At 45.0% G+C, this 72,089-nt stretch overlaps 1 protein-coding gene across 7 annotated transcripts; it reads right to left on the bottom strand.

Moving 5' to 3' along the window:
* Nucleotides 1–25,394: 25,394 nt before the first annotated feature.
* pax1a (paired box 1a) lies at nucleotides 25,395–53,438 on the bottom strand. Of its 7 annotated transcripts, none has more exons than XR_005461700.1 (6): nucleotides 53,221–53,438; nucleotides 50,135–50,770; nucleotides 48,725–48,867; nucleotides 48,335–48,572; nucleotides 47,633–47,739; nucleotides 25,395–25,637 (listed from the first exon to the last, which is right to left on the bottom strand). XR_005461700.1 is itself a non-coding variant. In XM_038806068.1 (5 exons), exons 1-5 carry the CDS (start codon nucleotides 53,225–53,227, stop codon nucleotides 25,630–25,632), a joined length of 1,032 nt encoding a protein of 343 aa, XP_038661996.1. In that variant the 5' UTR covers nucleotides 53,228–53,438; the 3' UTR covers nucleotides 25,395–25,629. The 7 variants fall into 7 exon arrangements, 4 of the variants coding, with proteins under 4 accessions (XP_038661996.1, XP_038661992.1, XP_038661968.1 ...); XR_005461699.1 differs by lacking the exon at nucleotides 25,395–25,637 and adding an exon at nucleotides 43,313–43,406; XR_005461701.1 differs by lacking the exons at nucleotides 25,395–25,637; nucleotides 53,221–53,438 and adding exons at nucleotides 43,313–43,406; nucleotides 51,456–51,656.
* Between the last annotated feature and the right edge of the window lie 18,651 nt (nucleotides 53,439–72,089).

Below are 72,089 nucleotides of genomic sequence, written 5' to 3'. Positions count from 1 at the left end.
CAGGCTGCTGGCCATTCCTCACCATATCTGTCAGAGGATCAATTTTCGAGAGAACAAATGTTTCGGCAACAAGGACACCAGTGATTCATTGCTGTTCCCAATCCCATTATCCCAGCATCTTGACAACCCTAACTAGAACAGATTCGTATTAGAAGAGGTTTACAAGAATGATTCCAGGGATTAGAAACTTCAGTTATGAGGATAGATTGGAGAGACTGGGACTGTTCTCCTTGGGAAGATGGAGACGAAAAGGAGGTTTGAAGGTGCTGGAAAGAGTAGACAGGGAGAAACTGTTCCCGCTGGTAAAAGGGTCAAGATTGAGAGGGGGCAGATTGAAAGTGAGTTACAAAAGAAGCAAATGTGATGTGGGAAAAAACTGTTTCACACAACGAGTGGTTGGGGTCTGGAATGCTCTGTCTGGATGTGTGGTGGAGGCAGGTTGAATTGAGACATTCAAGAGGGGATTAGATAATTATTTGAATAGAAATAACGTGCAGAGGAACGGGGAAAAGACAGGGGAACGGCACTAAGTTATAAGGCTCAATTGGAGAGCCAGTGCAAACATGATGGACCGAACAGCCTCCTTCTCGACCCTAACAATTCTGTGATTTTGAGATTAGAAACCGGAGTTCAATATCTCCAACGCATCAGTGTGACTATTCATGAACGAGATCCTCACTGTGTAAAGGACGTCTAGCTCGAGATGTACTGTTGCTGGTTCCCTGCAGCTGCGGTGCACTGGCTGGAGAACCACCTTTCCAAAATATGGTCCAGTGAAAATGAAGAGCTGGAGCTTCCCCACAGTCAACACTGAATTTGGCAGGTTGCTTGTATTATGGGCCAGGGTTTAGAGAACCCCAAAGTGTATCATGAAGTTTACCTGACCCACAACTTTTAATAGATGGTGGTATGGGGAGCACACAGCCCACTCTACAGGTATGGTACAGCAGAAATGAAAAAGTATTTTTGAAAGCAAAACAATGTTTATTCTATAAACTCATGTTAACCTTTTTAAAACATACAGTGAACATCTTAGCAACCATGAATTCAAATACAACCCCCAAAGAATATAACACTAATAATCCTTTAAACTTTCCTTTTAACATCCATACGACTTGAAAACACCTTTTAACAGAAGCACATTAGGTTTACATTCACTACTGAGAACATTTCTATTTCTGAATTCACCAAATGATCAAAAGTTAGTCTTTTCATGGCAAAGAGATCAACAGTGCCCCTGCTCTGTCTGGCCTCAACTCCAACACTGAAAATAAACTAAAACACACCCTGCAGCCTGCTCAAAAATGAAAGTAAAAAGCTGACAGACAGCCCAGCTCCACCCACTCTCTGACATCACTGCAGTAATAAACACCCATTTCTTAAAGGTACTCTCACTACAGATACTTATATACACACCCATTTATAAACACTCATTTCTTAAAGGTACTCTCACATGACACTTGGAACACATTTTCAAATGACTGAAAAGGGGGCGGGATTTTCCGTTTGCCGACTCCGAAATCGGGAAATGCGATTAGGCAGAGAATAGGTTCCAACGCCAAATTCGCGGCAGGTGCCGATTTGATGCCAACACGCGATTCTCCTTCACCTCGACAGCAGCGTCAGTGCATACTACAACACAAGTACAGTAAATACCATTTGAATATCATTAGCGGGCCTGACCAGGTATTGTCCGGGGCCTCCGCCATACTTCGCCGATGGGCCGAGTGCCCGACGGCGCGGTTCACTTGTGCTTTTAAAAATTGTAAAACCAACGTGGTGGCTGCTGAAGGAGAAAGAGGAGGTAGGACACAGAGAGGAGCGACTGTGGACTGACGGGCCGGACACTGGCAGGGCTGTCTGGGGTGGGCGTGCCCTGGCCCAAGATGGCGCCGGAGCGAGGCGACTTCTTGCAAGCTGTACCCAGCATACCCTCTAATTCTATCTTTTACTCTCGTTCTATACTTCTAAAACTTCATTCTAACTCTTTTAAACTCTCTAACAATGTTCTAATTCAATTACTTATAACTGTAACATTATATTCTGCAGTCGCTCCTTCCTTCCCTATGTACGGTATACATTGTTTGTACAGCATGCCAGAAACAATGCTTTTCACTCTAAACTAATGCATGTGACAATAATAATTCAAATCAAATCAAAATTTCCACTGTAGCCACATGGGGTGGCCACGTCCCGATTCCAAAATGGACACTCGCAAAGAATGCAGGGAAAAATGGATAGCACTAGAGAAAACAAGCAGGTGCAAGGTTTCCTGTGTATTAAGACTTGCAGAACCCAGACAGAACTGAAACCAATAGCCATTAGCATATTAATGAGCTATCTCTGGGGACAAAAAGGAAACATTGAAACAATCAAGACCAGGACAGACTCCCCGGCGCCAGTGGAGGCTAAAACAAAGGCAGGCCAACGGTTACATAGGGCCCGCCCAACGATCAGGGAACAAACCCGGTATTGGAGAAAATCAATATGAACGATTGGGACATGGTCCAATTAATTGGGACCAAGTCCGGGGTCCACCCAGAAGGGCTCAAAACCCTTTGGGGTATAAAGCAGAGTCCCCAAGGTCAGTTCACTCTCTTGGAAGAACTCTTACCTTGGCATTTGGCTCTCAGCGACGAGAGGCCCGCCGAGCATCAGCCAAGTAAGTCTAAGGTCAACGCACGCTTCGAGATAGGCGCTCCTAGCTACTATTCCATACCAGTTCGAAGCCAACAGTATCAGAACCGGACAACGACCATTGTTCCTCTGACTGAGTGGGCCACTTGAAGCTAAGTATAGGCTTTTAGTAGTAGTTGTAGTTTAGCGAGTAGAGTTTATGCATGAGTAATAATTGACTGTGTGTGTGAATAAATGTGTATTGATTTCAAACTTACTAACTGGTGTATCGAGTCGTTGATCAGTATTCGGCTTTAAACCCTGTGGTGGTATCAGAAAGATACCTGGCGACTCTTGAGCAAAGGTAATTACAACAGAGCAAATTAAGGGAAAGCATAACGAGCAACACCACCTTATTTCTTTTTCCGAAAGATCGGCTTTCTTTCTGGCCTTTGAGCAATCACCAACTATTTCAGCCTTTTGAAATTATCTTTTTCTTCCTCTCATTCGCGCCATCAACTGTGAACTTGGTACAGTTTACACTCACATCTGCCTGTGCAACCAGAGCATCATTCTTGTACTGGTCACGGCCAAGGAATTAGCTGTTTCTGAATCTTCTGCTATTAAAACTGTTTTTGGGTCCTTTGCTGGATTGAGGGGTTTTGGCTGATTCATGATGCTTGCGCTCGAACGCTGTATTGTACGCCCATCAACTGGTGATGCATCTAATGTCGACATACTTTTGGGTGCGTTTGAAGCTGCAGGTAAGCGTGCGACTTCAGGAATGATCTATAAACCCTCGCATTCTGGTATCTTAGCTAGATCAATGTCCTCTACGTCAGACATTACTACTTCACTTTGTGGTCTAGCCTCAGTTAGTTACTCATTCTCATCTGATATAACGATACATGCTTCGTCTTTACTTGGAGAACTGCATGAAGGTGTATCCATCTGTTTTTCCTGCAAGTTTTTTGATGTAATGGTCTCAAGTACTTGGGAATTCACTGCAGGAACCATTCCGGGGGCATACAATAATTCATTGTATTTCTCTGGAGCCAACTTCTCCAAAATGGTGACTATTTCTTCAGTTTCCAGTTTTCTGTTCACAATTGATGTTCTCTCAACTGATTTGTCTGCTGTGGCACTCTCATTTTAAGTCTCTGCACAGTCCATCTTAGTACTTTGACACTCATCGTTGTCCTGCACAGATTGGATGCTACTTGTCATCAGCTCGTTACTAATGTCAAATAAACTGAGTAAACATTCACAGCCTTCCTCTTCAGGCTCATCATCTGATTCATCCTCCTTTTTCTCTTCCTCCACCTTGAATGTTTCTTTCATTTCATCTGATAGCTCCTCCACTTCATCTCATTGCCCTTTGCATTCATCCTTTGTCATAGCGTTGTCTGGAATGTACAGCCGCTCAACTAGCTCCAGTGCCTCACACCCTTCCACTCCTATGGTGGACTCTCTGTCCGTGTCCACAATGGAAAATGGTATGTTGCAAAGTCTATTGTGCACCCATGCTTCAAGTTCACATGGGCCTAACATCAAGATTTCATTACCATTATAATCTCTTAATAGTACCATTTTGCTGACTATTTCTGGCTGAATTTGCAGCTTTTTTACATCAGACATGTTGATGTGATTGACCCTTGCACCAGGGTCAAGCTTGAAATTTATCACTGGACCATTTATTTCTAATGGCACCGTCCATTGATCCACATAATTATCTGCCTTGCTGCAGACTGGTACAAATATATTTCTGTTTGATATACATTGAGTGTCCTTGTCTTTGCTGGAGATTACGTCTGCAAAGAAAGCGTTTTCTAGACACACTCCATCAATGGCACTGATACTCTTTGTTTGTTCAGGCCTTTTTCTTGTACAACATTGCGCTGCAAAATTATTCCTGCCGTTCCATATGTGATGTACCATAAATTCAACTTAAGACACAATTAGGATCCGAACTGTGGCTTTAATCAGCTAGTTGTTAGCCCGGTGGTCGACTACAGAGAAAGGCCTACCGCCGGGAACTCTGGGTACTTATACCCCGCCTCAGAGGTGGAGCCTACTTGCTTCTCGACCAATTGGAGAGCAATCACATGACTAATCCCAACCAATCAGACGAGAGGCACATGACCAGCCAGAGCCAATGGGAAGCCAGTGCTCTGCACCAATGGCAGTGCTCATATCCATACCACCACAATATGCACACGTTTTTCTATAAGCAGGGCATTGCCATGCCATATTTCGTTTGCCACATCGTGGACAACAAATAGAGCATCAGATCGACCACTCAAAATGGCTGCCCGCACTGGGAGCACATTTCTTATTTAGCTGCGTCACAACACTAATGGTGCCTGCCGCCTCTTCTGCCAAAACTACAAGCATAACATAGCAGAATGGCACTTTCAAGTTTCTAGTCTACTTCCCGTAGTTGCCGCTCGCGTACTTTATTATGAGAGATTTCAAAAACTATCTGGTCTCTTATCATTGACGACTGGAGTATGTCGAAGTTGCACGACTGTACTTTCAGTCACAAGTCAATGAGGAAGCTGTCTCCCGTGTTCTGGTTGTGCATACGGAATTTATAGCACTCAAAGGTTTCATTTTTTCCAGGGTGCAATGCTGATCAAATCTTTTAAGCACTTCTTCGAAGCTTTTGCCATTTGCCTTGTCTTGAAATGCAAATGTAGTGAAGATCTCAGTTGCTTGGGGACCTGTGACAGTGAGCAGCAGCGCAATATGTCTCTCATTGGGCTGTGGCTGCAGACCAAGGGCTGCAACATAGAGCTTAAACTGCTGCTTGAACACCCGCAAATGTTTGTCTACATTACCAGTAAACCAAAGCTGTTGCAGTGCCTTGATACTTGCCATTCTAGGCTTCAAAGTTTTACTGCACTTTGAGGACAAGATGCCAGTAGCTTGCAAGTTAGTCGCAAAAATTTGTTTTCTTTCTTATCCTGCAGAGTTATCTTCCATGGCTCGAATTTTCTTGCCCAGAATCTTCAAGGTCTGAGTAAATCATCACCCCTGGTACCATGCCATGTTCTATAGACTGCCTGAAGTGAACGATGAACCACAGAACATGTATTTTAAATAATTTATTATAGAACAAACTTTGTGGTAAGATAACTAGGATGAATTAACGAACAAAAAACTAACACTAAACAACTACTGCAAATATGTCAATCTCCCGGCATGATCCACTTTCAGTTCTCAGATCACATGGCGATGTGATGGGTTTACAGTGCCACCTAGTGGTCGGAGGTCATGCATAACATTATGTCCAAACTTACATTATGCATATCATCACAATCTGGCTGCTTTCAAAGATAATAGATGTTTAAATAATCTTACATCTGCCAGCATTGTTACAGAACCGTTATGTGTTGAGGCCATAAAAAATAAGACGGTTTCTCAGATCTATTATGTTTTTAATTAATGTGTGTAATACCATAGAACTGCTGTTTGTATCCAGTGTTCATGCAAACTGATGAACATGTTTAGCATGTCAGCGAGAACTACTTGCCAGACCTACATCCTCAGTTCACCAACTTGTACTTTTTATGGTTAATATTGTAATCTGGCACATCATAAGACATCATTTTCTGCCTGTTGGAATGTGAAACAAGTACTTCAGCCAATGACAAATACTGTTTGGATATCAATTTGCAATGTATCAGTTCCAGCCATTATTTGCACAGAAATCCTGATCCACATGTAAAAGGAAGACTTGCATTCATAGAACCATGGAAAGTTACAAAACAGAAAGGGGCCATTCAGCCCATCATGTCTGTGGTAGCGTGTCATTTTAAGGGGAAAATCTTCAGACGGTCATGAGAATCATAGAGACCAATCAGGCCCAACTGCAAATCCTGGGACTGAGCGCGGTTTACTGTTAGTTAGGATTTTGGAGTTGTGGAGTGTGGTAGCCTTTATCTTATTCTCTGTAATTAGTTATTTGTCTTAATAAACCATTTTCTCATTCATCTACTTGGTGGTTGCCAGTCTTTCAAGAAACTACATTTGGTGATTGGGAGCAATCAGAGTACCATCCTACTGCTACAGAAATCAGGAGGGCAGACCTCATGTGGAAGCCTTTCCTTTGAAGCAAATTCATTCAGCAATCTGTGGGTGTCAAAATGCCCTTTCTTGGGAAACCTGAGCCATTCATCCCGAACACGGAGCAGTGAGTGCTATATGTCGAACACTTGTACTATTTCTTTTAAGGCCAATGAAATTGGGGGGGGGGGGGGTGATGGAAGAGAATGAGCGCCAATACTATTAACAATCTGCAAGTTCCCCACCTCTTTAGGAGTCTGACTTCTCCAGATGCCCCCAAGTGCAAAATCTTTGTGGAGCCTGTGGAATTAGTCAAGCGACGTTATCACCCGCAACCCTCAGTGATAATGCAATGATACAAATTTAATTCAATGACAAGGGCACCAGACGACAGCAGCATTTGCAGTGTATCTAAAACAAACGACTGAGCATTTTGAGTTTGGGACTTCACTCGATGGCATGCTGAGAGACAGGCTAGTCTGTGGTTTCAACGATACAGCCACACAAAATAAATGGTTATCAGAGGTAGAGATTACCTGGAAGAAGGCATTAGGGGTTGCCCAAGCTATGGAAAATGCCGAGGGGGGGGGGGGGGGGGGGGGTGTTGGTGATGGAACTGCAGAGTGTACATGCAGGTGGGGTCCACCAAGTTTGGTGAGAAGTTTCTGACAGTCCAGGGAGAAAGGCACAGAAAGTAATGAGAACGGAGGCTCGAAGCAAAAGAGAGTGCAGGGATATGGAGAATTTGGTCCACAGACCAAGAACTGTAAAGAGTGCTACCAATGTGAGGGAGATCAACCCAAGGAGAGACGTAAATTCGGGGAAGCTATATGTTGTGCCTAACATATAAAGGGGCTCATTAATAATAATAATCTTTATTAGTGTCACAAATAGGCTTAAATTAACACTGCAATGAAGTTACTGTGAAAATCCCCTTCTGGCACCTGTTCGGGTACATTGAGGGAGAATTCAGAATGTCCAATTCACCTAACAAGCACAGGCTGGATTCTCCACTCCCTGTCGCCGAAATTACATTCAGCGACAGGGTGGAGAATCCGTTTTGGTGCCAAAATCGGGAGCGGCGCCGGTGTTTGAATTCTCTGCCTCCTGAAAGGCGGCGGAATATTGGAGTACACCGCGTGGATTATCCACGGCCTCAGACCATTGCCTGAGGCCTGCTCCGTGACGCTCCGTCCCCAAACGGCCGAGTTCTCGACGGTGTGGGTTACGGTTGCTGACACCGTTCGTGAACTCAGCATGGTGGCTGCAGACTCAGACCAGGGGAGGGCCGATCCGCGGGCAGGGGGGCTTCATTCGGGGCTGGGGGCACTGTAGGTGGGCGGTGCAGGGTGCGCAAGTGGTCAGATGGTGGGCACTACTTTGGTGGTCCAGGTCCGCGGGCTGAGTCCGCCATGAAGCTTGGCGTGGCCACTGTAGGCTAGTTCTGCAAGTTCTACGCTGCCTCCCTGCTAGCCCCCAGCAAAACGGGGAATTGGTGGCCCTTTTATGTGGGTTTTCCTGGCGTAAAAGACCACTGTTTTCACGCCAGCGTGGGGAGTTAGTCTCCTAAATGGAGAATCCAGCCCCACATCTTTTGGGACTGTGGGAGGAAACCGCAGCCATCGGAGGAAACCCGCGCAGACACAGGGAGAATGTGCAGACTCCCCAAAGACAGTGACCCGATCCGGGAATCGAACTCGGGTCCCTGGTGCTGTGGAGCAACAGTGCTAACCACTGTGCTACCGCGTCGCCCATAAGTGGAAGTGCAAGGCTAGGCAGAGACTACAGGGGCCAACAATTTTTAAAAATCTGACTCCAGTCAACAATGTTGAAAATAACCCTGAAAACAGATCTGAAGTATACAGTTCAAACAACATTAAGTTGGGCAAGACGACCCCATGGCAACCAGTCAGCCACTTAGAATGAAGGTGGACATAGGAGCATCCGCTACAGCTGTAGGTGAGCAAACGTATCATTATTTACAAGGTGGCATGCAGCCGCGGGAGTGAACAAGCACAACGGCCCCGGTGACGGGGATGTGCTGAGCAGACGAACAAAATGTTGCTCTCCTGAGAATTCAAATTTAGGCACCCTTAATTGAGAATAGCCGCTAGAATTGGGAAAAAAACACCCCCTCACCCTCTTCAAACAAAACGGAACGAGAGATGCCAAACAGCAGCAGCACCAGGGGCGGAAAAGAGACAAAAAGTGGCAAAAGCCTGGAGAAACGAGCGGAGGAGATGGCGGAGACACAAGGCGATGGGACCCCAGACACACCCAACAGAGAGGGACCATCAGGCAGCTCATGGAGCTCCCCTGCGCCGGGGGGTGGATAGAAGGAGCTCCTCACCAAAGAACGAAAAGAGCTGAAAGAGGCCATCGAGACCATCAAGACCAACACAAAGGCAGTGGTCAAGATGGAGGGGCAACTGGAGGCCCAAGGGAATACCATTAGGGAGTTGGAGAAGGCCTCAATGGATCAGTGCAACCAGATCGTCACTCTGGAATCGGAGGTAGTAAAGTTGGTGGTGACTCAGGGGAACCTAAAAGGGAAAATTGAGGACCAGGAGAATCGATTGTGGCGCCAAAATCTGAGAATAGTGGGCCTGCCGGAGGGAAGCAAGGGCAGGGACCATACAGACTTTGTGTCCCAGATGCTAGTAAATCTAGTGGGGAGAGACAGCTTCCCAAGCTGCCAGAGATAGACAGTGTCCGTAGGTCACTCCGGCCAAAAACTCGGGCTGGGGAGAGCCAAGGGCCAAAATCACCAAGCTGCACCAGTGCCAAGACTGGGAAAGAATCCTGCATTGAGCCAGACAGACAAAGTCCTGCAACTGGGAAGGACTTCCAATCAGGATATGCCAGGACATTGGGGCAGACCTGGCCAAGCGCCAGGTGGAACATGATAGAACAAAGGTGGCCCTGTAGAAAAGTGGGGTGATGTTCGGGGTGCTATACCCGTCAAACTATGGGTCACCTCTCAGGGCCGAGAACGCTACTTCACTGTCCCTGCGGACGCAAACAAATTCATCCAAGAACACGGACTGGAAAGGCAGCAGCAGAGTCAACGATAAGGCAGACACCCAGATGGACTGAAACTTGAAAAGACTGGACTGTACCACCATGACCTGAATGTGGTAGCTAAAACACGGAAAGGTGGGGGCGAGAGCGCAAGAGAAAATGAGGAGGCAGAAGAGAGAGACGATAAATAACGGGCAAAGGAGAGGCTTGGGCCAACCCCAGGAGGTGGGCCACCACACCAGTGGGAAAGCTAGCACCAGGAGGTACGAGCGAGGTCAAAGCTGCAGCGCATCCATCTCCCACCGGGGAGAGAGTGCCTGACAACATAGAGGGTGAACACTACCAATGGGGGCATAGTTAGGGGAGTAAGCGACGGGGGGGGAAGCAGGTGGGGGGCAATAGGGATGAGGGGGAGGAGAAGGGGAAGAAACGGATGCAAAGACAGAACAGAGGGTCAAGAGGGGGAAGGGCTCTAGGCTGGCTATGACAGATCGCTCATGGTAACAAGGAACAAGATGGCGTCACAAACAACCACAGTGGAGGGTAATCAAACAAAGGGAATCCCTGAGGTGCATTCACAAGGTAAGTATGATTGGCCCCACAGGAGGGGGTGGGGGACAGAAACCCCACCATCAGAATAGTCACCTGCAACGTCAGGGACTTAATAGCGCAGTGAAAATATCCAAAGTCTTCGCCCACCTGAAAAGAATGAGAGCCAACATAGTCTTCCACCAAGAGACCCACCTGAGGGAAAAGGACCGACTGTGGGTAAGAAAGAGCTGGGTAGACCAGACGTACCATTCATGCTAAGGGACTAGGACTCGGGGGGTGGCCATACTGCTAAATAAGAGGATGGCATTTACAGCGACGAAGACGGTTACAGACGCAGGGGGATGGTACGTCATGATCAGCGGTGTCCTGGAAGAGGCACCAGTGGTTCTGGTCAACGTGTACACTCCCAACTGGAACAACATGGAATTGATAATGAAGACTATGACGGAAATCCCTGACACACAACTCATGATGGGGGAGGGGGCCGTGAACTGTGTACAGGCAGACAGACAGACAAAACCCCAAATCAGGGAAAACATCAAACATGGCAAAGGAACTAGGCATGTTTATGGAACAGATGGGGGCACCATGGAGGTTCACACACCCGGATTCATGTCTTTGTAGTGGGGAACCCGATGCTTCCAAGGCGTAGCAATCGCAGCATACTTAATGAGCTAACAGCGCGAATAGAAACAAAAGTTATGACTTGGTGGGGATGACTGAAACAGGGTTACAAGGAGACAAGGGGCAGGATTCACCGAGCCTCTGTCAAAATCGCTTCTCTGCGCGGGGGCGGAAAATGGGGCGCGATCGGGTCTGACGCCTTCCCGCGATTCTCCGCAGACCGGGCGCTCACGATCGACATGGTGCCGGTCGGGGGCCATTGAAAGAGGCCCCACGAAGGTTCTCAGCCGGCAGCTGGCCGAATTCCTGCTGGTGTGGTTCATAGCCACCCTGGTGGGGGGCATTCGTCACCGGGGGGGGGGGCCTCCAGAACAGCCAGGCTCGCATTGGGGGCCACCGATCGGCAGGCGCGCACGATCGGGAGGGGGGGCATATATTGTCGGGGCCGGCCCGTGGAGTGGGTCCGCCATGTTGCGCGGACCCGCAGCCGGAAGTGCAGGGCCCCGTTTCGGCAGCCAGAGCTAAGAGGAGCACTCCGGGGCCCTGCTAGCCCCCTGCAAAACGGAGAAGCACTCTGGACTTTCTCCAGGAAAGTCTAGAGTGATTTGTGCTCGTTTTCTCGTGGGCGTGGGGACATGGTCCCATTTTCAAAAATTCCGCCCAAGGTCTGGGAATAGAATATCCAAGGGCACACAGAATTTTGTAAAGGTAGTGTGAAAGGAGAAGGAGGTGGCGTAGCCCTGCTGGTGAGGAAAGGGATCAGTGATGTAAAGAGAGATGACATAAGCACTGGAGATCAAGATGTGGAATTGGTCTGGGTAGAAATAAGAAATAGCAAAGGGAAGGAGTCCTTGGTAGGAGTAATCTATAGGTCCCCAAAAAATGGTTTTTCAGGAAGGCACAGTATGATCCCAGAAATACTTGGGGCTTGTAAGAAAGGTATGGGAATATTAATGGGTGATTTTAATATGCACATAGACTGGAGGACTCAAATTGGCAAGGGTAGCCTGGAGGCAGAGTTCATTGAATGCATTAGAGATTGTTTCCTGAAACAGTGGATGGGATTATCTGATCCTGAGGGTCAGTGTTGACACTGTCGTAAACGCCGTCGCGTTTCCAGACGGCGTCAACATCGCCTCAGGAACAGCAATTCTAACCCTACAGGGGGCTAGCATGGCACTGGAGCAACCCATGCCGTTCCAGCTACCGATCCCTGAGGTCAGATGGGTGCTGCGGGTCTGCGCATGCGCAGTGGGGACGGCGCCAATGCACACATGCGCAGTGGCTTCCTTCTCCGCGCTGGCCCCAACACAACATGGCGTAGTGCTACAGGGGCCAGCCCGAGAAGCCGGCCCACCGATCGGTAGGCCCCGATTGCAGGCCAGGCCACAGCGGATGCCACCCCCCCCCCCCCCCAGGGTCGGACCACCCTCTTCCCCCACCCCCCACCCCCACCAGGCCACCCCCGGATGCATCCACGCCGAGGTCCCGCTGGATAAGAGCAGGTGTGAACAGCGCGGTAGGGCTCAGCGTTTTTGCCGTGGCCGCTCGGCCCATCCCGGGCAGAGAATCCCCGGGGGGGGGCCCGTAGAGCGGCCCCCGACCAGTGCCGCGCCGACCGCACCGGTGCCAATGAAGCCGATTCTCCGGGGAACGGCATCAGGACAGCGTGGCGCAATTCCCGACCGTCCCAGCGATTCTCCGCCCCGGGGTGAGAGAATCCCGCCCAGTACGATGGGGAACCAACCAGGGAGGAGATTTGGTATTCTGTAATGAGGAGGGATTAATTAATGACCTCCATTGTGAAGGATCCTCTAAGGAGAAGTGGCCATAGTACAGTAGAATTCCAGATTCAGTATGAGGGTGAGAAAATAGAGTCCCACACTTGCGTTTTGGAATTAAACAAAGGGAATTACATGGGCATGAGGGCAGATTTGGCCCATATAGACTGGGCAGAAAGGCTAAAAGGTAGGACAGCTGATGAGCAGCAGCAGTTGTTTAAGGAGATACTCCATTCCTCACAGCTAAAATATATCCCAGTGAGGAAGAAAGATGGTAAGAGGGGTAAAAAACATCCAATGCTAAACAAGGAGGTCAAGGACATTATAAAGACAAAAACTAACATTTATCATATAGCAAAGGTCAGTGGCAGGCTGGAAGATTGGGAAACTTTCAAACATAAATGAAGGGATACTAAAAAAGTAATATAAAATACTGAGGTAAGTTACAAAAGAAAACTAGCGCAAAATATCCAAAAGGATAGCAAAAGCTTCTATAAGTACATAAAAGGGAAGAGAGTCGCTAAAGTGAATGTTGGTCCCTGGGCAGATGAAACTGGTGAGTAAATAGTCAGGAACTCAGAAACGGCAAAGATACTAAATCAATACTTTGCCTCAGTTTTCACAGTGGAGAACACTAGTATCATTCCTATAGGAACGGACAATTCAGAGGCAATAGAAAGGGTGAAACTTAGAACAATCAGCATCAATAGGGAAACGGTACTTAATGAACACTTGGGAATGAGGGCAGACAGTTCCCTCAGCCTGAAGGCCTACATCCTAAGGTGTTGCAGGAAGTGGCAGCGGAGATAGTGGATCCATTCATTATGATATTCCCTGGACCAGGGAAAGGTTCCAGTAGATTGATAAAATGCTAACATAATGCCCTTATTCAAAAAGGGGAGGCAGAATGTGGGAAATTACAGACCAGTTAGTTTAACATCTGTTGTTGGGAAATTGTTAGAAGCAATTATCAAGGAAGTAATATCATGACATTTAGAAAATCAAAACGCTAACCATCAGAGTCAGCATGGTTTTATGAAGGGAAAATTACGTTTGACTAATTTGCTGGAGTTCTTCGAAGATGTAACAAGCAAAGTGGATAATGGGGATCCTATGGATGTACTATATCTGGACTGGGGAAGGCGTTTGATGGGGTGCTGCACAAAAGGTTAATTCACAAGGTGAGATTGCATGGGGTTAGGATTAATTTGTTAGCTTGGATAGAAGGCTGGCTGACAGATAGAAGAGACGGTCAGGATAAATGGATGGCAAGATGTAACTATTGGGGTGCCACAGGTTTCAGTCCTTGGGGCTGATTGGAGCTACTTACAATCTATATAAACGACTTAGATACAGGGATCGAAGGTTCCCTCGCTAGATTTGCAGATGACACAAAAATAGGTGCAATGAGGAAATAAGAACCTTAGAAATAGATATAGATAGGTTAGGAGAGTGGGCCAAAATGCGGCAGATGGAGTATAATGTGGATAAGTGTGAGGTCATCCATTTTGGTCAGAAAAATGAGAAGGCAGCTTATTATCTAAATAGGGAGAAACTTTGGGATGCTGCATTGCAGAAGGATCTGGGGTTCCTCATTCATGAGTTATAGAAAACTAGCATGCAGGTACAGCAGATAATAAAGAAAGTGAATGGAATGTTGGCATTTTTAGTAAAAGGAATACAGTATAAAGGTAAGGGAGTGTTGTTGCAACTGTACAAGACCTTGGTTATACCAGGCATTTTCAAAGTGAGGGTCGCGACCCGTGGGCGGGTCGCGGGTGTGTGTCGGCAGGGTCGAGGAGCCAGCCACAGCGGCGTCCCGATCGCAAGAATAAACGTGCAGCAGCCTCAGCAACCAGCTTTTAACAATGCCGCTGCGAGCAGCTTTAAAAATGACGGTCAGGACCAGCTAAAAAAATGCAGGCGCACTTGCACATGCAGGCCCGCTCATCAGTGCGCATGGAATGCTGAGACCTGAACCCAGGGTCAAAGTGCAATCACAGCATGGCGGCGGCTGACTGATTGGTGATCGCCGATGATGGACAAGACTATGACCTCGATCTGTTTTGCATCCCTAAACATTATTCAAATGATCTGGAGAGAGTATATATTCCTCATGGTTTAATCATGGACAGAACTGAACGTTTGGCAAGGGATATAATGAAAGCCATGAGAAATCATCACCCTCTGTGTACTGAAGGGTGGCTATAAGTATTTTGCTGACCTTTATACTATATTAAAGCATTGAATCAAAATACTGACCAGTCAATCCCAATGATGGTGGACTTCATCCACTTGAAGAATTACTGTAAAGATCAGTCAACAGGAGAGCTACTCAGAGTTTACGAACTGATGTTCCTCCTCAGGAAATTGTCCTCTCTGGCTGATTTGTTTCCTGATGATATTTGGATGCTAACTTTGTCTTTCAATTCTAAATGAACTGAACCTCAAATTGCAAGGGAAGGATGATGATCGCTTTCAGCACTGTGAAGAAATCGCAGCTTTCCAAAACTCATTGAACGTTTGACAGTTGCGAGTGTAAAGCCAAAATTACGACATGTTCCCCACACTGCTACGACACATCAAAGAAAACAGCATTAGTAAGGAAATTGTAAATGGACTGGCAAGCCTGTCTCCAAATGAAGCTGACTGAACTTCTGCACCTCAGCTTTGACAGCACATTAAAAACACGGCACATGTCAGTGAAACCGTCAGCATTCTGGAGTAGCGTCTCTGAAGAGTATCCAGAGCTGAGTAAACAAGCATTTTGTTGGTTTTGCCCTTCACGACAAGCTACATGTGCGAGGTTGGATTTTCCATCCTCACAAAGATGAAGACGGCACAAAGGAACCGGCTGAATCCTGCACCCAATATGCGCATAGCTCTCTCCTCCTGTGAACCTGATTGGAGTGAGATTGTGAGAACCAAGCAGGCTCACCTCTTGCACTGAAGTTAAGAGAAAATGGACGGTCGTGAATGTTGGCCGCGTGGGTCACGAAGGTCAGCCGGCATGGGTCATGAAGGTCGACCGGCATGGGTCGCAAAGATGGCCGGCATGGGTCCCAAAGGTTGGCCGGTTGGTAAAAATGGGTCCCCGGAAAAAAAGTTTGAAAAACACTGGGTTAGACTGCACCTGCAGTATTGTGCACAGGTTTGGTCCCCTTATCTGAGGAAAGATGTGGTGGCATTGGGGACAGGTCAGAGGATGTTCACTAGATTGCAGAGATGAGGGGTTTGTCATATGAAGAGAGATTGAACAGTTTTGGCCTATACTCTATAGAGTTTAGAAGTATGAGGAGAGATCAAATTGACCATAAGACATAGGAGCAAAATTAAGCTATTTGGCCCATCGAGTCTGCTCTGCCAATCAATGATGGCTGATATGTTTCTCATCCCCATTCTCCTGCCATCTCTAATAGCCCTTCATACCCCTATCAATCAAGAGGTATACAAGATAATAAAAGTTATGGATAAAGTAGACGTGGAGCGGATGCTTCCTCTTGTGAGGCATTCTAAAATGAGGAGTCATAGTCTTAGGATAAGAGGTAGCAAATTTGAAATGGCAGTGAGGAGAAACTACTTCTCACAAAGGGTTGTGAATCTGTGGAATTCGCTACCCCCAGAGTGTGGTGGATGCTGCGACATGTACCATAAAACATGAAAATCAATAAAAACATTTTTTTTAAAAGAAGCACACCTGCCAGGCTTGCCACAGATACTGGGGAAGCATTAAGGATCCTGGGAACGACCACAACGCCCAGCATCAGTCAGATCAACTGACTCCAATAGCAGTGTGGGACCAAGGGCCAAGTCCAATGGGTTGAGATTTGCTTCGCCAAATTAGATAAAATTGGGTAGGAATCTTCTAAATTAACGAAGGAGACTTTCATAGCATTTTAACAAAATACCAGGGGCGGGATTCTCTCAACCCGGGGCCGGGCCGGAGAATCGGCACGACTGGCGCAAATCGCGACACGCCGCCCCGGTGCCGGTCGGGGGCTGCTCTACGGAGCCCCCCCCCCCCCCGGCGATTCTCCGCCTGGGATGGGCCGAGCAGCCGTACAAAGAGGAGTCTGGGGGCCTCCTTTGTTCCGCGCTGGCCCCTGTAGCCCTATGCCATGCTGCATCGGGGCCGGCGCGGAGAAGGGAGACACCGCACATGCGCGAAAATCGCGGCAGTCCCACTGCGCATGTGCAGACCCGCAACACCCATCTGATGCCGGGAACGGCAACTGGAGCGGCGTGGGTCGCTCCAGAGCCATCCTGGCCCGCTGTAGGGGTCAGAATTGCTGCTCCTGAGGCCATGTTGACGCCGTCGGGAAATGCGACGGTGTATACAACGGCGTCAACACTTAGCCTCAGGATCAGAGAATCCCGGCCCAGGTTTTCCAAGACAAGTTATCATAGAAACATGAAATGTACAGTGCAGCAGGAGGCTATTCAGCCCATCGCGTCTGCACCAGCCCTTGGAAAGAGCAGTCATTTAAGCCCACACTTCCAACCTATCCCCATAACCCAGTAACCCCATACCTAACCTTTTTCGGCAAGACACGGGCCTGAAAGAAAAGATTTATGTTGATCCTGAGGCCATGCCCATGTTTTACAGAACCTGACCTGTCCCCATGCTTTACATGAGAAGGTTAAGTCTGAATTAGGCATCATCCAGCTTGTACAGTTTGAGGAGTTGGTGGCTCCTTTCGTGCCAATGGTTAAGTCAGATTGAACCATTCTGAATGGTGGGGAATACAAATTAACCATGAATCGGATGGCAAAATTGGACCATTATCCAATGCCAAGAATTGAAGATTTATAGCTTGGTGGCTTAACGTACTCTAAACTTGAAATGAACCATGCGTACGAACAATTAGAATTAGATGAGGCTTCTGGAGGATTTGTTACCATAAATACAAGCAAAGGCCTATGCCAGTATACCCAGCTACACTTCAGAGTCTCATTAGCGTGTGCAATTTTCCAGCGCACGACGGAAAGCTTACTACAGATCCTACCCAAGGTGGTTGTCTATCTAGACAATGTACTGATAGCAGGGGCATCTGAAGTGGATACTTAGCACGTCTAGAAGAAGTTTTAAAAAATTTAAGAAGGCCAGGGTAAGGCTGACAAGAGTGTAGCTTCCAAGCTCATGAAGTACTTAGGATTTAGGATAGACACCAAAGGGCTGCATCCTATGGAGGAGAAGATAAAAACAATTAAGGAAGCACCAGCCCCTAAAAATACGTCAGAATTGAAATCCTTCTTAGGAAAGGTGAATTATTACAGCATATTTATTCCTAATCTTTCTACAATGTTCGCACCCTTACTCAAGAAGCACCAGGGGTGGTATTGGCGAGAGCATCAGAAAGAATTCTTTCAACAGGTCAAATTAACTTTATAATCGTCCAGTCTCTTGGTTCATTTTGATCCCTCAGTAGATACAATTCTTACCTGACATGTCTCATGAATCAGAGCGGTTTTGCCTCACAGGATGGAAGATGGTGCTGAAAGGTCTATCACTATGCCTCCAGGACTCTGACCAATGCTGAACACGCTAACTCCCAAATCAAAAAAGAGGGATTAGCTGGAATCTTTGGAATGAAATGGTTCCATCAATACGTCTATGGACGGCACTTAATAATAGTTACCAACCACAAATCCGCCTTAGCTTCAGGTAACATCCAACACTGGGATCTATTGTTGGCAGCCGACAAGTATGTGTTTCAACATAGGCCGTGCACACACATTTCCAACGCGGATGTGTTAAGCTGCCTTTTCCTAGCCGAAAGTATGCTACCTCCACCAGTACCACAGGAAATCATTCTCACTTTAAACTTTCTCAGTATGGTGCCAGTGTCAATGCGACAGGTCACATTTTGAACCCTAAAAGACCCCATTTTATCTCAAATTAAACATATGGTCCACTTCAGCTGGCATCATGATAACAGATCTGAGCAGTTACCTTCCTTTCAGATAAGAAAAGACGAGTTAAGTTGTGAAGACAGCGTATTATCATGGAGAACAATGGTGGCCATTCCCACTCCCACCAGACAGCTTTTATTACAAAAGTTGCACTGTCCCCATTCAGGGATGTTGAAGATGAAAATACTTTCACGCCATTATGGCTGGTGGCCCGGGATGGATATCAACATAGAGAATCTGGTCAAACAATGTGACCAGCGTCAGATGCAGCAAAAATTGTCGTCTGGGGCCTTAATGCACCCTTGGGAGTGGCCAAGACAACCATGGGTGAGAGTACATGGCCATTTTGCAGGTTCATTCATGGGCTCCATTTTCTTGCTCATCATAGATACTCACTCCAAGTGGTTGGACAAACACAAAATGAAGTCCTTGACCTCTTCAGCAATGGCAGAGAAATTGCAACAGACATTTTCTCCCCATGGGTTGCCTGAGGTGCTGATCTCAGGTAATGGGGCTGCGTTTATGTGCAAAGAGATCCAATATTTCATGAGAACCAATGGCATTCAACAGATTCAAACCGTTCCCTACCATGCTACTTCAAATGGACTTGCTGAGAGCTGTCCAAACATCCATGAAGAAACAGTCACCAACCCCTCTACCAAGCAGACTGGCCTGTTTGCTGCTCACCTATCGAACAACACCTCATGGCATCACAGGTGGTACCTCCGCCGAATTGCTAATGGGCAAACGCATGAGAACATGGTTGGATCTGGTATTTCAGAATTTTGTGGGGAGGATGGAGGTAAAGCAGAACACACAGAAGAAACATCACAACTCGAAAAAACCTGAGAGAACATTTGAGGCGTGTCATAATACCCACTCATGCATATCATGAGATGCAGACAGGCAGTGATTGACACACAGGATAACCAATGAACATACATGACACAGAACAACCAATCACCGATCATGATGGTCATCTGGGGGTCGAGAAATGTCGACGCAGAGCTCGGCAGGCAGTTTACTGGCCTGGCATCAGCCAGGACATTGCCAACACAGTCCTCAACTGCACAACATGCCAGAAGTTTCAACCAGCTCAGCCCAAGGAAATGCTGCAACAGCATGAGATCATGACCTCGCTGTGGTCCAAGGTGGGGATCGACCTCTTTCGCGCCAATGGGCGTGTTTACGTGCTCGTGGTCAACTACTTCTCCAGCTACCCAGAAGTGGCGAAACTGTCGGACCTCACGAGCAAGTCCGTCATCAAAGCCTGCAAAGAGACGTTTGCCAGGCATGGGATACCACTCGCGGTAATGAGTGACAACGGTCCATGTTTCTACAGCCAAGAGTGGTCTGACTTTGCACGATCCTACCACTTTAGTCACATCACATCCAGTCCCCATTACCCGCAATAAAACAGGAAGGCCAAGAAAGGGGTCCATATTGTCAAGCGGTTGCTGTGCAAGGCTGCAGGCTCAGCCTCAGATTTCAACCTGCCGCTATTGGCATACAGGACAACCCCTCAGTCAACTGGTTTGTCTCCGGCCAGTTGCTCATGAACCGCAACCTGAGGACGACTGTTCCAGCCATGCATCTTCCAGACCTTGACCACCTCACGGTGCTGCAGAGGGTGCAACGATCCAGGGACCAGCAAAAGATCATGCCATGGATCTGCCTGCGCTGGCTCCAGACGATGTTGTTTACGTTCAGCTGCCTGAGTGAGGTTGGTCAGCTCCAGCTGTTGTCATCAGACAGGTTGCTCCCAGGTCTTTCGTTGTCCAAATGGCTGATGTCTCCATTTTACGGCACAACAGGAGGGCGCTGCGTAAAGTTCCCTGCCCATCACCCGACCGCACTTCTGCACATGTCATCATGCCTCCTCTGGATGTCTTGCACCACGAGGCCACCGATCTGGCAGCGATCCCACCTGTCCACAAGGCCACCGAGATGGCAGCCATCCCGTCTGTCCAGGTGCCGGCGTCCCCCCCTCCACCTCTATGGCGATCAACAAGAATTCATCACCCACCACAACGACTGAATCTATAGACTTAAATCTATAGACTTAAAACTGTAAATTTTGTTCAGTTTGCTCTGTATCTGCACAATAGATACCTTCCCATGTACATATGTTCATTCATTCCCCACTTGACATAGTGTATATACAGCCACATTCCAAAATGTATTTTAAAAGGGGAGATGTCATAATATCCACTCATATATATCATGAGATGCAGACAGGCAGTGATTGACACACAGGATAACCAATGAACATACACAACACAGAACAACCAATCACCGGACAGGGCAGCACCACTATAAAGCCCACAGGGCATTAAAGCTCTCTCTCTCTCACAGGACACGGCTAGGGAGATAGTCGCAGTGCACAGGCCAATGAACATAATCACCATGTTGTAGATAGCTAGTCTGGTCAAGCCAGTAGGAGGTTATCAGTTAGGTTAATAGAGTGTCAACCCACAGCAGATTGTGTACAGCAGTCAACAGGTTCAATAAAACAGTGTTGGACCATCTCCAGTGTCGGAAGCCTGTTTCTCATTTTACTGCATCCAGTTGCAGTCAACGTTAGACCAACACAGATAACACATCAAGGTGGACGTGTTGGTATATGTAAATTTTGGTGCTGGTCCTAATTGGATCCCCAGAATGGTCGTGACCATAACAGGTCCAGTGTCATAAATAGGTACCAAGGAAAAATGGTGAAGAAACATCTGAACCATTGAGAAGGAGAGAGTTGTGCACTGCATCAGTGGGGCAGCCTACCCTCCTGTACCTGTCAGTAATATTGCTTCACGTTCAAGTAATGCTGCAGCAAGCTACCTCAAGGTTGAGGCCTGTAATGTTCCAGGGGAAACTGGGGGAATTATCTGCACGGACCCACTTTCGCAAGTCGAGAGCAAACCCATTAGGGTTCAAACCAAAGTTCCCTCTACTATGGGACAGCCGCAAGTGAATTACAACACTCCAAAAGGATCAGGAAGTCCTCGTGCCAACTTACCTTATAAGGGACTGTGTTGAGAAACATTTGTTGTGTAATATTGTAAATAGTTCCAGTGTTGTAATTTGTTGAACAGGGACTTAAAGGAGGAATGAAGTTGTAGTGTGCCCTTTAAGGAGGCTTGTTCTCAGATGGTCATGTGACCCACAGGCCAATCAGGCCAGAGCGTGTGAATCCTGAGGCTGAACACTCGTTTTACTGTTCGTTAGGAGTTTGGAGTTGTGGTTGTAATGTAGGAAATGCAACAACCAATTTGCACACAGTAAACTCTCACAAATGTGAAAGTGCCAATGACCAGATACCCTGCGATGTTGGTTGAAGGGTAAATATCTGTCAGGACAACTCTGCCGCTCTTCCAAGAATGCCACGGAACTTTATATGTCCACCTGGGAGGGGCCTCAGTTTAATGTCTCACCCAAAGCCAGCTCCTCTGACATCACAGCACTGGTGTGTCAGTTTTGAATCTTGCACTGGGACTCCAAACTCTCAGCTTTCTGACTCCGAGACAAGAGTGCTGCCAACGTAGCCAAGGCTGCCTCACCATCCCACCAGTAAAATGTATTTCCAAAACTCCCTGGAGTAATGCAGTCATCAGGAATCAATTGTGGTTCATTGTCTGAAAACGGAAGGTTAGCCCCTGAAATCAAACAGCTGCAAAGAAATTTTATAAATTTTTGCACATCTGTTTTTTTCTGTGACTTATTTTGAATGACTTCCCTTTATGAATGCTGCTGGCAACATTAAAGGGACGGGTTGCAGACCACAACAGTGTGAGGAGAGATGAACTAGAATTAGTAGAGGCAATAATAGCCCAGATTGTTCCTGTAACATTTCTATTCCAGCCCATGTAAGTACATTAGTTCTTTGCACTGGTGGGCTTAATGTCTCTGCCAAGCCAGTTCTCATGAGATGCCATCACCATTGAAGTGAAAATATTCCAAAAGAAATCTGAAAGCGAAATCACTGCCCTTTGATTTCTAAAGGAGGCATTGCAGATCGGAAATGTGGAACTAAATATGTGGTACACATTTGATGATCTCATGATCAGATGGCACAACATCAGTCATGTAACTGCTCTCAAATTTATAATTAATCCTCACAAACTCAGGGCAGCATGGTGGCACAGTGGTTAGCATTGCTGCCTACGGCGCTGAGGACCTGGGTTCGAATCCTAGCCCTGGGTCACTGTCCGTGTGGAGTTTGCACATTCTCCTGTGTCTGCATGGGTTTCACCCCCACAACCCAAAGATGTGCGGGCTAGGCGGATTGGCCACGCTGAATTGCCCCTTAATTGGAAAAAATAACTGGGTACTCTAAATTTATTTTTTTAAATCCTCACAAACTCAATTTCAAATCCTCTTTGCAATTTGTTGAGCAGAATTGAATGACTCCCCTCCCTTTCGGCAAGTTCAGAGATGGGGCGACCGTTTGATAGGGAGGGAGGATGCGAGGTGGAATTCCTGCCACTTTTCTGACACCACCCTGAATCAAACTTAGGATGAGAAGGGTAGAGGGTTGCCTTCCCATCAAGAGACCTTTCTGGCCTTTCTGTGGTTACTTAAGGCCTTATCCCACCACCATTGATATTCACCTAGTGGCCGATGGGGAACTTGTCATCCAGGGAGGTCATGCAGAAAACCATATCAGATTTTCAAGCGACCTTTCAGATGGCGTCCCTCGTTAATAGGCACTCTGGGCCAAATTAAAGGACTCAGCATCTGGAAGGAAAACCAGCTTGTTGCAAGAGGGAGATATTCGGAAATGTGGTCCAAAATAGATTAAAGGTATAGCAGACAATTTACGGGTTAAACAGACTGATGGAAAAACCTGCTAGCATATGGTCAAAGGGATATGCAGACACCAGGCCTGGGTTGCCTTGTCCCAGTTCAGGCTCATTAGTGGGAATCCACAGGATGCCCCAGATCCATTCTCATTCAAGACATTCCTGTCTGACCAGCCATTAGCCCATTACAGAGTCTAATGACCATTTTTCTTGGAGAATTTCTTATAGAATCCCTACAGGGCAAAAGGAAGCCAATCAGCCTGTTGAGTCTGCACCAACCCTCTGAAGGAGCACTCTACCTAGTCCCAATTCCCCTACCCTATTCCAATAACCCCACCTCGGGGCAATTTAGCACCACTAATCCACCTAACCACACATCTTTGGACTGTGGGAGGAAACTGGAGCACCTGGAGGAAACCCATGCAGACATGGGAAGAACGTGCAAACTCCACACAGACAGTTACCCAAGGCTGGAACCAAACCGGGATCCCTGGCGTTCTGAAGCAACAGTGCCAACCACTGTGCCACCATGCCGCTTTTTTGTCCAGCAATGGAAGGTTAGTTGTATCTCAATAGTGTGGCTCTGTTCTTTTGTGTAAACGGGAGTGGACAAGCAAACAGCCAAGATAACAATGATGGGCAGCACGGTAGCATAGTGGTTAGCACAAATGCTTTACAGCTCCAGGGTCCTAGGTTCGATTCCCGGCTTGGGTCACTTTCTGTGTGGAGTCTGCATGTTCTCCCCGTGTGTGCGTGGGTTTCCTCCGGGTGCTCCGGTTTCCTCCCACAGTCCAAAGATGTGCAGGTTAGGTGGATTGGCCATGATAAATTGCCCTTAGTGTCCAAAATTGCCTTAGTGTTAGGTGGGGTTACTGGGTTATGGGATAGGGTGGAGGTAGGGTGCTCTTTCCAAGAGCCGATGCAGACTTGATGGGCCAAATGGCCTCCTTCTGCACTGTAAATTCTATAAGAACTATAAGGTAAGTCTGGAGTGAACGGTTGTTTGAGGGGCTGGGCAGAGCTTAGAAAGAAAGAGAAAAGGAATCCTGTTTTGAACAGGAACAGAGAGAAGGCTTTGGAAAGTGACCGAAAGAGGTTATGAAAGTGGCCACCGAGGCAGGCTTTGAAAAATGGATCTGAAAGAACATCCTTAATGAAGAATAATTGCTTTGTAAATACAAGTATCACCTTTGCCTGTCTATGCAAGTGGAATGAGAGCTGCATGTTCATTTAAAGTGGTGTTTGATGGGAATTTGTGTGAAAGTTAAGAAACTACATGTAGTCTGGTATTTGTTAAGATTGAAGTTTAAAGGGTTAAATATTGTTTTGTTCTTTTCTTTTGTTATAATAAAGCTTGTTTCATAAAATAATGAAGCCCTATTTCTTATGATATCACTCCTGGAACGAATTGATCTTTCTGCGCCACCTTAAAACTTTAAAAAGTTGGGGCTCTGGTTGAGTATCTTAGCCACTGCTGAGAGCTGACCAGGCATCCATAACAAGCAGAATAGTAAACCCCAGGCCTTGTCCCCGACCTGCTCCTGCGATCCCCTGCTCAACCACCCTCACCTCTATTGAGGGATCCATGACCGATCCCTCTCCAGGCCAGGTTGTAGTGCCAGCAGTGTCCACTGTTCCCACTGGCAGTGCCAGTGCTGGACAGCTGCCAGCCTCCGAATGGCCAGCAGCTCTCAGGAGCAGGATTTCTGCCCTGCTTGGGACTTAATTCGTTGGGAGGCCCATCGCTGTCCAGGAAAGTGCTTGATTAATTCATAATTGCATCAGGACTCCTGGAGAGTGGTGATGTGGGGCTCCCACCAGTTCTCCAACTGGTGGGCAAGACCCCACTATCATCACACTCATTAAATACCACCCAGTTTGTCACTTTGCTTGGTGCCGTGTGCTCTGCAATTATGAGTATGGGAAATCTAAAATAATGTTCTGCACTATCTTTCTGAAAATGGTGCAACATGTATCAATTTATTTTCAACATTTACAATTCACATAAGTTTCTTAGTCAGCATATAGATTAAAGAGAAAACCAACCGTTCTGTAAATTAGACTAAAAACAAGCACTTCCAGAAATGTTTCATTCAATCGAAACATCAAATGATCTTCTTGCTGCAGATGGTATTTAACTCCCTGAAAATTTGCAGTTTTCTCTGGCTTTTGGTTCACGTTTGTTCACATCTCTGATATTCTGTCGATTGGCAAAAAGCTGGTCAGTGGAGCGTGCATGGTGGCGGAAGAGATTTTCTTCAGAGATCTGCATAGAGAGTAAATGATGAAGCTCAGTTGGTTGCTGAGAAATTTTGCTTCATCAGAAATTCTGGATTTAGCATAGTTTGCTTTTGTGACATCTCAACGCTTTTAGAATATCCTTGTCAGTCTCCTGTGGCATTGCCCTGGGGAAGTGAAGACCAGATGTAATTGTTCAGTGAGAGGAGTATAAAGAACAGGGTATAATGTGGCCAGGGTTTCTAGACAGAATTAAATTCCCACTTTAAACTTAAACATTCTGTCTTTATTGTTGTTTGATACGTCTACTAAACTTATAGCAGCTTGTGAAACAGAGGTGAAGAATTAGTTGCAGATTAACGCTTTCTTTGCAACGCAGGCTGAGGAACCCGGAGGTACAAAACTGAGGCGCCACAGCACCACCATTAACAGGAGGTTGCAATTACATTGTAATACCTCTGTGCAGGCATGTTTCATGATGGGCATGTACATAAGAATTTATATTGGAAAAGGTTGCTATAGAAAGTTCAGCGTTGTAGGTTTGTGATATATTGTAGATATGCCCATATCAGAGATGCAGTGTTGTAGATGGAACCTTGCTGTCAGAAATCAAATGCTAAGAACTATGACAATGCTGAAATTTCTCACAAACATGCTAATTTTAGAAGAATGTTAACATTTTCTTTTGAGAAGATCAAAATTAGGCAATGCCAACCATTTCTACACAAGAGATAGTGTCTAATATTCACTGGATCATTCTTCATAGAATTACAGAATGTTTCAGTGCAGAAGAAGGCCATTCAGCCCATCGTGTCTGCACTCGCTCTCTGGAAGTGCATTCAACCTAGTCCCAATCCCCCGACATATCCCCGTAACTTTTCACATTCAGACAGCAATCCAATTTATTTCTGAATACCTCGATTAAACCTGCCTCCATCATCCTCTCAGGAAGTCTGTTCCAGACTCCAACCACCCTCTGGGTGAAAATGATTTTCCTCACATCACTTTTACTCCTTTTGCCGATTAACTTGAATCTATGCCCTCTAGTTCTTGATACTCCCTTAAGTGGGAACAGTTTTTCACTATTTACCCTGTCCATACCCCTCAGGATCTGTATCAAGTCTCCACTTAGCCTTCTTTTCTCCAAGAAAAACAGTTCCAACCTCTCCCATCTATCCTGAGAGCTACAGTTCTTTATCCCTGGAATCATTCTTGTGAATCTCCTCTGTACTCCAGTGCCCAGAGGCAATATGAAATTCAAAGCAACAAATACAAATATTAATGTATTAGATTTACTCACGGTTAACATTAATTTAAAAAGCTATCTTCTTCCAGATAAATATAAAATTCTATGGTTCATTTCACCTGACAAATGAAGAGTTTTCTTTCAGTTCCATCATGGTATCAGATGTGGCTCAGTTGGGTATTGGCATCCCTGAATCACAAGATTCCAGGTTCAAGTCCCATTCCAGGCCTTGAGTACAAAATTCAAAGTTGATATGCTGGTGCATAATGATGGAGACTATCAGAGGTGCTCTCTTTTAGATGAGATGTTAAACTGAGGCCTCATCTACGTGCTGGAGGGAATACTAAAGATTCCTAGGGACTACTTTAAAGAAGAAAAGTAGGGTTATCCCCAGTGTCCTTGGCAATGTTTATCCATCAAGTAACATAAAAAAACTGATTATCATTGTGGAGAATGTCCCCTCTCTCACACCACTGGAGACCAGTGCAAACTAATGGAGCTAAAGCAGATAATACTCCTGGCCCTGATGGCTTGCATCCTAGAAATCCTAAAAGAAGCAGTTACAGAGATAGTGGATGTATTTGCTGTAATTTTCCAGAAATCCTTGCCAGAAGATTGAAAAACTGTCAATTTGACAGCCCTATTCAGAATGGGAAGGAGGCAAAAGCGTGTAACCATAGGCCGATTAGCCGAGCAGCTATTGTTGAGAAAACATTGAAATCAATTGTTAAGGAAGTAATAGCAGCATATTTGGTAAATCATAATCGAGTCAAGCAAATTCAGCAGGGCTTCATGAAAGGGAAATTGTGGCTGACTAATTTATTAGAGTTTTTCGAGGAAGTCTCAACCGGAGTGGATAGAGGGAAACCAGTGGATGTGTTGTATTGGAACTTCAAAAAGGCATTCAACACGGTACCTCACAAAAGGCTACATCACAAGATAAGAGCCCACCGTGTTGAGGGTAGTATATTGGCACGGAAAATTGACTAATGGGCAGGTAACAGCAAGTGGGGATAAGGGGTTCTTTTCCAGGTTGGCCACCTGAAACCAGTGGGGTTCCACAGGGATCAGTGCTTGGACCATAACTGTTTGCCGTATGTAATAATGACTTGGAAGAAGGAAGCAAATATACTGTAGCCAAATTTGCAGGCATAGAGTCATCGAGTCATAGATGTTTATAGCATGGAAACAGGCCCTTCAGCCCAGCTTGTCCATGCCGCCTAGTTTCTCTCACTAAGCTAGTCCCACTTGCCTCCATTTGGCCTATATCCCTCTATACCCACCCTGCCCATGTAACTGTCTAACTGCTTTTTAAAGGAAAAGGTTGCACCCGCCTCTACCACTGCCACTAGCAGCTCATTCCAGATGCTCTCCACCCTGTGTGTGAAAACATTTCTCCTCTGGTCTCTCTTGTATCTCTCTCCTCTCACCTTAAACCTATGCCCTCTACCAAGACAACATAAAAATAGGTGGAAAGGGGAGTTGCAAGAGGGATAGAAAATAAATATTGATAGATTAAGTTAAAAAAAAAGTAAGTGGACAAAATGTTGGAAAATGGAGTATAATGTGGGGAAAAGTGAAATTGTTACTTTTGGAAGGGAGAACAACAGGACAGTGTTATTTAAATGGAGAAAAACTGCAGAAAACTGCAACACAAAGAGACTTGGGGGGGGGGGGGCACTTGTGCACAAAACACAGAAAACCAACGACTCGGTGCAGCAGGTAATCAGGAAGACTAATGGAATGTTGGCCCTGATTTCAAGGTGGTTGGAGTATAAGAATAACTGTCTTGCTGCAACTGGACAAGGTACTGGTAAGGCCACATTTGGAGTACTGTGAGCAGTTTTGGTCCCCTTATTTAAGGAAAGCCACTCAGTGCAGATCAAAGCCTTCAAAGGAGAAATGTTTCTTCTGTGTGTGGGGGAGTGTGGGGGAATGATTTCAAATATCAGATCTGGGCCAGAATTCTCTGGCTGTTAGGATTCTCTGTTCCCACCTGCAGTTCACCCCTGCCCGCGGGTTTCCCAACGGCGTGGGGTGGCTTCAATGGGAAATCCCATTGACAAGCAGCGGGAGTAAAGAATCCTGTCATCTGTGACTGGAACACTGCCGAAAAACCAGAGAATCCATCATTGCTGTTTGTGGGAACTTGCTATTTGCAAATTGGCTGCAGTGTTTCCTACATTGTAACAGTGACTGCACTTCAAAACAGTACTTAATTGGCTGTAAAGCGCTTTGAGATATGATTGGGAGTAGTGCTACATAAATGCAGGTCTTTTTGTTTCATTGACAAAGTTCCAGTTCAGTCTATAAAACTGGGAGGATTAGACCACGTCACTTTTACAGGCTTAATTCACTGAGGTGTTTAATTCATTTTGTGAATTTCATCGAAAAGTATTTTTGAATGCATACTTACTGCATTAACCACTAAGAACAGCTTGTTTAAAAAAATCTATTTTTAAGAAACTCAGTACTGACTCATATACAGTCTTATAGCAAATATTCAATGTTGGGAATGTTTTCATTTCTATACAGAAAAGGCTGTGCCTCTGGTGAACCATTAAGGTTCTAACTTTAATTATATTTTCTTCACTTTAACCTGGATGTGAGCAGGGGCTCTACAAGCCATGGGTTTTGTGGTATAAAGCTGATCAACTCAACAACTCTGCATATGTAATGTGCGCAATCTTCACATGTTCTCCCTCAAATTGCAAAAGCCAACATATAAGAAAATGTGTCAGGAATGGACAGTTCACTGGTGCATAATAAGGCGTGTTTATTATCGGGCTCAAAATGGTATAACAGTGCGTTATTGCAAATTTCATTCAAAATCCAGAGGGAAAATTGCCTGTTATTTTGTTTTATTTTAGAATTTGAGTTGCAAAGTAAGGTTCAATATTTTCCTAGTGTTTCAGGTGGACCCTAACTTGACCCCTTGACTGCTGGAGGCAGGTTTCCCCTCGCCCATGGGTCTGCTTTGGTGTCAAAGCACTGATGGGTGGCAACAATGCAGTTGTGTTTCACAAACTTCTGGTTTTGTGTTAAGGTAAGTGGTTTCAGGTGTGTATGGATGCCAAACTGGTTGTGCATCTTGTGAGCCCCCATCTTATTATGGGTGTTGTTACAGTACAGATATTGCTCTCAGACCAGTCACTCCACAGTCCTTTGGAACACCTGTATTATAGCTTTATGCACCTGTTGCTCCACCCACTGATTTAAGAGCGCTATTCTGAATTTTGTTCTAAAACTTTTAAATATTAGGAAACCATGGTTTGAAGAGTGTGTTTTCTCCTGATATCAAATGGATGCAAAAATATGTTTGAAGTGTGAATCTCCTGAACTCTTAAAATATGGGGCTGGATTCTCTGCTGTCGTGATTCTCCGTTTGTCTGGCAGTGCACCCACGCCCGGGGATTTCCCGAAGGCATGGGGCTGCCCACAATGAGAAATCCCATTGGCCAGCTGGAGGGATGGAGAATCCTGCTGCCGGTGGGGGTGCGCCGCACAAAACCTCTGGTGCAGCGGGACAGAGAATCCCACACATGGCTTTTCACCACCCTATGTGTGATTGATGTCCAATGCAAAATCTAATATCAGATTACTATAATCTTACACCTCCTGGCTTCAGAGCTTTCAAAAGTCAGATCACCTCTCCAACTTCTAAACTACATATTTGTTTCTGCTTCAATCTGTCCAACTTTACATCACCATATTGGCGGGATTCACCAATTCCCCAGCCGCGTGTTTCTCAGCAGCGCACCATTCGCTGGTGACGTGATTCTATCTTCCTACCACTTGTCAATGGGATTTCCCATTGAAACTTTCCCAAGCCGCCATGAAACCCTCTGGCGGGGATGCACTGCCAGCAGGAAAGGTGAATCTCAATGACCGGATAATTCCGGCCTCTGCAAAGGCAAGAAGTGTGACTCTATTGGGTGTTCCACTGATTTAACATAACTGTATTCCAAAGTGGAAGCCAAGTTTAAAAAGTTCCAAAACTCAACTGCCTTCAAGTGTTTTATTGGAAATGTGTTTGTCAGTGATAAGTGAACTCATTCCAAACTTTTAAAATGTCGCCAGCAGTTTCAGGCTTCTAAACAGAGAAAGCTCTGTGCGTGTCTTTTAACTGCTCAACTGCTGAACCCCTGTCTGGACTGCAATGTCAGCAAGCAGTATAACTCTGCACTATTCACTTTATGTGGTTTTAAATTGCCTTTACCTGAATATCAGAGATAGTCCTCATCCTTTATTCATCGAATATCAAACATGTGTTTATCTAATGGAACTGTCGAATATTTACTTCCCAAATTTTAAATTGTATGATTTACCCTATAACGTGAATGTTATAAGTTTATTTTTATTAATGTGGCAACTTGATGTTACTTGTTTTTGATGATAATTACAGAACTGTAAAATTACAGTTATATTCAGTTACATTTTCTTGGAAGCTGGTGTTCTATCTATGTGTACATGCATGTATCTTTCTATGTATCTTTCTTTGCTTCATTGTAATTGATATATTTGTCAATATTAATCCATCTACAGCGTGGCAGAAGATGAGGAGGAAATGAATTAATGATGTCACGGGAAGTAGGACACAATATTGTGATTGACTCTGAACCACCCTCTGAAATGGCCGAGAAAGCCACTCAGTTCAAGGATAGTTAGGGTTGGGCAACAAATACTGGCCCAGCAGCGACACCCACATCCCGTGAGTGATTGGTTTTTAAATGACTGGCTGAGCACTGAAATGTTTTAATATGGGGAGATATTTCTTCTCGGACAGTAATTAGTTAAGGCAATATAAAAGGGTGATCCTCATTGCATCTTGTTATGCTATACTGGACTGTGTGCCGACAGTGGAGGAATCATGATTTTTTTTAATAAGTAAAGAATTGGGAGAAATGGTAAATCTGAAAGCAATTGGAAGAAGTGTGGCAAATTCATAAAAATGTTGGCAAAAAAAATTGATGTAACTTGTTCGCATTATGTTGACAAGAATTTAATTTCTGTTGGTTTGCTTCCATTCACAAAGACTAGGTTAGAGGAAAGCACAACTTGGCCTTTCATTTTGTTACAATCCCCATAGAGACCCATAACTGGTAAAATGAATTTGAACTTCAGTGAAGGGCTGAAAGGATCACACGGACAAGATTTCAAATTTTAAGACTTTTACTGTACCACGCAAACTAAAAGCAATGCCACTCGACACTATTTCAGTCGGCAACTTATATTCTAAACTACAGAAAAGATCCCCCATTTAACATTTAAAATGACTGAAAATCTCCCTCTCCAGGTATAGTTTATTGTGTCCCTAAAGAAGATATTATATTCTCCAGGAACCAAACCAAAGACATTCTTAGTTCTTCTTTTCCTTTTCCAGCTATATAACTTCTAATCCCCAAAATGACCTTCTCAGTGAGTGACCCTGGAAATCCCTTCCTCTAACCAAACCTGGCTGAATCTTCCAGCTTTGCTTAAATGGATATCACTTGGATCTTTTCAGTTCAAGCACAAGCTCCTATCCACATTCTGAGTGGTGAACTTGCTCAAGCAATCGCTCTACTTTCACTCTCACCCTCACTATCTTGCTCTTAGATTCCTACAACATGAACATTTCTGTGAGGTTTAGAGATATTTAGAAATACCTGCAACCAGTTTGATTCACATGGGTCTTCTATCCAAGCATAAATGCTGTTTAAACGCCCCCCCCCCCCCCCCCCCCCCCCCCACCCTCCTGGTCCAACTCCATTCTATCTCAGAATCAAATAGACAGATTAAAATATACCAGTCCGAACACCTTCCTGAGATTTGGAAACTAACAGTTTAGCCACAATCAACACAGCTACTCTAGTCATTGTTTATAGGTGTAAACATCTTACACCTTCTTTCCAGTAAGATGACCTGGGTTCCCCCTTTAATATTTAAGAACAAAGCCACCCAAGCTCCTTGGTCCACATTCAGAATAGGTCACATGAGCCCTTCATCCCACCATTTTACCCTAAATTAAAGAGACAATCTTGAATAGAGCAATCTTATAAATCTCACATTTGTAATAATTCCAAATGCATAATCCTTCACTCATTCCCACGTTTTAAACAGTATTAAACACTGGTTACAGTTATTGTAAATTGTTCAACTCACATTCACCCTCACAGATAGCAAAGTAAATGTGACATTAGCTGCATTTTCCAATGCAGCAGACCAATTGAATTCCATTACTCAATAGTAAATCCTTCACATGATTTCAGCAATTAGGTGATAGTGTGTACTTCTGCTGTTTCAGAAATGATTCAAATAGATTAACAAATGTTTTTGATTTTGAATACATTTTGGTTAATGGTAAAGTAACAAAAGTATCAATGATAACATTTGAAAATGAGCCCTGAAACATTTATAATGATTTGAACAGCCAGTCCTTGCAGTTACAATGCATTGGCAGACACAAGGACTATGTATGATAGAACAACTCAACATGTGGTCTCAGGGTAACATTCCATTCTCTCATTCCCACCAACATGTTAATGATATTGGATGCCTATTTCAATAATCAGAAACATAAGACGCTATAAAATATGGTCCTAAGGCTGAAATAGAAAATAATCATCAGAGCATACCTTAGTACGGCAAAACAACAAAGGTCCTTTATTTAAAGAAATAATGTGAAATATGATTAGATGCGACAAATTATAAATTGCGGCGTTACTTTTCACGAGTTAAGTGTACATTATATGTGCAAGAGACCAGTATGTAAAATAGCAGAGATTAAGAATGAAACTTTAGATTTACGGGCTTTTAAGCATTATGCACTTTATTACTAACATATCTAAAGACACATATACAGTCCTGAACAACTATGAGGAAAGATTGATTTTCATGGATAATTGTATATGCATTATGATCCCAGATCCCAACAGTGGCTAGGATACTGAACCAAACCCCAATATTTTTGTTTATTGTAAGACTGTGCAGAAAGAATGATTTGCTCCAAGAGTGATTGCATGAAAAAAATAGGGCTTTGGTATTTCTGAAACAAAACTTTGTTAAAAATACAATATTAAGCTTTTAACTTCACACCCAAAAAGAACAACTTACAATTGTCCCTGAGTTAAACGATATAGTTTCCCATTCAACAACAAGAAAAGAAACATACAGCTCTTAATCGATCTGAAAATTAACAGGTCATAGAGTAAAACTTGCTTTATAAAACAGATTTGGCTCCTTTTGGAACCCCTTCAGACTCTGGCCAAATGTCTTCAAATAGCTGCTTCAACCAGGTTGCTTCAGCCTCGTCCTTGTCTTCAGACAAGGCAGCTCAGCTTTAAAATATTATTACTCTTTTTTTAACCATTCTACTTGGAAAGAATTGTGGATTCAGAATTAGGCAGATCAGAACTCAGCTCCTCTCTCTCTCAAAGCTCCTCCCAAGCCACTGCATCTCTGTATTTCTGAGCTCCACCTAGAAATGGCCTCATCTCCCCAAGCTAGAAAACACATTGGGCTGAGTTCTTCCTCCCGCCACAATAACACCACGGGTGAGCCATGGACAATGGAGAGGTCCATTGACCTCAGGCAGGATTGTCCGGTCACCAGATGGATGAAGCTGGATAATCCTGCCCTTTATCTCTGCAGACTGCAAACATACATTAACTCCCCAGGAACCTCCCTAGTCAATCAACAGTGCATTAGCCCAGGCTGATAAACATATTCCTCTAAATATTTCACTTGCTGACTCCTAAAACTGCCCGGGCTCTGCAAACAGAATTATTTTCAAGCAAATAAATTCTAACCCTGAGTTTTGAACCCTTGAATTGCCCACTGCATTTATAATCCAACTTTCCTCATACCGTCCCCTCTTAAAAACAATGAACCAGCAATGTAAACAGATGGCTTTATTTTCCTAAAACCTTTTTAACATCAAGCATTTCTAATATTACAGATATACTTGACAGTAAGACTGAATGTCGATCGATGCTGCAGCACTCATCACCAGTTCTTCACATTTATCAATGGTATAGTATTCTACTGGCTTTGGGGTCTGTTGAGGATAACCAAAAATAATTGGTAACAGCTGGTGCATTTGAACAATGCAAGACAATAGTCATTGCATGCTGAATGTTTGCTGCCTATGCTGCTACATTTGTACCAGCTCTTCAACCACCGGATCCGGTATTCCACTATTAAAGATGCTCTCTGTGAATTGGTGAGGCATCTCCAGTCATTCATCTGTCCCCTCCTGACCAGACCGTAGTATCCTGATCTTCTGTGTCACTACCATGAGAGGAATTTGACTGCTCTTGGAACTCCACGGATCCTGCATTTTCTTTCATTGCAACCTGTTGTCTTGTGATTAATTCCCTCGCTTGTTGAAGTTGTTATCACTCCTCTTCTAGCTCATTCAGATGACTACTGGTATGCTGGATGTGACTGTGCAATTTTATGGGGGATTTCAGTTTTCACCCGAATTTGCCTTTCCGAGCTAACTTTCTCTTCTGTGTAACCATCACTCATACCTTCTGCTTGATGAGGCTCCAATGCATGCTGCTCCCTATACTTCAACTCTTCATTACCTCTGTCAAGGAGTTTCATTTTGTCTGTACATAAATTAGCCATCTCTGTTTGTACCTGTGCTAACTTTAATGTATTGAGCCTATATGGATGTTGTTTAATGGGAATAGCATTTCCTGTATCTACATCATGTATAGTTACTTTAGGGTTTTTTTGCAACTGTAGAGTACCCAATTCTCTTTTTTTTTTCAATTAAGGGGCAATTTAGGGTGGTCAATCTACCTACCCTGAACATTTTTGGGTTGTGGAGGTGAGACCCACATAGAAATGGGGAGAATGTGCAATGACCCGGCGCCAAGATCGAACGGGTCCTCGGTGCCATGAGGCAGCAGTGCTAACCATGCACAGTTACTTTAGTACTTCCCAATTTATTCCCACATACAGCTCTCTCAGACTATAATAACGCTTTTAGGTCATTTGACTTTTCTCCGGAAGGTAACTCAATAATTTATCCCAATTTTTTATACTGCCTCATTATTCAATTTAATTTGAGGTATGGCAAGTTCAAAATTGTCTATATTCATATCTTCTCCCTGAACTACAATGACTAACACAAGCTCCTTCTTTCCTTCTCTATCAAAATACCTTTTGAGCATATTAACATGACACACTTTGTGAGTTTTCCTTCTGTCTGGCATTTGAGGGCAACACGGTAGCATGGTGGTTAGCATAAATGCTTCACAGCTCCAGGGTCCCAGGTTCGATTCCCGGCTGGGTCACTGTCTGTGTGGAGTCTGCATGTCCTCCCCGTGTGTGCGTGGGTTTCCTCCGGGTGCTCCGGTTTCCTCCCACAGTCCAAAGATGTGCGGGTTAGGTGGATTGGCCATGCTAAATTGCCCGTAGTGTCCTAAAAAGTAAAGGTTAGGGGGGGGGGGGGGGGGGGGGGTTGTTGGGTTACGGGTATAGGGTGGATACGTGGGTTTGAGTACAGTGATCATTGTTCGGCACAACATTGAGGGCCGAAGGGCCTGTTCTGTGCTGTACTGTTCTATGTTCTATTCTTATCAAATAATTAATCTCACTCAATTTCCTTTCAATTTGATAAGGCCCACTTAATCTTGCTTTTCATGGTTCACCTACAACACATCCTACAATACATCCTTCTCTTTTTTATGCCATCTTTCCGATGCCCCTTGTGGTTCCAGATCGCACACCATTGAATTAAATTGCTTTATTCCTAAATTGCTTTATTCCTTAACTTGCTAAGCTATCCATAACTTTGTTGAGTATTTTTGACATAAAATAGGATCCCTGATCTGATTGAATTTATTTTTGCTGTCCATATCTGGTAATAAATTTGGTTAACACCTCAGCAACCATCTTAGGTGTAATGTCTCTCAATGGAATTGCCCCCGGAAATCTAGTGGACACATCCATTATGGTCAACAGACACTCGTTTTAGGCAGGGGTCCCATGCAATCAATTAGGACCATAGTAAAACGTTCCTCAAATGCTGGAATGGTTATTAAAGGTGCTGCCTTGATTACTGCCTGATGTTTCCCTATTACCTGATATTTGTGACATGTATGGCAAAATTTACATCCTTTTGCAGTTTTCCTTACTCCTAAATGACCTCCTATGGAAACCTTGTACACTACCCGCATAACTTTCTTTCTATAGCCCACCAGTAATACCACTTGATAAACTTCTGCCCATTTCTCATCTGCTTGAATATGTAAAGGCCTCCATTTTCTCATTAATACATTATTTCTAATGTAACAACACTCTGGTATACGCTCAGATTCAATTTCTGTAAATGCTTTTTGATGTAACTGAACTTATCTCTGAATCTTTCTGTGGTAATTCAACCAACTTTTTTCAAATAAAGATATTGCTTCTTCCATCACTTGCTCTTGTTCTTTACTAACCATCTGATCAAATATGGTTCCTGAAAACCGAACCTCAGCCTCCCTATTGGCACTCCTCAAATTTTCTTCCTATTGTCTCAACCTGTAGCTTTGTGATGTACAAGATGCACTGCAGTAACTCCCCTTTGAGAACACCTTCCAAACTCATGACCATTACCATCTAGAACAGGGGTGGGCAAACTACGGCCCGCGGGCCGCATGCGGCCCGCCAAAGGTATTTCTGCGGCCCACCAAGTCATTAAAAAAAAAAAAAAAAAAAAATTTTTTTTTAAAAATTTTTTTTTAAAACATTTTTTTTTAAGGTTAATGGGGGGGGGGCTGTTGGGTTACTTACTGGTATAGGGTGGATACGTTGATTGAGTAGGGTGATCATTGCTCGGCACAACGTCGAGGGCCGAAGGGCCTGTTCTGTGCTGTACTGTTCTATGTTCTATATGAGGCGCCCAGAATCATAACCGGGTGAAGTAATTATTTTACTTAATATACTATGCGGCCCTTTGTGAATTGTGAATTTCTGAATGTGGCCCTTGCACGGAAAAGTTTGCCCACCCCTGATCTAGAAGGACAAGAGCAGCAGATATCTGGGGACCCCACCACCTGGAGGTTCCCCTCCAAGTCACTCACCACCCTGACTTGGAAATATATTGCCATTCCTTCACTGTCGCTGGGACAAAATCCTGGATATCCCTCCCTAACAGCACAATGGGTGTACCTACACCTTAAGAACTGCAGCGTTTCAAGAAGGCAGCTCACCACCACCTTCTGAAGGGCACCTAGGGATGGGCAATAAATGCTGGCCTAACCAGCGATGCCCACATCCCATACATGATTTTTTTTTTAAACCTCCCCACGTTGGAAAACACATTCAGGGGGATTCTCTATCGGCAGGATCCTCCACTTTGTCGTAAATGCACACAGAGCCGTGGGTTTCCCGACGGCATGGGAAGGCCACAATTGGAAACCCCATTGGCACATTGCGGGAATGGATAATCCTGCTGACAGCGAGGGGGAGCCGCATCGGAAAAAGGGGCTGACGGGACAGAGAATCCCGCCCATTATTTCTGCAAGCTGCAAAAGCAGTCACTCCCAGCGACCTCCCCGGTCAATCCCTGTACATTAGCCCAGACTGATACACACATTCCTGTGTCAGTTTCACTTGCTGGCTGCCAAAACCATCCAGGTTCTGCAAACAGAATTATTTTTAAAGAAACACATTCTAACCCCAGGCTTTTAACCCTTAAATTGCCCACTACATTTATAATCCAACTTTCCTAATATCTTTCAATCGTCACATGCATTCATTTCAATATTTAGTGGTATCCACATTAATTTTTTTCATTATTGTTACATTTTTTCAATTATATTTTTGAGGAATTTTGTCCTCCAGATAAGGGCTTTTTCTTCTTGGGAATGGATACTCCGTACATCCTATATCACAGCCAAGAGCTTCCAGGTCAGATGTGGGGCAGGTTAGATGCAAATAAAAATATATGTCCCAGCAATGTGCTCCAAACCCTATATGTGAGAAATGGTGTGTTGTGGCTCATGTCTATTGGAAATGAATTAAGATTAACCAGACATTTCAACCAAGCAGAAAGGAAAGTCTCATAACATCCTCCAATGTGAACTGATTTCATTCCTGCTTTACTGCCCTAGTATATGATGCACAAATGTTTCAACATGCCAGTAATTGGAAAATAGTCAAGAGGTTTCAGCAGAAAATAATGAAGTTAATATTTGATATTTGGCACATACTTAAAATAACTTATAATGCTCTCATTAGTGTAGCCAGTTTGTTTTTGCCTCCATATGCATGGCATTATCCTTACAATTTTGTTTCTGACTATAGTGGAATTTGCATTTTCAGGAAATGTTTAATGCTAGATAGGTAAAAACAGTAACCTTTACCTAGTTAACAAACTTGTTGTAGGCATTTGAGCACACTCCAGTGAGACCATATAAATCTTTCACAAAAAAACAACAACTTATATTTATATGGCACCTTTTAGATAATAAAACGTCCTGAGATGCTTCACAGGAGCAGGTGACCTTGGTTGGAAAATGGTGAAAAGCTTGATCAAAAAGATAGGTTTTTGGGGGTATTTGAAAGGAGAAAAATGCAGTCGAGTGGTTTAGGGATAGCATTCTTGAGGTTAAGGCTGAGGCAACTAAAAGCGTTGCACGCAAGTAGTTGACCAATTGAAATCAAGGATGCTCAAGAAGCCAGAATTAGGGGAGTGCCAAGATCCCAGAGAGTTGAGTCAGAAGGAGACTACAGAAATATGGAGGGATTTGAAAACAACGATGAGAATCAAACATTAAGGATTATTCACATGAATAAAACATTCTGCAACTAAATTTAGACAGAACTGCCCAAATATTATTCCATGGTATAGCTAAATCTCTTTTTGTAGCTGAGTATCTTCTTACCTTTCCAAATGTTTTTTTCTGTCAGTGAGAATACCAATTGCAACCTGCTTTAAGCTTTCAGCTCGCCTACACTAATAAAAACAAAAGCCTGACACTCAAGTCTATTTCATCCAGGACTCTGAACCGTACATGAAGTTGTAAGTTCGCCCAGAAATGGCGAAGTGTGCCCTGCCATCCTGCATCATCTCCTTCCATCTCACAGACCTCTTTTAATGAAGGTTAATAATTCCAGGAAAAGCAAGGTTGTCATTGCATTTGATTATTTTTTCAAAAGGTAGCACCAGGGGCTGGCTTAGCCCAGTGAGCTAAACAGCTGGCTTGTAATGCAGAATAATGCCTTGGTTCAGGTTCAATTCCCGTACCAGCCTCCCCAAATGGGCGCCGGAATATGGTAACAAGGAGCTTTTCACAGTAACTTCATTGAAGCCTACTTGTGACAATAAGTGATTATTATTATCATAATTGGTATTTTGCCAAATGGGACATATTTGAAAGTGTCCCTCAGTTAAACGGCTTCAGCGGGTATGTATAGTTTCACTTTAGAGGCGCCTTGTCCTGAATGATATCGAAATCCATACAGTGCAGCAGGAGGCCACTCGACCCATCAAGCCTGTACCTACCCTCTGAAAGAGGGCCCCACCAAGGGCCACGTCCCCCACCTTTTCTCCATAAACCCAGCTAATTTGCACATTTTGGACAATAGGGGACAATTGATCATGACCAATCCACCTAACCAGCACATCTTTGGACTGTGGAAGGAACCCGGAGCACCCGGAGGAAACCCACACAGACATGGGGAGACTGCGCAAGCTCCACACAGTCACCCAAGGTCGGAATTGAGCCTGGATCTCTGGAGCTGTGCCACAATGGCGCCTCCTATTGAATGCCAAAAAAACCTATGTGTTTTGCTGGCACTTCATCCCAAGAAGCCGCAATCTCGAACCCGACTGTCCAAGGAACGATCCACGGGGTTGCTCCACTTCCCCATTGGGCAATGTTCATTTGCGATCTGCAGATCATCCCCGTCTCTCCCATCAGTGTCGTCAATACGAATGAGAAGTTTGGGTGATTAGTGCATGGCCATTTAAGTGGGAAGCCTGCACTGAAATCTTTTACAAGTCTTGATCAGTGCGGCGTTACTCTGAGCACAGTAAGAAGTCTTACAACACCAGGTTGAAGTCCAACAGGTTTGTTTCAAACACGAGCTTTCGGAGCACGGCTCCTTCTTCAGGTGAATCCTGAAGAAGGAGCCGTGCTCCGAAAGCTCGTGTTTGAAACAAACCTGTTGGACTTCAACCTGGTGTTGTAAGACTTCTTACTGTGCTCACCCCAGTCCAACGCCGGCATCTCCACATCATCAGCGTTACTCTGAGGCGGCGTTATGTTCAGCAGCGGCGCAGGAATGATCTGGGTCTGTCACTCATATGAAACAGTTTGTCCTTGGCGATGAACGGGTGCTTGTATCAACAATTACAGTGATCTGCATTTGAAATAGGAAAACGGCAGTGTCCACAAAACAATGTAACTGTAGTTTGGATTAGTTATTAATAAAGGGTTATTGGCAAATGTTTCATACTGAACAAGATGAGACACAGACTGGGCGACAGCATTAAGGCGACTCCGACTCTACATGCACACGGAGTTACCATGTTACTGTGTGGAACCCCTGCCGAGTAAATCACTGCGGACAGACGCTAAATATTAGTGGAAATTTACGGATTCTGACAATATTTTCAAATAAAATATATAATATTTCGTTACGGGAGTCCGTGTCCCCCCCCCCCCCCCCCCGCTACTTGTTTATGTAGTCACAGCTTCCAATGAGCTGCCAATTACTGGTACATTACAATTGACCGTCCAGATATTTGAAATCAATCACAATGTTGTATCCGGAGCAATATCGCAACATGTTCGAGGGCAAATACCAACGATAATCGGGTCATACTTTTGGGGGAAGGTATTTGAGACGTAGACATTGGAAAAATAAAGATGTCCCGAAAGCAGTTCTATAAAGCTGGATTCGCTCTTTCAAATCAACCGTCTGGCCATTGCATGTTTGTTTTGGTTGAGAATTTGAAGTTTGTAAAATAGTTAAAGAGTACAAACACGGCGACACTGCCGGACACAAATTATACCTGATGGCATCGCTTTTCTCGAGTGCTTTATGTGTAGGAGTCTGGTGTGCAAAGTAGCCCAGGCAGGAGCCCATATTAATTCCCACTTTAAAAATTGAGTTGCGGACTCGAACTGAGTTGTAATCATTCCGAGCAGAGCCTCTGAAAATTGCTCTGCGGGAAAACATTGCCCGCCTCCCCAGACCACCAGAAATCTAAAACAACACCGACATGAGACGTATTTAGTATATGTAACGAAATAACATTATATGTGACACCGCGCCACCTTGCCGCCCCAGCCCTTTACATTTGTAATAGTCCAACTTGTAGTCAAAATAAATCTGGATTCGGTGGTCAGAAATGATCTTTCCAGAGAGGTGAACTTTAAATGTGATATATTTCTGGGTGGAAGTAAATAATTTGAAGACATGTTGAATTTATGAATGGAAATTAATTGATTGCGTTTCCGCATTGTTGCTGCTGCCGCCGGTAATGGGAAATCATTTTAACTCGAATGATAGAAGGGCGAATCGAGATGTTAGAGCGGGAAGTTACTGAATGAGGGGAACTTGCCTCGCATAAAGCACGAATTAGTGAAGGTGCTTGGGTTGGCGATTCAATAATCAGACTGAGATCTCCCATCCAGATCTGATGTTGCAAAGGTTTAGCCCGACAGCAGTGGAAGCCATGCGGGGAGTGTGATTCACTCAAGGAGGCACTTCTAGGGCGTCTGGTTTATCGTTGTTTTATTGCAACATTAATGCATATTTTAAATTCAAAATATAAAAATATAAAATAGACCGCGAGGGCAAAATATTCTTACATTTACAGTCTCGGATATACATCAAAATGTTCACACAATTTGTTCACATCGTCTGCGGCGGGAACCCTTTTTTAATTAAATGTGTTAGCCAGGTATCTGGGTTGATGAAGCTATATACAATTACATTACACAGGACTAAAGAGGCCTTATCTGCAGAGTTACCAAGGGCATCCTCTTGCCTGTGGGCCAAGCCTGCGTTAATGAACAGAAGATGGGGAAAGGGAGTGGGGTTGTGTTATATTATGGCTTATATTCCTGTCAGCGACACACAAACATGATTTTCCAACATTTCACAAGTACACGAAATCGAAGCATATTGGCTCCCCCCGCCACCAACATTGAATTGAAGAAATACCAGACCTTGGGTGCAGGAGATGTAAACCACTTTGTTTACATTCATTTCTGTTCTCCCCCTCCCCCCCCCCCCCCCCCCAACAAGTCATTTTTTTAAAAGAAAGGCTATTGTTTCACTGTTGTCCTTTCAACCCAAACGCAAAACAGCAGCCCATGTTTTTGTTTATCGTTGTTGTTCCAGTTCCTTCAAGTCTCTCTGTCTCTCCTTCATTCGATGAAGGTTCGCTGGAGCCTTTGGTTTTTGGCGACAATGTCCCGTTATCGATGGGGGTGTCTTTTGTTATTTCTTTTTTAAAATTGTTTTACGTACTGGAGGCCGGGATTGAGAGGCCGTGCGGGTTGCTGTGAGATTCGGAGGGTTTGTTCGCCGGGCTGCCGGGTTTCCTGTCGGCCACTGAAACACAAAAGCAGGGCGAGAGAGAATTTAGAAAGAAAGGTCTTGAGAAAACAGCCGGGCGAGTTGTGAACTCAAATCGCGCTTTTATTGCAGCATTTAGTTAGGACGGGCAGATATCTCCACGTTGCACGTCCGGAGTGCAGCAGCAAGCAAAGGAGAGGATGACAAGAGAGCTCATGAGGATTCCGTTTGAACAATTCTTTCCAAGATTCGCTCCTGACATATTTCTCGTTCAGTCACTATCTGCTATCAAACGAATATGCTGCAAAGATACATATATTCCAAAAGATGTTCAAATGAACGCATTGCAAAAGCTGGATTCTCTATTCGATTGGTTAGAACATCAATGGGTCTGAATTGAGAATTAGACAGTAACTGCAGCAGACCAAATCCAATCAAGAGGTTTGCACTAATATCAGACCCATGTATCGATAAATCGCCATTCCGTTAGGAATATATTTTTATCGTCCCAACTCCACGTGTGACAGCTGCAAAATGCCGTGCATTTCTGATACTAAAATCACAGGTTCTGCCTGCCATGCACAATCGCCGAGTTGGCATCGAGTGAAACAAACTGCACCTATTCACATTCAGTGTGAAATCTTTCATCAGGATGCTCAGTGTCTCTACCCAAGTGTTAACCCTGTCCATCTAGGTACTGATCAATCTGTTCTGTGTGTTTTCACAGTTCCCCTTTTCTCTTTCCTCTCAACTGACCAAAATACACAGCGCAGAGCAGAGACAAAAAAGGCAAAATCGCGCGTTACCCTTGCGCGAAAGGAAGGCGTTATCGAAAATCTCTTCGTCTCGTCAAGCTCATTGAAGCGGCAGAATGTAATTGACTTGCAAAGTTGCTCACCGGAATATGGAGATATGAAAAGGGTGATAGCGAATTGAATGTCATAGATTTAGACTGGGGCTCGAACACTGATATGGACCAATACTGCAGTGGGAGCTGGATCTGGGGGAGATTGACATCTCCCAGCGGGAGGCGGTGATTCCGTTCAGAATTGACACGGTGTCATTATTAATGATTCCAGGTAATTTGGCAAAAGAACCAGACGCGATATGAGAGAGAGAGAGACAAAACCATGTTTCACACAGAGAATGGTTAGGGCTTGCAAGGCACTGTCCGCCAGTATGGCGGCTGAGGTTCACTTCAAACCTTCAGGAGGGAGCTGGTTCATTATTTAAAAATAACATGTACCTCGTTGCTGGGGGGAAAGCAGGAGAAAGGCACTCGGTGAAATGCTCGTTGGGAGAGCCAGTGCAGACACGATGGGCCGACTGGCCTCCTTCTGTGCGCTCTAACAATTAGGTCATATGCATGAGGAGAGATGCCGGACGGAAGTACACTGCCATTAAACCTCATCAAGCAGGCGAAGAGTTCAGTCCGCACCTTTCATGGCAAAATAAATCCGGGGTGTTTTTTTTGTGTCAATTGCATAAATGTATATAAGGTGGTGGCCGTGTGAAATATGCAATGATGAATTCTTGCCCTCCTCCCGCTTGGGTTAGGTTGCCTGCTGACAATGGAGGCCGGACACTTCCTCATTCACTGCGTGGACTGCATTTGCTTTCTTGCACAGAGACAACACGGGTTTAGAGCGCTGAAAGCGACCAAGCCCCGGGGAGGGGGGCGGGTTAGGCGCTGCCCCGCACTGAGTGTCTCTGCGTGTCCCAGGACCTCGTGGCACATCACACTCAGTTCGTGTTTCTGCACTGGGGTCTCGTCACAAAACCCGGAACCCTCCTAATGATCGGGGCGGAACTGTTAGCATTGAAAGCGACTCCCGCCCTCAAGGGACTGACTGCATTCTTCCGAGTTACGGGATAGGGTGTCCAGTATTTCAATGAGACTGGCAACTAAATGGAGGGGTCCTTTTGTTAACAGCACTGTTTCCATGTCGGGTGCAAATGTAGAACTGCCACTGCGAAAAATATCAATGATTGATCTCCCTCAGACCTCACGTGCAGTTTCAGGAGAAAACATTGTCAGCCGAGGATGCAACGCTAGTTTTGATATTATTGCACACCGGTTTTATGCCAGTTTACATATACTTAGATGTACACACCTTTGGTGAGGGCTTTGTGCCTAAGAGTGGCTGTCATGTGAAATTAAGGGAAATCTGTACCCAGCAGTGTACATAAGCATTTGTAGAGTATATTGTTTAATCTTATGCATTGTACCAGCAGCTTAAAGCTACATCGCCTTGCCTCTAAATGCAAACAATAGCAACGTCATTCAAATAGTATCACTTCAAATCGAAATTACATGATGCATCTCCACTAAACTTTTACTTTACCCTACCGTTAAAATCACTCTTGTTTTGCAGCTGGAAGTTCCATCATCTGGAAGTTTCCCTCCTTACCACCCACCACACTGACTAGGAAATATATCGCTGCTCCTACATTGTCGCTAATCCAAATCACTCTCTAGCAGCACAGTGAGTGTACCTACTCCTCAGGGACAGCATTGGTCCAAGAAGGCAGCTCACCACCACTTTCTGAGTGGCAATTAGGAATGGGCAACAAATGCTGGCCTAATCAGAGATGCCCACATCACGTAAATAAATAAAAAGGATCACTGCAATATCAGTCCTGTAGAAAGGTCACATGGACTTGAAACGTTAACTCTGTTTCTCTCTCCACAGACCTGCTGAGTTTATCCAGCACTTTCTGTTTTTTATTATATATAATATTATTGTATTGTACTGACTGCTGAACTCGCTTCCTCGTTAAAATAAAGGGCAGCAGCAACGAGACTGAGTGCAAGCGCCGGAATCTCTGTTGTTAGTTGGAGTTAACTGGATTGTGGTATCGGAGGAAATCGACAGAGTGAGTGCACTTAAATCACCTGCAGTTGCCCTCACAACTAATATTGGTTGAGAAAACAAAAATAGTGGCCTAGATACCATAAAATATCTAGTGTCTTCTTTGTGTGTTAACTTTCCGATTGATTTGGCCCGCGTGAATTCACATCAGCCTCCATCACATCTATTAGCAATTAGCATGGCAACCCAAAGGTTGCAAACTCTCCAATGCAGGCAATCATCAGATTGTGCTATAGATAAATACTGCGCAGGATCTTCTTCATATCAGAGCCTGAGGTAAAGCCAGGGACTCTAAGTAGCGTTTTTTTTAATGTTGCTGAATTAATGAAGCAAATTGATTTCAAATAATTCAAGTGGGTGTTCAGGTCAGCGGTGAACAGGCTTGCCTCGCGTGCTCACTATCACTGCAAATGTGAAATATCCAGAACATGAACAGAAACTGTTCGATTGCTTAACAGTATGTATTCGTTGGATTTTAAGCCTGTGGCGATGCGCCGGGTGGGTGCAAACAAAAAATACAATCGATTCTGGCGAGTGGGGGTGAGCAGATCGCTGCGGGTGCAGGAATCTGACACAATAAAGAGGAAATGGTGGAAAATCTCAGCAGGTATGTCAGCATCTGTGGAGAGAGAAAACAGAGTGAATGTTTCCAGTCTCTTCGATTGTTGGGAAATAGATTTAAGTGCGTGAAGTATTAAATTAGGTAAAAAGATTAAGCCTGGGCGTATCATTTTGAATATGGCAGCATGGTAGGTGTCACAGTACAAGCCGGTGAAAATACATTTAGAAAACCTGGGGTAACTTGGACGGGAAAGGGTGTAAATATTTAGAATAAACTGTACCCAGAGACGGCCGTACACTGGGGGAAGGGGCTTTCCAGACACAGTGGGATAGCACAGGGAGGAATAGCTTAATTACTAGAGCTGCTCCGGATGACCATTTTCTATTCTTGTATTCTTGTTAACACAAGCGACAATTTAGACCCTTTTTTCCCAAAGCAACTATTTTTAAAATCAAGACGAGAGCCAATGATTCTGTCATACACGGCGGTGTCCTGGCTGAAATACTGCCTAGCCCCTCAGTCTTGATTCTTGGCGCCTGGGATTACTTAGGACCATAATTAGCGACTTGACTTTACTCTTAATATTTGCCTTTCGTCCGCAGCTAAAGAAAATCCAGGCACTATTATTCAATTTGAACGGATGTATCAGAAAGGTTAATATTTATTTATTTCATTGAATCATAGAATTTAGAGTACAGAAGTTTGAATTACAATTCTATTCAGTCATATGTCTCCCCACCGTCTGGCCTTTCATTAACAGAGCAACGTCTGATTTACAAACTGATACAAATCAATATGAGAACTTATTATGAATCAGTAATGCACACCTTGTCATTTTCAGCTGACTTACTAGGTGACCATCCAACATCAACCCACAGTGACACAGCTCCTTATAGGCTGCTTCTGCGCACCGTATGCAAAGATTGTTGTGCCTCTGGAATGAAACAAACAGCAGCTTTTTTTGGGGGAAAAAAAATATAGAATTGCCTTTAGATTGTAACTGTTCGAAGAGCAAGAACGACATTTCTCCTCCCCAGCTGTGAATGAGGGCAAAATGCAAGCGGCAAAACCGCTATCACCGAGAACACGGCCGCTTGACTAAAAAAAAGAGGACACCAGTAACTTCACAAAGGGAGTAACTTGCTTCGTATATGGGGGGAAAAGTAATTCGAAATCCATTCAGGCATTGAAGATGGGCAAATTCTATTTATTGTCAATTACCACCGCTTTCACAATGAGCCCTTATTCCGTTGCCCTTAACCTCGCGGCGAATATTTCGCACTGATGACCAGAAATAATCCCATATCACTTTTGATGAAGCTCAATGAAACAATTCTTACCTGCAGAATGATCTGCCGCAATAACAATTTAAGTGTGTGTGGTTTTTTTTAACAATCAGCTACTTCTGTTTCAATCTAAAAGTCATGAAAACACAGCCTTTGTTTTTTTTCCTTTCCACTGCACTGATCCAGTGTTGTGGGGAAATAAATGGGCCGTGGCCACCACTAATAACGAGCAAAGCCATTTACCTTCTCTCGCTGCGAGGTGTTTGAAGGGCATTGGTGCGTGGATGTCTCCGCCGTGCATGCCAATTCCTGGCCCGGAATGGGAGAGGCTGCTGCTCTGGGACTGCCAGGGGTGGCCAGTCACGTAGCCGGCTCCGGGCCCGCTGTACACTCCATAGCCCGGTACCTGGTTCGAGGAGGGATAAGGGCCAACAGCACAGGCGGGAACAAAGCTGCTCGCAGCAGGCAGCGCGGAAGGAGGCTGAAAGACAACAATAGCATTTTTTTGTTTGTTTTTTGCTTTACTTTTAGAGCTACTACGTATTGCAGCGAGAGACACCGGGAGAGGAGGAAGACATCATTCAAGAGATGAAAACATGTACCAGAGGGGCCGGGGTGGGATTAGGTCAGTACCTGGGGGTATTTCAGATCCGGATCGATCGCCTGTTTCTCAATCCCGTTGACACTTTGAGCTGAGGAGAAGGCTGCCCGATTGACATTGCTCCAATCTTCCATTTTGGTTTGATAAGCTGAAACCTCGGAGCCACCATAAGCAGCTAGAATGTGTGTTTAAAACAAAACCATTGCCGTGTGAGCACCATGAGGATATTCAGTGTAAACATGTCACACAAACCTTTCAGTTGCACGTTCATGTCGCCTGCCTCTTTTAATAGAAATGGAAAACTGCTCTCCTTGCTCCAACTCTCCATATTGGATTTCTCTCTAACTTAATGTGAACGATTTTCATCTCGTATTAGGTTCTTGACTAACAATACACAGGCCATCTTTCTTTTATTATATGCGGGAAAATAATTCTTTAAGCCGAATCCTGTCTCTATGATTTTCGTTTCTGATTGCTTCGCATGGTTAAAGCGCTCCAAATCCAAAGGCCTGATAGAAATAACTCTGACTTTATAAATCACCCTCTGGTGAGTACGAACAAATATCGAACACAGGGTGAGCTCAAGCTCCGTGAGTGCTGGCACAGAATCACGTCCAGCACTGCAACATTGTCGCCCCCGAGATCCACAATCTAGCAACACCATTGCTCTCTGGATTGTGTGTGTTTCAATGCAAAGCTTTCGTTGCCAGTGTCTCAGCCGCCTCCCCCCCCCCCCCCCCTCCAAAATAAAATATAAATAAAAAGTCAGGAGATTTGGACAAGTTTGAAGTTAGCAAAAGTTTTTTTTGCCAGCGACTTGCCGACAAGGAAGTGAATTGAAGCAGGCACGGGCTCGGGTACAGTGTGTAGAAGGCTAGGCCGTGAGGCCGCCTCGTGTACTGTGCACTAAAAGGCAGAGGGAAAACTTTTGGACTTTATTGTTCGTGGGACAAGTATTATCCAGGGGAAAGTGTGCCGATTTGTGCTGTGAACACACTTCTTGAGAAGGTGAATAAAGAGGCCGAGGGAGGTACATGTACTGAGTGCTGGCCGCAGTCACAGCTTTAGATATTGAGTCTAGCAGATGCTGCTGCCTCTGCCCTGTCCTCCATAAACGGCATGGTTAATTGGTATTACATCGACCAGATGGCAAATAACTTGTATATTGCAATGCAATACTCAATTTGTTACACATCTGTATTTTTTGGTGTGTGACACAATACACATCATGAACTGAATTATTAGGAATGTATTGATGGGTTAAGGATAGACGTTTTGTGACAATCGGCACGTTTTAATTTAAAGCTCAAAACAAATTGTGATCCCCATCATGTTTTTTCTTTTATACGCTTAATTTGTGATACTTAAAGTGGCGCGCGTTTTCAAAAGGACAAGATGGGTTTTAAAAATGGAGCTGTCGTTTTTTTTGCTTGCCCACTGACCTGCCTGTTCCACGATGCTCCTGAGGCCCAGGATATTGCTGACTGAGTGAGCGGAGGGCCAGGTCCGGTGGATGCCCATGTGCCCCGTAACGCCTGGCACCGGGACGCCGGTGACGCTGCCCATTTTGCCGGTGGCCGAGGACATGTGGTTGGGGTAGGAGTACTGGTAGATGGGGTTGTAGGGCATCGTGGGCTGCGAGGGGAGCTGCTTGCTGGCCTCGTAGTGACCCGAGTGCGACAGGTTGCCGATCTTGTTCCGCAGGATCCGGCTGATGGAGCTCACCGAAGGCACGTTGTACTTGTCACAGACGGCGTCCGCCAGGAGCCTGTCCCGAATCTCCCAGGCGAAGATGCCGGGGTCGCCCTGCTTGTACTCTCTGATGTACTTCACCACGGTGGGGGTGGTGACCCTGGGCTTGCTGCCTCCGATCGCCCCCGGTAAGATGGAGCCCGTCTCGTTGTAACGGGCCAGGATTTTACTCACGCAGCCGTGGGACACCCGGAGCTGCCGGCTGATGTCGCAGGGTCGAATCCCCAGTTGTGCCAACTCCACTATCCTCAACCTGATGGCGTTGGGAAGGGGCCTCCCGTTAACGAATACGCCTCCGAGTTGGTTAACCTCTCCGTAAGTCTGATCTGCAAGTGTGTGTGTTTGGGGGGGGGGGGGGGGGGGGGGGGGGGGGTGGAAAGAGGCAACAGTAAGAATCAACCCTCAAAACCAAAATAAGATGCGAATTAAAGAGCGAGATGATGAAGCAGCTGTCAAAACACAACATTTCTCACAAGCTTGGGAAGTTAATGGAAATAATCGCGGGTTGTCCAACACAAACACACACACACACGGACTTCACAAATATCAACTCCTGCATTTTGCAAAGGGGTAATGCCATTGTTATCAATCTCCCTCCCATCGCCTTCTCGCCGGCTTAAACCATTCCAATTGGGGCGGACTCATTGTAACAAAAAGAAACCCCAATCTTTTGCCTTTGCAATCTTCCTGAATGAGCGACACGTTTTTAATCTGTCTGTAATTCGGGCTGCTTCCCCGCATAAATCTCATCTTTAAAAACAAGCAGAATCGCGCCCTGGCGCCCTTAAGAATTGACCCCCCCCCCCCCCCCCCCGCTCCCAACTTCACTCTGATTTTGAAAGTTTCCCCTGTACAGTCTATCATCTTTAGGTCGCCGAGTGGAGAGGTCTGCATTCTGCTCTGATCCCTCGCGTTATTGCGGGCGGTGTGAGAGATCTCTGCTATCAGCTTACTGAAGCAGTCAACAAAATAAAGCGGGGTGTGGGGTGGGGAGAGGGGTTCGATACTTACCCATTGCCCAGCGAAGCCTCAACTTTTCAGCAATCTCTCTTTCGAACAAACCTCCCCCTTTTGCAATGGCTGGAAATGTTCTTTCTCGATACAAGGCTGTGACCGGGACGGGAAGGAGCAGATCCCGGCTCCGCACACACACACACAGGGTGCGGAGAATCCCTTCTGCGACCCACACACGGGAAACGGGAGAAGTTTGGGTTTGGGTGGGTTGGGGGGGGGGGGGGAGGCAGAAATAATATTCAGACGAGACTGCGAGGAAAGCACAAGGTGATCTTCATCCCATTAGGGCAGATTTGTATATCCTGGAGGCTGCAGCTCGTCCAGATGAATTTTACGCGTCTCTCCACGTCAACCTTGATGGTCACGATGCTAAATTCTCATTAGTCTGTCGGTGGCTCCCTCCTCTTCCCATTGGCTGGCCCCGACGCAGGATTTATTAATACAGCTCCCGCAGACTTTCCGCCTCTTTGGGCAGCCCCTCAAAGTCAGAGAGTTCTGAACACTTTGCTTACTAGAAATTGCAGTATTCAGCTCTCCCCCCCCCCCTCCCCCCACCCACCCCCAACCCCACCTTCCAGACTTTAATTCAGATTGATTTTGCCAGCTAATGTCAGCAATTATAAAGTACGCGGGAAATGGTCAAAACTCCCTCTCCCCTCCCCCCACCCCGCCACCTATCATCCCCAATTCCCTCACCCTTCCAAATCACAGCACTACTTCCTCTGGGGTCCACGCCACTCCATCCCACCTTTAGTCAGTAAGCTGAAAAGTTACCGATTGTTAATCATTAAATGAAGTTTAAAAGCAGCCGAGAGGCTCCACGTTTCAATCTGCGGCTCTTAAATGAAGAATAAATGCTGCTTAATTGCACAAAATGAAATTCCATATCAGGCGCAATCAATGTGCTCTTCCATTTTAGTTCAGCTAATGGTGGTGGTTGGAGAGTGAGGGAAGCTAGCAGAATAATGCTGGGTTTTAAAAAGGAGTCCATTTTATGGGGTCAAAAATTGAAGAAGCCGATTAGCTACAATTAAAAAAACTTTATATATTTTCCAAGCCACCGTGGCGTCTATTATTATTGTATTGAGAAATGTACACTAAACATTGTTTCCTACCCCAAAATCATGCTGCCGATGAACACTAGTGTGAATAAATGCGTTTTATTCAGGTACAGGGCAGAACATTTACACTAAGTTGCTGGAAATGCCACCTGTGACCCCAGAACAGCCCCATTCGCCCAGTTTCTGACTTATTTGGCAGTCAGAGCCTGGCAAGCGGCGTATACAATTTGTATCGTATGAAAATGACCAACTAGGGATCTGTAATGATCCAAAATTAACGACAACGATTTAAAGAGAGGACCAATTAGCAAATAGAGATAATAGAACCCCCATGTTAGTCACTGTCACTATCTTGCATCAAAGAAAAGCGGTATTATAATCATCGTTTTTTGGAGGCTACAGGATGAGGAGATTGAACTGAATATAGCTGTACTTATAATATCAGTGTAAATAATGCATTATTCTTCACAACACGGTCGGTATTTAAACACCGTTTCTGATAACTATTTTAACTGCCTGTCACAGGCAAAAAAATACCCCATGGTACATTTACACAGAAGGGGAGCGGTTGGTTTAACTAACAACTCAATTTCCCATTTTTCTCCATCAATGGCGAATCCTGTATTTCCCTGCACAGCGTCAGGAATAACAGCTAAGGTGCAATAAGTTAGCATCGAATGTTTCACTTTTCCGACACTTACAGAACATCCTCGCCAGCTTTCAAAATATTCCGACTGTAAAAGATTTCTCTCCTACGGGAGGCTGAATGCACCTTTTTGAGGCGGGCTCCAGTCGTTTAAATGATAATAACATATCGCCAGGATGGTGCAATCTGCGCGCCGTATGTCGGCACTGGGTGGGCGGGGGCACATATCGTTAATGTGCTCATCTTTCGCACAGTTGAAATAATAAAAAAAAAAATCCGCCGTCCCACAGGTCACAAAAAAAAAGCTGTCAGTTCTCCTGGAGACTGCACTTTATGGTTTAGGGACGTGTCTCCCCTCCTTTCGCCTGTAGAGAACACACATGTAAGAGATCAGCAGAGGTCAAAATCGCAACCTCGTCCCCCAGTAGCCCGCCCCACTCCCTCTCCAAGCGACTGGGAGAAGGGGAAGTGACTAGATAAATAAGAAGGTGAAGGTTTGAAGAACAGCACTAATGCCATCGGCCATTCAGGTTATCAACTGGCATTTGGGATTCTAAAGGTTTGAAGCAATGTGCCCCACATTAAAATTAATATATCAGTAAATCTTGCGCGCTTACATCGCGCAGGTTTGCATCGGTGAGTAAATGGTCCAGATATAAGCAAGCAATGGAGTAATCGACAAGTATGTTATTTCAATAGCGCGGCCGCCTTCAGAAAACCTCTCAAAGCTGTTAGAATCCCACATCTTAAACCCTTTACAGCAAAACATCCTCTCCCTTAACAACCAGATCGACTGGCCAAAGTAGCGCAGGGTTATTATAGAATCGTAATGAAAAGCGATTATTCAATCGAGAGGGTCGCAAATTTGGTCAAAGGTGGTTGGATACTTGGACATTATTTGTGCCAGAAAATCAGACGAGGCGTATGTATATGCCGTAGGCGTCTGTCTATCGGATCACTGAAATACCACAATTTCTGCTCGTTAACTGAGTTTTAGCTGTAACATATATGGTAAATATCATATATGGGTCCTTGAAATCTTTAATAAAGCTAAGAACGTGGTGACGGCGCATGTCCGAAACTTTGGAAATAAGCCTTATTCGATGCGAATTCACTTCTGAAGATTGGTACCAAACGATCCAAGAATCTCGTATCCATCCTAATAGAAGCATATTTTGGACATTATTTATTTACCTCTGTCTAGTCTAATAAAATGATGCATAATATATATATATATAATATCCGCCGTTTATGTATATTGCTGGGACTTATTTTATTAACAGAAATTGCGAGACTCGTTTGGAGAGTATAAATAAATAAGTGATCCATTGATGTCTCCTCGCTCCTTTCGATGGCTGCACAGTGCGAAAGGACGTCATTGAACCACTGAACACTTTCCCAAGGGAAATACGAAAACCTACCCCATAAAGCAGAAAGACATGGGCGCCTGGTGGGGCAAAATGAGATGTTTCCCTCTGCAGACAGTGTCCATTCCAATCTTCTTGGCCAATCTTCAATTGCAGAAGGGGACGGAACTAAGAAAAAGGGAAAACTGGGACCCGAGGAACCCATTCGCTTCCTCCAGCCTCTTTCATCATTCAGTTAGGTTGTGGTGGATCTGCATCTTAACTCTATTTGCCCAGCGCAGTTCCATAGCCAATATTAACCCTGAACGAAGAACAATCCAAGGTGTGGAAAACTTCAACTGGTCCAGCCTCAACAGATTTTTGCAACAGAAAAAGTTCCAGATTCTGAAAAAGGAGTTTAAAAGTGAGCTTTTAAAAACATAGGGCGGCATTCTCCCTTAGCCGATGCCGAAATCGGGGCGTGCGCTCGGACGGAGAATACCTTCCGACGCCAAAATCAGGGCAGGCGCCAGTTTGACGCCAAATCGCTATGCTCCGTCACCTCAAAACCGGCGTCAATGCAATGCACGTTGCACATACGTGCCTCACGGTAGCATGGTGGTTAGCATCAATGCTTCACAGCTCCAGGGTCCCAGGTTCGATTCCCGGCTGGGTCACTGTCTGTGTGGAGTCTGCACGTCCTCCCCGTGTGCGCGTGGGTTTCCTCCGGGTGCTCCGGTTTCCTCCCACCGTCCAAAGATGTGCGGGTTAGGTGGATTGGCCATGCTAAATTGCCCGTAGTGTAAGGTTAATGGGGGGATTGTTGGGTTACGGGTATACGGGTTACGTGGGTTTAAGTGGGGTGATCATTGTTCGGCACAACATCGAGGGCCGAAGGGCCTGTTCTGTGCTGTACTGTTCTATGTTCTATGTTCTATACTTTAAACACTGTTTGCATATCATTAGTGGACCACCTGCACTCTGCCTCCGATGGGCCGAGTTTTGGTGTGTGCTCTCACAAATCGTGAACCTGGCGTGGTGGCTGCTGAGAGAGAGGGCGTACGGACAGTGTCCAGCAGCGCCATACTTCATTGACAGCCATGCCACTGGTGCTCTGGGTCTTAGAGGTGACCCCCCATGGGGCACCCTCTGGTCCATCAACTGTATGGGTAGAGGGATTGAGTTTCGGAGCCATGAGGTCATGTTGCAGCTGTACAAAACTCTGGTGCAGCCGCATTTGGGGTATTGCGTGCAATTCTGGTTGCCGCATTATAGGAAGGATGTGGAAGCATTGGAAAGGGTTCAGAGATTTACAAGAATGTTGCCAGGTATGGAGGGAAGATCTTATGAGGGAAGGCTGAGGGACTTGAGGCTGTTTTTGTTAGAGAGAAGAAGGTTAAGAGGTGACTTAATTGAGGAATACAAGATGATCAGAGGATAAGATAGGGTGGACAGTAAGTGCCTTTTTTCTCGGATGCTGATGGCTAGCACAAGGGGACATCGCTTTAAATTGAGGAGAGATAGATATAGGACAGATGTCAGAGGTAGGTTCTTTACTCAGAGAGTAGTAAGGGCGTGGAATGCCCTGCCTGCAACAGTAGTGGAATCACCAACACTAAGGGCATTCAAATTGTCATTGGATATACATATGAATGATAAGGGAATAGTGTAGATGGGCTTTAGAGTGGTTTCACAGGTCAGCGCAACGAGGGCCGAAGGGCCTGTACTGCGCTGTAATGTCCTATGTTCTATGCTCCAGCACAACCTGTCCCATCTTTTTGGCTTTGATAAGTGTGGGCGTGGAGTGTGCTTATGCATGGCTGCAGCATTTGAGCCCTGTGAATCTCGTACTGTATTCCATGGGAACCAATGATGTTCCATGCGGCACTGGTGCTAGCCCCTCTCTGGTAGCAGAATCGGTGCAGGTGCGCCGCCGATTTTCCTGTCATAAAAGTCCATGGATTCTCCATTGGTGTCAACACTGAGTCGCAGAAATGGAGAATCCAGCCCATGATGTTGTAGTCCAAGTTGGTGGTGAGCTAATTTCCAGGATTGTTGGAATTTTTCGTGAAAAATATATAACTAGAAAACAAAAGAGTGAAATATAGAAAGATATCTTCACCTGAGTGTAATCAGACAGAAAAATGAGACCAAAAATGGCTTCTATATATATCATATATAGCGTTTTTCAGGACCACCAGACCTTGCAAAATACTTTACAACCAATGAAATATGTTTGGAGTGCTGTCCTATTGGAAAGGCAGCAAATATTTGCAAGGTCCCAAAAACAACAATGAGAATACATAGAATCTGATTTCTTCATGTATTTGCCACCTGCGCGACCAGTAGGGATCTTCATTTGAAGTCTCATAGAATTCCTACAGTGCATAAGGAGGCCATTCAGCCATTGAGTCTACACCAGCCCCCATACCAAGGCCCAAGCCCCACCCTAACCCCTAACTTCACCTAACGTTTGGAAATTTTACAATGGTCAATCCACCTAACTTCCGCATCCTTGGATTGTGGGAGGAAACCGGAACACCCAGAGGACCCCTGCAGATATGGGGAAAATGTGTAAAACTCCACACAGATAATCACCCAGGCCAGAATTGAAAACGCGTCCCTGGCACTGTGAGGCAGCAGTGCTTACCACTGTGCTCTGGGAAAACAAAACATCACCTCTGACAGAGTCGCGCTCCCTCAGTACTGACAATCTGACAATGCAGCGTTCCCTCAGTGGAGACCCTCTGACAGTGCAGCACTGCCTCAGTACTGACCCTCTAACAGCGCAGCACTCCTCAGTACTGACCCTCCGAGAGTGCAGAGTTCCCTCTGTGCTGACCCTCGGACAGTGCAGTCCTCCTCAGTACTGGCCATCCGACAATGCAGCGTTCCATTAGTACTGACTCTCAGACAGTGTAGCACTCCATTAGTACTGACCTCTGACAGTGCAGCAGTCCCTAGGTACTGCCCCTCTGATAGTGCAGTGCTCCCTTATTACTGAACCTCAGACACCACAGAACCTGTTCTCTACTGACCCTCTGACAGTGTCACATTCCCTCGGTACTTACCCTCTGACAGTGCAACACTCCCTCTGTACCGACGATCTGACAGTGCAGCACTCCTTGAGTACTGATGCTTTGACAGTGCAGGACTCCCTCAGTGCTGATCTTCTGACAGTGCAGTACTCCCTCATTACTGACCTTCAAACAGTGCAGCTCTCCTCAGTACTGTCCCTCTGACAGTGTGGCACACCCTCATTACTGACCTTCTGACAGTGCAGCACTACCTCAGTACTGACCCCCCTGACGATGCAGCACTCCCTCAATACTGACCTTCTGACAGTTCAGCATTCCCTCAGTCCTGACCCTCTAACAGTGCAGTACCACCTCAGTACTGACCTTCTGACAGTGCAGCACTCCCTCAGTACTGACCCGTTGACAGTGCAGCACTCCCTCAGGACAGACCCTCTAACAGTGCAGCACTCCCTCATTACTGACCTTCTGACAGTGCAGCATTCCCTCAGTACTGACCCTCTGACAGTGCAGCACTCTCTCATTACTGACCCTCTGACAGTGCAGCGTTCCCTTAGTACTGACCCTCTGACAATGCAGCACTCCCTCAGTACTGACCCTCTGACAGTGCAGCACTCTCTCATTACTGACCTTCTGACAGTGCAGCATTCCCTCAGTACTGACCCTCTGACAGTGCAGCACTCTCTCAGTACTGACCCTCTGACAGTGCAGCATTCCCTCAGTACTGACCCTCTGACAGTGCAGCACTCTCTCATTACTGACCCTCTGACAGTGCAGCGTTCCCTTAGTACTGACCCTCTGACAATGCAGCACTCCCTCAGTACTGACCCTCTGACAGTGCAGCACTCTCTCATTACTGACCTTCTGACAGTGCAGCATTCCCTCAGTACTAACCCTCTGACAGTGCAGCACTCTCTCAGTACTGACCCTCTGACAGTGCAGCGTTCCCTTAGTACTGACCCTCTGACAATGCAGCACTCCCTCAGTGCTGATCTTCTGACAGTGCAGCACTCTCTCAGTACTGAGCCTCTGACAGGGTGGTTCTGCCACAGTATAGACCCTATGACACTAAGACCTGACTCAGTACTGACCCTCTGACAGTGCAGCAATCACTCAGTACTGACCCACTGACAGTGCAGCACACCCTCATTACTGATTCTCTGACAGTGCAGCACACCCTCAGTATTGACCCTCTTACAGTGCAGCACTCTCTCAGTACTGACACTCTAATAGTGTGGCAGTTCCTCATTACTGACCCTCTGATAGTGCACCACTCCCTCAGCACTGACCATTTGACACTGCAGCAGTCCCTCAGCACTGACTCTATGACAATGCAGCACCCCCTCAGCACTGAACCTCTGACAGTGCAGCACTCCCTCAGCACTGACCCTCTGACAGTGCAGCACTCCCTCAGCACTGACCCTCTGACAGTGCAGCACTCCCTCAGCACTGACCCTCTGACAGTACAACACTACCTCAGCACTGACCCTCTGACAGTGCAGCACTCCCTCAGTCCTGACTCTTACAATGCTGCACTCCCTCAGCCCTGACAGTGCAGCACTCCCTCAACACTGACCCTCTGACAGTGCAGCACTCCCTCAGCACTGACCCTCTGACAGTGCAGCACTCCCTCAGTACTGACCCTCTGACAGTGCAGCACTCCCTCAGCACTGACCATTTGACACTGCAGCACTCCCTCAGCACTGACCCTCTGACAGTGCAGCACTCCCTCAGCACTGACCCTCTACCAGTGCAACACTCCCTCAGTACTGACCCTTTGACAGTGCAGCACGCCCTCAGTATTGACCCTGTGACAGTGTTGCACTCCCTCAGTACTGCACAGGGGTTGTCCATTTTCATTTCTGTGTTCAAATCCTGGAGCGAGACTTGAGCCAGGAATTTTGTGTCTCCTGGGCGACAGTGTGACATAAAGAGCCATTGGGGCAAGAACTCGGTCAATGGGATTGGTTTCAGGGAACATCATTAATGTGGGGAAGCTCTCCCACAAAGTGAAGATACACATTAACCATGAATGAATTAAATAATAAATTTAGTACAGGTTGGAGTGGCTGAATGGCCTGTTCTTTTGTCTGTTTACTCCTTTCCTATATTAGTGGAGGAGAGAGGTTGTAATGTTTATGGACTGATTACAAAACATAGAATGCTAGAATTCCTACAGGGCAGAAGGAGGCCATTCAACCCATCGAGTCTGCACTGACCCTCTGAAAGAGCACCCTTCCTCAACCCACTCCCCTGCCCTATCCTCGTAACCTCACCTAAACTATGGACACCTAGGGGCAGTTTTACCATGGCCGATCCTTCTAACCTGCATATCTTTAGACTGCGGGAGCAGCACCCGGAGGAAGCCGACACAGTCACGGGGGAAACGTGCAAACTCCACACCGGCAGTTGCCCAATGTCGGAATTGAACCCGGTTCCCTGGTGCTGTGAGGCAGCAGTGCTAACCACTGTGCCACCGTGCCACCTGAAGCAGGTCCAATGACAATGGTGGGATACATTAAATGGGGGTAGGGTATGCATGAGGCCAGATCTGGAGGGATTGCAGAAAGCTGAGAGCAGGCCTGGAAGATGTCACAGCTACAGGGAAGAGGAGCCAATGGGGGAAAGTGAAAACAAGGGTAAGAATTTCAAATTCGAGTCATTAGATGAAATTCGACAGGAAAACTGAAAAACATCAAAATCGTCCCAAATCCACCTCTGCCGTCTGGGGTCAGCCATTGTGTTCTGCCTGGTCAGATGGTCTGTATGACCTCTCGGAAACCCGGCCCCGTGTCGAGAAGATGTTGAGTTTAGCAGAAGGGTGTCTCCCCCTGGTGGAAATGGCGAGTATTTTGGTCGGGGGGGGGGGGGGGGGGAGGGCAGATCGCACGAGGGTTGTGAATTGAGCGGTGAAGTCTCCAGTAACACAGGCTCTCCCCTGCTAAATCCATTCCTGAAGCGAGAGATGTTTTTTTTTCTGAACTGCAAAAGCCCCGTTTGCAAAATGTCATCAATCCGCGGGATTGTTTGAATGGAAGAATCTGGGTTTGTAAAATGTCAGGTAAGGTTAGCGTTTGCAAGGAGCAAATCGGGGGGGGGGGGGGGGGGGGGGGGGGGAAGCGGTAGGAGATGAAACTTGCCGCGTCTGGGCACAGCAAACTGTTCTGGGGGCAAGTTTCAACACATTCTATTTCAGAGGGGGAAGCAAAGTTTAACTTTAGTTATCGCGAAATGTATTTTTTGTTACTCCTGGAGTTGAAAACGAGGGTGCGTCAAGTAAGCGAGTTTATTTCAGCAGCATTTCAAACAACAGCATCTTTTGCATATGCCTCGATCAGTTGTTAAATAAATCAGCGCAGTGATTTTCCTCTTTTTTCCAAAAAATGTTTGTTGCTTCGTGATGGCGCGATGTTATAAAGCCAGCTGTGGGATGTCAAAACTTCAAGCCACTCGTTGTAGGTATGGATTGCAGGAGAACTGTCGGCCACGATTGTTGTTCAGTTGCTCGGGGCGGGCGGGGGCATCATCTTCCGTGCACAGAGGTGCATCCCGAAAAATAACCCGGTTACAAGCGTTTGTGTGCTGCACTGATTCTGAGCACGAGTCATTCTTTACCATTTCCTACCGATTCCCCTCAATTGTGTGTCTGTGCTGGAACTACACTGTGTAATGGCTGGCCCACGTTGTCCATCTCTCGCCAGTCAATTTCACCCGGTGTAGGATTTATTTACAGTGTAGAATGCAATCCTAAATTGCCATCAAACCCTCTTCATTTATTTCCCCTCATGAACCCCGCTGCCGCGCCCATTCGCCGTCCGCCCTCCCGCTTTAAAGATGAACACAACACACAGCCGATCGCAGTGTCGATGCCAAAACGCATCTGAGGCACATATCATTAAGATATGCCTTTCTCTTCCCGTTACAATTAACAGGGGATTGGGAGTTCTAACTTGATTAGTTCTGTGTAATTTGTCGAAACGCGATCGCAAATTGGCTCCCCATTTCTTTCAGTGGCTGAGTGTTTATAGGCCCCAGAAGGCACGCATTTAAAGAGACTCCCGTTGAGCTCAGGGATGTCTAATTGATGTCAATTTCTGAAGCCCGCTTCACTCTGAATGTCTTCCCCGGGTTCAGATCCATGTCATCACGGATTAACCTCGAGTCCTTTGTTATTTCTGACTGGTCTCTAATTCGGAGGAAATGAAAATGAGAAAAGGCGCACTTTTTTACAGGGTGAATTACAGTAATCCCCGGCCCAAAGTGACAAGATTGTTTGTCGAACTTCTGTGTTCATTTCCAAAATACCAGGGTCGACGTATTTTGGAGTCCATAGTTTAAAAGAAACACTGTTAATTTCATTTTAAATACAAAACTGTCCACAGTGGAATAAATATGTACGAAATGGCAAGAAAGGCGAGTTAAATCAAAATAAAATGCCTCTGAACAAATTGACTTGTTTGTTTCTGTCACGATGCCCTGGTTAGTAAAGATATGATTACAGCTTCTTCCTACTTATTTCAGCCAGCGGTAAGTGAGAACCGATTGGCGAATGCACAATAATACTCATTGCCCTTGCAATCTATTTAAACCCGTGCAGGTTGAGCCGGGAATATCGATTGTGAGGTCTTTCCTTCCCTGCAGGGATAGTGGCGAAAAGTGTTCATGCTGTCATTCACTGTATCGGCATCAGATACTGACATCCAGCTAATGAAGCGAGGGCAATGGAGCGTGTGCTTAACTGGTGATTAATGCACCCCCGGATTGCTTTCAACACGGGACCCAAGTTAAGTACATAAACTGGAGCCGGGTAGCATTAATCACCCGTGAAGGCTCGCTGTTGGAAGTGGATTTGCTTAGTGTGGGATCGGTTCTCGGAGCAAGGCGGGCCTCCCTCGTTAGCATTGCGTGCAGGAGGAGAGAGCTGTACCCGCACAGATCAAGCTACGGTAAATGATTTGGATTCGAACAGGCCGATTTCAGCAGTTTCACTTTCATCCTTTAAACATGCATGGCAGAATTTAATCCACTCGCATCCCACAGCCAGCAGCCCAGCAGTTCTGCACCCCCCCCCCCCCCCCCCCCAAAAAAACAAATAAACGAGGTTGTTAGTAAACAGATGTAACTAAACAAACCAGCATCTTTAGCCCGGATTCCCCGCACTTTCTCAATTTCCCAGGAAAAGTCGGGACCGTTCCAGTTTTACCGGGAATTTTCACATGACCATTTTCCTCACCAACAATTTCAGTCCTGATGCCGAATGGACGCAGTGGGCATCTTTGGAAAACGAATTTAAATTAAAACTCTTAAAATATTTTCCACGCACAATTAATTGGAAGTGGCATTGGCCGCCGTTTTTAAAGCAAAATTTTAAAAATGAGGTGCAGGATTTTTCTTAAAGCACCACGCATTCTGCCTTTTCCACGAGAATAAGGCAAATCCCTGAAACAGGCGCGTTATTAAATGATGACCGTCCGTTTTGATGTGAATTGTGCTTTTGGTACACGTTGGGAGCTTCCAATTTATGTTATACAAATAATACTGTACAATGGCATTCCAATATTCACTCTGCGAATGAATGTATCAAATGTAGTTATTTTTAAAAATAAATATACGGAATCCCTTGTAATCGCCCAGACTAATGTTAACTCGGTTTAAATTATCTTTGGATTCTCTACCACTTTGGCTGGTATATAAAAACAATCGGTTCGCCCTGAAACAGAATTCTACAGGGAAAATGTCTGTATGCCTACATGACATAGATATTGTACATACATCATTATAGAGGTTGCTTATATATCTACGTCTTTTCGTGTGGGGATCCGGAATGTTAAAAGTCACACTAAATACTACAGTTTAGGAGTAGTGAGCAGCCTTCATATCTAATCTCTTCCTTAATCTTTGGCAGATATGCCAACAGCTGTACAGCAGGACCCGTCAGGATGGGGTTAGATATCTGAGACCTTTCATTGGGAAGTTGGAGAGTGTTGTAAGAATGCTATTCAATGGCGGCACATACTTTTCTGGGTTGCTGTCGAGTTTTACTCTCATGTGCACACAGTAATATTTTATGTTAGATATGGTTTTCATTTCCCATCCTCCCTCTGTATAAACGGCGATTTTTTTATTTACTGAATTTTTGCTTAAGGCTACGCCGCCGCCTTTGATTTTCGCCTATGTGCGTTTGTGATCTCATTGCTCAGTATGGAAAATAAGAGACTAGGTCCAGATTGCGTGCAATAGGCAGACCAACAGCAATATGGGGTAATAAAAAATAAAGCGGACTGCATAAGACAATAGAAGTGATACACTTACAGAAATATATGCCCCTCCCCAATTTTGGTAATTGAATTTTGAACTAAATTAACTTGCTGTAGAATTTAATGAAGCAATTACTCGTCGCCGTGTTGTGTGGCTATTACTTTTAACATTGACTGTTTCGTTCCCTTTCTCTTAATACGGGATAAAAGCGATTGAGAATGCAGTCCCGAATGAACTCAGTATATAAATGCCCACCTGTTAATTGTAAACTTTAACCTGTTTTAATGAGCGATAACTTGGGGTGCCATATATTGGAGTGAGAGATTATCAACAAGTCAGGAGATGTGTTCAGATCTTTAAACGACGGTTCTGCATACAATGATTTCTGCGTTTTGTGTTTAGCAAATATAATTACAGTAGGACACTGAATGGTGATTTGTGCATCACCAGCGTTGCCGCGATTTTCCCAAATGGGGGGTCATTTCTATGGCCATAGTCTGACTGCTGTTTTTTTCAGTGTCATGCCATCGATAGGCAGAGGCAAGTTACATTACATAGCACATAGTTCCCTTCAACCTCCTCAAAGGCGTGCCGGAGGTTGGCCCCTTTAACGCGGCGGATTTAAGCTTTTGCTGCTCACTCAATTTACTGTTCATATTTTACCTGTTTGTGAGGGCAAGGACCCCATTTAACTTTGGCAACTTCTCCAGAAGAAGCTTGCACCCCGCTAACTTGTACAACAAATACAGCTCAGAGACCCGTCAGCAGCTATCATGCCTAACTCAGTCTGTCGCTCACTGTTCCTGCCCGTCAGTCAAAGCAAGACTCTCAAGGTCAGAAATAGGAGCAGGAGTAGGCCATTCGTCCCTTCGAGCCCGCTCTGCCATTCAGGGAGATCATGGGCTGATCTTCGGCGGCACCGCCATTTTCTGAATTAACCCCATATCCCTTGATGTTTTTAATATGTAGAAAACTATCCATCTCTGGGCCCCTCAACCTATAGCCTCCAGCAACAGGTTGGTGACCTGTTGCAAGAGGGGTTGAAAATCTAGCAATGGAAACAACCTCTTCTGCCCAACCATCCAATTTAGATTTAAACAAACCATGGAAGATAAATGTAACAGATTGTGTTGTGGGTTACATAACTCTGTCATCTTATATTCTGTCAGATTCATTTCAAGAAAGGTGCATTTAATTAACTGTCCATCAAACATTTTGTTAATCTGATCGGAGTGGAGGTGTATGTATGATAATAGTATAAGTTTGATCATTATTCATTGGGTTTCGTTATAAAAACATTATCACAATTCTATGTGGAAGTCACAGGATTTGATGACAATAACCGTCACACAACAAAATGGTCCATATATGAGGCATTTTACTGTGTACTAGTTTAGATAAACTCGCCAGGGCATGTTTTGCGGAGGCAGTGGCGTTATCGCTGGGCTAATAATCCAGAGACGTGGGGTAATATGATGGGGATAGAGGTTCGAATCCCATGGCAGATGGTGGAATTTAAATTGAGTAACACATCTGAAATTAAAAGTCTAATGATGACCGTGAAACACAACTGGTTCACGCATGCCCTTTAGGGAAGAAACATGTGACTCTGGGCCACAGCAATGTGATTGACTCTTAAATACTTCAAGAATGGGCACTAAATGTTGGCCCAATAATTTTTAAAATCACAGCGATATTCCTGCCCACAAGAGTTCATCATGCAACACATCCCGATGAATTTTCATTGCTTCTAATTTCCAGTGCAGAAACTGACTGGCTCTGTAAACATCCTTCAGAAATATCTTGCCTATCCCACTGGTTAACCTCTTCAGCAAGCCGATCTCGAGGAACCTCTCAGAAACACTAAGTACTGGCTTCTGATCACAGGCAAAAGGGCTGCAAACAGAACACTCCGAATAATTCATAGCACCGACAATGCAATTGTATAACGGCATCTGATACCTTTCCTGTATTTTTTTCTTTTTTCTTTTTTGAAGGGGGGGGGGGGGGGGGGGGCTTGTGGTGCAGTGGGTAGCAAGAAACAACTGCGCCAGAAATCCTGGGTTCAAGTCGCACTCCGGGACTTAATGGCTAGGGAAGGGTGTGTTCATAATCATTTGATTATCAACATGTAAAACCTTCCACTAGCCATTAGCAGGCAGGCGGTAAGAGCGGGTCTCTGGGTCAGCTGCACTTGATATGGAGTGGTTCCCTTCAGGTTGTAACCTCCAACAGTAAGCAGGTATTTTGAACAACTTGAGTGGCCTATCGTGCTAAAAGCCTGCTCTGATTTGTATCTTCTAAAAGCATAACCCAATTTCATATTTGCTCATTGGTAAACGACCTCCGTGTTTAGTTTTGCTTTGCATTTATGTTATGAATATACAACGTCAGGCCAATCAAATGCAAATCTGATGCCGAAAATAGCACGCTGACAGGTGTAACGCCTGAAACATGGCGGGTACGCCAGCGACTGTTTTTCCCTCAATATGTCTTCACATGATAGAAACATGACATTATGAGTCAAATGCATAAACGAAAGGTATGCTGTACATTGTATTCAATAATACAAGTGGGTAATCCCATGTAGTGATTCCAGCTCAGCATGTTTTGATTGAATAGCCCCTGACACGGTTCAGGATATCTTACATGATTATGGATATATCTTCAAGGGACATGAACCCGAGGCTGAGGAGAGCTGGATGTCATTTACAAATATAAACCAATCGTGCTTACTTCATCTTTTAGATTTTCAGCTTCGGTTCAAATTTTCCCTTAGCAAGTAATGACATATACAACTTTAAACACATTCTTGTTTATTTGTTCAGGTGATGTGGGTCTTTTTGGCCCATGACCTGAGTGTGAGGGCAACCACATCACCATGGATGTGCAGTCCCATCTAGGCCAGGCCAGGCAAGGATGGCAGATTTCCTCCCCTAAAGGAGATTACTGAATCAGATGTTCTTTTTTCACAAGGTCATGGTCTTTTAATTCCAGATTCTTATTAAATGCAAATTTCGCCATCTGTAATGGTGGGTTTCAAACCCAGGTTCGGAGAGAATGATCCTGGGCCTCTGACCCGGTGACCATACCACTATGCCACTGCCTCTCGCCTGCTCTTGTCAAAAATAGTTTTAACAAGTAAACACGCCAATAGAGTATGGCACTGTTATCATCATGGTTGTATTCCACCCATTAATAAGCGGCCTCTTCATATTAATATATATTAAAGAATAGCATCTCTCCGTCACGCATGCTGAGTGCTTGAATCCACCAAGTCATGACATACCAGCACTATTTGTGGAAGGGGAGGAGGCATGTTAATGTCAGTTGTTGCCGCGCGTTGTACATTTCTGTTCCCTTTGAACGAATGATAGGACAGCAATAACATCCCTTAATAAGAATGGGGGACGGGGGAAGCGTGCTTGATATTGATATCAGAAGCTTCCAAGCTGTGATCTCATTCCCCAATCAGCTGCTTTACTCTTGATTCTCCTAGAAAGTTCCATGAATGACAAAATGTTGCTTCAATTTTTGGATGGATGTTGTTTGAACTAGCTATGATGTATTGCAAAGCAACGTGACCTCATCTATTTCAATTACAAGCTCAGTACACCTGCATACAGTGATGAATCTGACGTTAACTAAATAAGTTCTCAGTTTTTTCTTAAGATAACGGATGTGATTACTGGCGTGTTCGAACGTCTGCATACGCATTACTTCAAGTGCAAGATGCATATTTTAAACCTTGCTTTGAGATTTTACAGCTGCAATGGAAATGGGAAATAGTTTGCATTGTGTCAAGAATACATTTATTGTTAACTGTGCAACGAAGTAAACAGAAGGCGTTTATGGACAATACAAAAAAAAAATGAAAGCTATGAGCCAATATCCATCAGCCCATTCCGGGGGATATTTTTGATGCTTTTAAGACGAGTTGCGGAAATTATAGAGCGCGGAGGCAAAGTCAGATCAGAGTGCCGAGGAAAGACAGGGAGGTGAAAAAAAGGAAATCGTAAAGGATTTTATAAACACGCAGAACGAATCTAATATCCAACGTCTAAGGGTAGGGCTGAATGGAGATGCAAAGAGAAACCTCAAGGAGGACGAAGGAACAACAAACATTCTAAATTAATATTTTCCCCAGGATATCACAGAAGAGTTCTTGGTGAAATCCAAAGTTGCCAGAGAAGCAGGTAGAGGAATTAGGATTACTATTGAACTATAGGATTCATATGGAACAACAATTTGTGGAATTTAAATTGAAAAACACTGGGCTCCAAAGACATTTATAACAAACCTCCCTGATGACCGGCCCAATATTTATACCTCAACCAGCACCACTGGAACACAATCGATGATCTGGGCATAATCATACTGCAGTTTTTGGGATCTTGCTGTGTTCATAGAACATACAGTGCAGAAGGAGGTCATTCGGCCCATCGCATCTGCACCGACCCACTTAAGCCCTCACTTCCACCCTGTCCCTGTAACCCAATAACCCCTCCTAACTTTTTTGGTCACTAAGGGCAATTTATCATGGCCAATTCACCTAACCTGCACATCTTTGGACTGTGGGAGGAAACCAGAGCACCCGGAGGTACCCCATGCAGACACAGGAAGAACGTGCAGACAGTGACCCAGCAGGGAATCGAACCTGGGACCCTGTGAAGCCACAGTGCTATCCACTTGTGCTACTGTGCTGCCCACATTGGCTTCCGTGTGTCTTACATTTCTATTTAAACAAAACTTTATTGACTTCAGAGCAGGTTGGGATGTTCGGAGTGTAAAAAAGTGATAATTACAAGTTTGGTCTTTCGTTCGTTTGCCAGAATGGAAAATTCCCCTGGGGGATGATCACAATCTTTCAGAATGCTTTGGATTTGGAGGTTGTGCTGTGGAACGGAGGCTTGCTGGTGGAGATCTTCTCTTCGGAATGGAGCAAGGATAAAAGTAAAATGTATCAACTGGGCAGCCTAATTAGTGGTTTACAAGCTCTGGAGACTAGTGCAGAATAAAACTAATGCTCAACTACAAAGACATGGGTTAACTAAGGACAGACTTGTGCGAAAATCATGTCAGGTCTGCCAAATTAAATGTAATCCTTTCAGGAAAGAATGGAGTGGAGTCGGGGCTGTGTCTTTGAGTTTTCAGAAGGAGTGTGATAAGGTCCTGCTTAGAAAGTTAGTTTCTAAAATGAAAGCAAACAGTATTATAGAGAATGTGGCAGCATGGCTAAAAAGTTGATTAACAGGCTGAAAAATAGTGGGCAATGGATTTGTGAACTGGGGCAATAATAAAGCAGTAATAACTTCCACAGGTTGGGCCCATTGCTCTGCTCAATATTTGAAAATAATCACATGGGCATGGGGCCAATGGCTGCAAATGTAAAGGTGTATTTAAGTGGAACAGATATTGTAGCGTCCGGGGGGATACAGGCAGGTTAATAGGTTGAGCAGATAGATGTCAGACTAATTATACAGTGGAAACGTTTTGGTTGATTTATTTTGGAAGGACAATTCATGACATACGCATTAAATAGTACATGTCTAAACAAATTAAGAAGCAGAAAGGCTTAAGGCACACACCATTAAAATGTGGGAGAATCATAGAATTTACAGTGCAGAAGGAGGCCATTCAACCCATCAAGTCTGCACCAGCCCGGAAAGAGCACCCTGCCTAAGCCCAGACCTCCACCCTATCCCCGTAACCCGACCTAATCGTTTTGGACACTAGGGGCAATTTAGCGTGGCCAATGCATCTAATTGCATATCTTTGGACTGTGGGAGGAAACCGGGGCACTCAAAGGAAACCCACGCAGACGCAGGGAGAAAGTGCAAACTCCACACAGACAGTGACCCAGTCAGGAATCGAACCTGGGACCCTGAAGCTGTGAAGCAACTGTGCTACCGTGCCGCCCATGGTAGGAGGATGCGCAATTAAATCTATGAGGAAAAACTCCGGCAAATCTCAAAAAAGAATTGACCAGTAATAATGGTAGCCAGGGCATGGGGGAACTTTGCTTTTCTTTTATTGGACATTGGTGTTGCTGGGTGGGCCAGGATCGAGGGCCTAATGGCCCTTGACCGGAGTGGCTTGATGGGCTATTCACAAATCAAACACAATGCTATGGATCTGGAGTCGCAAGTAGGACAAATTTCCTTCCAAAAATGGCATTAGTGAATCAGAGGGATTTTTGCAACAATCCAAAGTGATTTTCAGTCATCATTAGATCAGAGTTTTGTTGAATTCAGATTTCACCGTCTGCCACAGTGTGATTCGACCTCAGGCCCCCACATCATCCCCCTGGGTGGCTGGATTACTAGCCCAGTGACAATACCTCGAAGCCACCACCCAGTTTTCCTCTTCCATAGTGTCACATGGTCCTTCACATCCAACTGAGAAGATAGGTGAGACCCAAGCTTAACACCCTATTTGAAAAACAGCACTCTGGATGATGCAGAACTGACTGGTTTAGCAGCAGGCTAAATAGCTGGCTTTTAAAGAAGACCAAGGCAGGCCAGCACGGTTCAATACCCATACCAGCCTCCCCAAACAGGCGCTGGAATGTGGCGACTAGGGGCTTTTCACAGTAACTTCATTTGAAGCCTACTTATGATAATTGCTTTTCATTTCATTCAAGTGCGCCTTGCCTCGGAAGTGAGCGTGCAACCACTGTCACCTAACTTCTTAGGTTTTAGATGCTGAAGTGCAGAGTAAAAAAAACTAAGAGGTAATGTGAAACCTATGCAAATCATTGGTTATACGGCAGTTCAAATATTTTGTCAAGGAGTGGACATTCTACGTAAGGAAGCATGTCAACACAGAGGAGAAACTCACAAAGATGAGATTCTTGAGGAACTGAAGCTGAAGAATATAAGAACCTATCTGACAGAGGCCGTTAAAATGTTGTTGAGATTTGAGAAGGTAAATAGGGAAATGAATGTTTTGGTCAGTTGATGTTTCAGTAGTCATAGGACATGCGTTTGAGATCACCACCAAAAGAACGAAGACAAAGGTGAGGGAAATGTTTTGTTTTTGCAGAGTTGCTACAACTTGGAATGGTTGACCAGAAGTCGTGAGAGCACCATACATAATTTGAAAAATTAGAAATTGAACAGGGCAATAAATATTAATAATATTTATTAGTGTGACAAAAAAGGCTTACATTAACACTGCGATGAAGTTACTGTGAAAATCCCCGAGTCACCACACTCCGGCGCCTGTTCAGGTACACAGAGGGAGAATCCAGAATGTCCAATTCACCTAACAGCACATCTTTCAGAACTTGTGGGAGGAAACCGGAGCACCTGGAGAAAACTCTCTCAGACACAGAGAGAACGTGCAGACGGTGAATTAACATGCAAGCTAACAATTGGTTAGCAAAATTAATATAACATTTTCCTATATGATGCAGATTGTGCCATCATTTGCATATTAAGATAATAGTTAAATACAGATTATCATGGGTTGCATAGGAAATTAATGTTTAATATGTGAAAGACTTTGAGTCACGGCAATGCATTTTGAGATTTGCCAATGAAGTTCCTATCACCTTGGGCCAACCAGTTATATGCTGTGACATGGGAGTTTTTAAATAAATTGCCTGAAGCACCTTAATAACTTTAATGGCTTTTAATAGCTTCCCAAATAGACAACACCTTCTGACTCTCAGGATTTCAGGAAGGGAGATATTGTTTTCTTTGGCAAGGAGGTAAATAACTGGATTTAAAATAATTGTGGAAACGACTGGAAGGAAAATAAGGAGAATTTTTTCACCCTGGGTGTTGTTAAGATCTAGAACATGCTGCCTGAAAGAAAGATTCCATGGGACCTTTCTAAAGTTGGAGATGTACTTGAGAGGACTAATTTTCAGGGTTATGGGGATGCAGGTAGGATGCGTGACTAAATTGCAAAGTAAATTTGAATGGTCTCCTTCTGTGCAGTCAGAGTCTATTGTTCCTTACAGTCAATTTAAACATAGCAAGTCCAGCTGTTAGGTAATTTAGACATTCCGAATTCTCCCTCTGTGTACCCAAACAGGCGCTGGAATGTGGCGACTAGGGGCTTTTCAGGATAACTTCATTGCAGTGGTAATGTAAGCCTACTTGTGACAATAAAGATTATATTGTTATTATAAACATCAGTGAGATTAGTCACTGGACAATACGTTTTTTGAGGCATTAGTTTAGGCCTGGATACCCGTAAGAATTGTCTGTTCCTCAAATTATGCCATGAGGCTTTGCATCTTCTCTCAACTGAGAGACAAAAGAGCGACTGGGTTC

Source organism: Scyliorhinus canicula, chromosome 1 (genome assembly GCF_902713615.1).
Source record: "Scyliorhinus canicula chromosome 1, sScyCan1.1, whole genome shotgun sequence".
Classification (NCBI taxonomy): domain Eukaryota; kingdom Metazoa; phylum Chordata; class Chondrichthyes; order Carcharhiniformes; family Scyliorhinidae; genus Scyliorhinus; species Scyliorhinus canicula.
The sequence above is the reverse complement of the archived record's forward strand: the minus strand, read 5'-3'. Positions and strand labels throughout refer to the sequence as shown.

Coding starts and splice junctions, on each gene's coding strand:
- pax1a (XM_038806040.1), bottom strand. Junction 48,868..50,134: donor GAGCATCGTGGAACAGGCAG/GTCAGTGGGCAA, acceptor CACACATTCTAG/CTGCTTATGGTGGCTCCGAG. Junction 48,573..48,724: donor CGGATCTGAAATACCCCCAG/GTACTGACCTAA, acceptor GTTGTCTTTCAG/CCTCCTTCCGCGCTGCCTGC.